The sequence below is a fragment of the Amaranthus tricolor genome, chromosome 15 (genome assembly GCF_026212465.1).
Source record: "Amaranthus tricolor cultivar Red isolate AtriRed21 chromosome 15, ASM2621246v1, whole genome shotgun sequence".
Classification (NCBI taxonomy): Eukaryota; Viridiplantae; Streptophyta; class Magnoliopsida; order Caryophyllales; family Amaranthaceae; genus Amaranthus; species Amaranthus tricolor.
In genome coordinates this window covers 2,139,268-2,197,128 of record NC_080061.1, presented here as the reverse complement: position 1 = coordinate 2,197,128, position 57,861 = coordinate 2,139,268, and the positions used below count along the sequence as shown (strand labels likewise).

General features: G+C 31.1%; 5 protein-coding genes and 1 non-coding gene across 6 annotated transcripts; 1 reads left to right on the top strand and 5 right to left on the bottom strand.

The window, feature by feature from the left end:
* Positions 1-5,395: 5,395 nt before the first annotated feature.
* Positions 5,396-6,909, bottom strand: LOC130801387 (uncharacterized protein At3g28850-like). Its single transcript, XM_057665228.1, has one exon. It carries the CDS (start codon positions 6,626-6,628, stop codon positions 5,603-5,605), a length of 1,026 nt encoding a protein of 341 aa, XP_057521211.1. The 5' UTR covers positions 6,629-6,909; the 3' UTR covers positions 5,396-5,602.
* A 1,101-nt stretch (positions 6,910-8,010) lies between these two features.
* LOC130801974 (U5 spliceosomal RNA) lies at positions 8,011-8,126 on the bottom strand. Its single transcript, XR_009039696.1, has one exon. It is a non-coding gene; the product is annotated as a U5 spliceosomal RNA (small nuclear RNA).
* A 7,244-nt stretch (positions 8,127-15,370) lies between these two features.
* On the bottom strand, positions 15,371-15,985 carry LOC130801751 (uncharacterized). Its single transcript, XM_057665633.1, has one exon. It carries the CDS (start codon positions 15,983-15,985, stop codon positions 15,371-15,373), a length of 615 nt encoding a protein of 204 aa, XP_057521616.1.
* Positions 15,986-18,312: 2,327 nt separating this feature from the next.
* Positions 18,313-23,913, top strand: LOC130800826 (protein IQ-DOMAIN 17-like). The gene is made up of 5 exons (XM_057664509.1): positions 18,313-18,818; positions 19,450-19,725; positions 20,897-21,127; positions 22,438-22,575; positions 22,672-23,913. Exons 1-5 carry the CDS (start codon positions 18,687-18,689, stop codon positions 23,434-23,436), a joined length of 1,542 nt encoding a protein of 513 aa, XP_057520492.1. The 5' UTR covers positions 18,313-18,686; the 3' UTR covers positions 23,437-23,913.
* Positions 23,914-25,868: 1,955 nt separating this feature from the next.
* Positions 25,869-29,128, bottom strand: LOC130800827 (growth-regulating factor 8-like). Its single transcript, XM_057664510.1, has 4 exons — positions 28,455-29,128; positions 28,209-28,361; positions 27,650-28,028; positions 25,869-26,641 (listed from the first exon to the last, which is right to left on the bottom strand). Exons 1-4 carry the CDS (start codon positions 28,651-28,653, stop codon positions 26,080-26,082), a joined length of 1,293 nt encoding a protein of 430 aa, XP_057520493.1. The 5' UTR covers positions 28,654-29,128; the 3' UTR covers positions 25,869-26,079.
* A 25,886-nt stretch (positions 29,129-55,014) lies between these two features.
* On the bottom strand, positions 55,015-56,540 carry LOC130800825 (protein BRANCHLESS TRICHOME). Its single transcript, XM_057664508.1, has one exon. It carries the CDS (start codon positions 56,216-56,218, stop codon positions 55,310-55,312), a length of 909 nt encoding a protein of 302 aa, XP_057520491.1. The 5' UTR covers positions 56,219-56,540; the 3' UTR covers positions 55,015-55,309.
* Positions 56,541-57,861: the final 1,321 nt, after the last annotated feature.

Here is a 57,861-nt window from a genome sequence, read left to right as displayed (position 1 = left end):
CACATAATTTTTAATGGAGAAATCAACGGATATACGTGTGATAGTTCCTTACGCATTGACTTTTGAGTTTTGATGGTGTTGTGTAAAGGATGTGTCGTCTTGTCCCATTTGCATTGGAGGCAATCTTCTCAACTTTACGCTTACAATCTTCATCATAACTTAGGTCTGGGTTTCCTTATATAAACAATAAACATTAGAGTTCATTAATTAATACTACTAATTAATTTAACTGCTTGAAATTTTAAAATGTTAAACTCGGCTTTATTTTAATTCAAATCAGTTTTGCATGGTTTCAATTATTAACGTGTTCGTCACCAGTTGATTACTTTTTTTTTGTCCACTATGATTATACCACTGCTCATCCCTTGCATAGGAGGTTTTGAACATGTTCAATATGTTCGATTATATAGAGTCCAAAAAATTAGAGTATTCAATATTAAATTTTATAGTATATATTAAGTGTTTAAAAATACAAAGTTGTTAAAAAATATCTTGATTTTAAAAATTGCACTGGACTTTCAAAAATTTTATTAAGTTTTGCTCCGCCCTTGATCACTTATAGACTTATAGTTGATAAAGGCAAGTAATTTAACTGTAAGACATTTAACTCAATCTGACATGCTTAAATCAATGAAAATTTTTTAAAAAATTATAAATAGGACGAATCGATTTAAAACGAGCCTAGAAGGGATGACCCATTTGAGTTCTTTTAGCCCGGCCATTTATATTTAAACCGGACACAGTTTTTACCCTACTCATTGCACAAGTCTACTTATAGACATCAAACATGATTATGCATTTCAAATTAAAACTTAGCAAAAAAAGCTAAATTACCTTTTGTATTATCATAGTTTACTTTATACAATGTGATAAGGAAAATTTATTAAAAATTATCTCAATTATGATTTATTTAGTGAAATTGATTTCTAGCATTGATTAATTTACATAAAATATTTCATATTATTATAATAAGCTTCTCACAATAGTCATATGATTTATTTATCACAAATTCTTGTGAGAGACCATCTCTAATTAGGTCAACCCATAAAAAAATGTAAAATAAAAGTAGACATTAAAGTTTAATAGATTGGGCCTGAAAAACATTTCTTAGAAGACTGACTATTTATTTATCTTCTCAAAATACTCAAATTTTTAGTAAAGAAATACTTTAGATTATTATAATAAACTTACTCTAATAGTATAGATTATTTTATTACAAATTATTTTGAGCGAATGATTAATAAAGATTTTTAACAAATTTCCCTATTAAAAAATAACATTATTAATCATGATTTTGTGGTAATTGTAAACTTGTAACAACCAAAAGTACTAATAAATACTCCTATAAGAAAATTCATATGGAATCCTAACATATTAATCCCATCACCTTACATCTATCACATTACAAACAAAAACATTTCTAATGCATCTAAACTATAGGTTGACATTAGACTAATATAAGAAATAACTTTATGTGATGTTTAGGAATAATGATTTCATTTGAAATTTAGAATTGACTCAAATTTATTGTTTGGCAAATAAAAAATTTTCAAATTTGAATTTGGACCAAATTCCACCATTGTTTTTAAAGTAGTTAAAGTTGAGGATTTGAGAATGACTACCCAAACCTTATCATTCTCAAATTTTTCATTTATGATTTCATAATTGAAATCCATAATTTGAAATGAAATAGTTGTTGCCTAGTAATATATTAATGAATTATAATCAATGATTAGTGCCTTATAATCACTCATTTAACCTTGTTAAAAAGTCAAAGGTAATGAAGGACACATTCACAATCAAAAGTAGGGCATAGGAGCATAGTTGTTGTACCTTATAAGGAGGATACATTCACTTGCTCTAAAAATCATCAAATCATATAGGGAACAAACTTTCAATATCCCCTTATCCTTTTCCTTTGTTTTCCCCACTAGTAGTGAGTAGTAACTAACTAGCCAACTAAATAGAAAGTAGAAGAGGAAAGGATAACATCTTAGAGGAATGTGGGGTTAACTACAAAACCAATCACTTGAGAATTTCATCTTGGTTGGTAAAGTGTTGTGTTTCACTACACAAATTAAATGAAAATCTTTCAAGTAAAAGGCACCAAACTAATTACTTTTTTTTTATAATTAGTTTTTTTACTCGATTAAGATTGTTCCTTCTTAAGTGTCTCTGAATTTACACCATATGACTTAAAAAGTTTTTATATTTTTGAGTCATATATGGTGTTTTTTTAGGAACTGAGAGAGTATATCATATAGAATTTTAAGAAATAGTGTAGTGTAATTTCATATCAAGTATACAACTAGCTAGCTAGTACTACTAGGTTGTAAGAGTAGTGCATTGACCTTTAGGCTAATACTTTTGAGCTAGGAAACACGGACACGACACTGAACTGGCGTGTCGCATGTCGGACACGGACACGCGAAAATCCGTGTCCGATACGCCAAATAAAGTGTCTAATATTTTAATATTTTTCCGGACACGTGTATTCTTTTTTAAAAAAAAATTAGAAAACAGAGTCACAGGCTTCAGGATTCAAGAACACTCGAATTCTATTTCCCTCTCTGGCTCTCACTCCTCTCAGTGAAAGAACTCTAACTCTAAAAACTCTACAGACCTCTTCCTCCACCTCCACCTCCACCACGCCATCGCCACCGACGGTTGCTCCTCCATCACAGACAAACACTCGAAGTCGGTGCTGCACTGCTGGCTGCTGCTTCCCTGTGGGCTGTGGGTTGTTCGAATCGAATCGAACAATCCCTAAAAATCGAAATTTTTGATTTTGTTTAAGGTATTTTCACTCTTTATCCTAAATCCTAATATTAATCTTGTTCTAATATTTAATCTTAGTGTTAATCTTAAATTCTTAATCTTAATTTCTTTTAATGTGCTCTTTCGACCATTGAATTTGATTACTATCTTCATCTTTGATTTTATAATCTACTCCCTCCGTTCTTTTTTGATCTTACACTTTGGGTTTTTCACACATATTAAGGAAGATAGAATCTTTGGGTTGTAGTGGGTATTATTTTAATTAAATAGTAGTGTGAAGTAATGATTGTATTGGAAGTATGAGGTTGTAGTGGGTATTATTTTAATTAAATAATAGTGTGAAGTAATGATTGTATTGAAAGTATGAGAGAGAAAAATAATTATAAATAAAAGAAAAGGGGTACATTAAAAGAAAAGAGGGGTTTTAAGTGGTAAAAGTGGGATAAAAACTTTCTAATAATAGAAAGTATTCTAAAGTGGAAGAACTTTTGAAACTACCCGTTATAGTAATGTGGAAGATCAAAAAAGAACGGAGGGAGTAAGTAATATGGAGCCATTTATTTGTTTGAATAAACCTGAAATTGGGTTTAAAAATCTACATGAATTAATGTTTTGTTTTGGTAAAAAACTGAAAACATTATTTGATTTTTTTCATTGAAGATAGTGCAACTGATGTATGGGCTAAAATCTTGTTGTCGTAGCTTTTGTTAATTTGATGTTATGACGATGATAAGAATTCTATTTGTGAATTCAAATTGTTTCGAAGCTATTGAAAATTTGAACCAACATTTGAATTCAAGTGGTTCATATACTATTTTTAAATACTCATGTTGTTTATTTGGTACTTATTTGCATTTTATGTGAGTTTTATGTTTTTAAAGTGTTTATTTACAAATATCAAATGAAAGATTGTAAAATTATCTTTAATTTGATATATTTATTATATTAACATTTTCTTGTCCCTGTGTCCGCTATTTTTAAGTTGGCGTTTTCCCGTACTCGTGTCGTGTCCGTGTCCGTGTCCGTTTTAGTGCAACCAGCTTTTGAGTAGTGGGGAATTCATAATTTTAACTTTTAGAATCCTTGAAATTGATTATTATAATTAGACACTAATAAAAAATAAAAGGGAAAAATTTTCTAAATTCTAAGTTTATTTCACAAAGAAAAAATGAAAGGGACATGGCATATTATAATTGAGATATTTAACATTTTTTACAATTTTTCTGAAGAAAATCAGTATAAATCGATAATTTATAGTTTAGGCACCCTCAATCCTTATAATGAATCTAACAATATTTGTAATTATGATGTACGATTGTAAACCGTAAGGGACTCCACCCAAAATTATGAAATTATACTAAATTTCATAAGATTATTATTTTAAAATGTTGGAATATCGTAAGTAAAAAAATTTCATAGCCGACCCCTCTAAATTCTTTTTGTTTTTGTCATATGATTATAATTGAGTTTGAGGACTCCAATGTAACCATGGCTACAAAATGTGGTAATGCGTTTTGAATCCAACGCACGTAGTACATAATTTACATATCCCACTTTAATTGTTTTAACTAACACTATGTTTTAAGATTAATTTTGGATATAAAATTAAGTAAGAGGAAGGTGGGAAGCTAAACCAAGGGAAGAGAAATAAAATAAAAGTTGTTCTTGATTGTTTAGAAAAGTACAAAAAGAAAAAAAAAATAAAATTAAAGTTCTTTTTTCATATCTTTTTAACTTTTGAGAAACAATTGAAATTTAAGACCTTAACAAACATTTTTTTTATATATTTATTCCCTCCAAAATTCCTTCCTTATAATCTTATTTTACTATTCAAATCGGACATTCTTATCCATTAAAATTTCTCCTTTAATTTTAAAAATTCAATACTTCAACTTGACTTTGATCATGAGGAAATGAGTTAAGTAAGCCGTATCACTTTTTTAGTCATTTTACATCATTTTTAATTTTAGTTTTTCTTAAAAAAATTATTATATTTCTATTTTTAATCATGACTTGTCATATTTTTTAATTCTTATATACAAATTCAAATTACGCATTGTTAATCAATTTCTAATTTTCTATTCTTAGAATTATGTAATGAGTTCAAACTAACCACAATTATTCATAGTTAATGCTTTTCAAGATTATGAATAATAAAAACTAAATTTTCTATTGTTAATATACTTGTTTGAATTACGTTCCCATAAAGTATAGTCATAGTAGTTTTTTTATATTGAATACTACCAATTTATCTTGATTTTTTCAATTGTCCCGATATTATTAGGATTTAATCTTGTGTTTGAAAAATATTCGCTCGTATTCCTTTTCAATTCCCTAATATAGTGTTTAGAATTAAATATTTCATTTTAAATTATAGATTTTAATTATGAAATTATAAATGAGTAACTTGAGAATGATAAGGTTTGAATAGTCATTCTCAAATTCTCAACTTTAACCCCTTTAAAAACAATAATGGAATTTAATCCAAATCCAAATTTAAAAATTAAAAAAATATTTTCGAGTGGAATTAGTAATATAATAGTCTGCATAAAAACTTAAATATATAAAGTAGAATGAAAGTGAGAAAATAGCAATTTAATTTTTATTCTAATCACCTACAAAATTAAAAAGTTATTAACAAAAACAGAGCAAATACATGTCAATTAGAGTCAACTATACACTTTTTAAACCAAATGAAAAACAAATTAAGACTTGAACATGTAATTTATCAATTACAACAAGTTTAGTATAAAATATTCATATTACCATTATAATTTAAAAACTCTAATGAGATGATTTGAGATTAACTTACAAATCCATAAATTCAACTGCAAATAGGACAGAGTACCAAACCATTCTCATTACAATCTGGGCATCTCATAACAACATTCCTCCTAACATTTCTACCTGTATAACTATTCCTTCCTTTCATCATATTATTCTCCTTATCATCATCATCATCTTCTTCTTCATCAACTTCTTTAACAACCATTACCAATTTACAACTACCATTACACCTAAAACAAGGCAGGAATCGGACATTGCCACAACCGTCACACACAGAACCAGCTTCCGCCATTGGAAGACCTTGAAGAAGCTCAATAAGACCACCTTCTTCATGAATTTTGAAAACTTCTTCAGCTCCACCAATGTACCTTCCTTTGATAAATACACAAGGGGGTATCATAATTACTTCATTTTTCTTCTTTAATGGTGATAAAATTTCCTTTAATTCTTCTCTTAATCCTTTATCCATTGAAATATCCCTCTCACAGAAAGCGAAACCCAGACCTTGAAAAACAGATCTAACCGCATTACAATCTTCAAATGTTTTTCTCACACCTCTTAAAGAAGTTGTATAAATCACAACCTTGTTCTCCCCATTTGGTACCGAAACTTTCTCAAACTGTTCAAGTTTGTAATTCGGGTTATCTGGGTTTGAAAACAGATGCAAGGGTATCCGGGTTCGGGTATTAGGGTTTAAATTCTCTTTAACCTTTGAAGGGAACAATTTAGGGGTAGAGGGTTTAGAATTTGAAATGGGTAATTGAGGGGAGAATCTAAAACTTCCATCAATTTGAGATTCAGGGGTAGAATCAAGACCAGCCATTAATTCCCATGAGTTGATGACTTCAGTAGGATGGTCAAGGGAGAGAGATTTAGGAGTAAGAGTAAAGCGAGGAAGAGGAGTTGGAGGGGTCATTGGAGAAGGAGAAGAAGGGGGTGGATCAAGAGTAAGAAGGCCATAAGTAGTGGAGGTTAAAGAAACAATGTGATGGCTTAAAGATGTTGTTCCGATTTGGGGGAAATCTTCGTCTTGATTGAGTAGAGTTGATGATACACAGCCCATTTTTACTGGGTTTTTGATTGAATTTGATGGGTATTTTGAGGATGAAAATGGAGATTGGAGATGATTAGAGGTGAGGGAAAAGGGAAAGAAGAAAGGAAGTTATGGGTATGGGGAAATGTGAAGAATTCAAGTTTCAAAATGGGGGAAAATGGGGGGAGACCTGGGAGTAAGTAACCGTAGTTTGGTCACGAGGCTGATGAGGAAGGCGCGGGTATCAGTTTGAAAATTAGTACTGTGCTTGGCATTTGGGGATAAGTGCTGTCCTGACTCACTTCAATAGTTTCATTTAGTCTAATTTTTCATTTTGAAATTGTTCTTTTTATTTTGCTTTTTATTTTATTTTTTTTAATTTTATTTATATATTCGAATTTTCATTTTAATTTTATTCACATAATTTATCAATAGTATTTATTTAAATTTATTTAATGTTTACTTTTCTTTCTTAAAAATAAATCACTTTTTTTTGCTTCTAAAGCTACTACTAGTTTGCTATTATTAGTAGTGGTAGACAAATATTGTCATATATTTCTTTGCTTTTGAGTTAAATTTTATTATTATTTGTTAATATATATATTAGTAATTAATTAATATTTTACTTTACTCTTTTGTAGATGTCAAACCACTTTTTTATCAATGATTTACTCTGTTGTAGATGTTGTGTGAAATTTTTTCAATGAATTATTAATTTCCTAAAAAAAATAAAGTAATATTTTACTTTCTCTGTTTTGGTGAGATTGAATAAAAAAAATAGAGTCATTTCATTCGGTTGATCGGGTCGGTTTCGGACGGGTGTTATTCGGTTCGATTGCATTTCGGATCGGTTATTTCTCGGCTGTGTGTTACAACGGGTCACACTCGGGTCAAGTCGGTTAGTCACGGTTCGGTTAGAGATCGGTTATTCAAGCTATCGGGTTAGCATCAGTTCGGTGTCGGTTGAAGTTCGTGTCGAGTGTCAATCGGTCTCGGGTTGTCATCGATTACTAATTGGTTCGGTTTTTTCGGGTACAGATCGGTTTCGAGCTTTATTTTTCGAGTAGTTATCGGTTACGGATAACTATTGATCGGGTCAATATCGAAATAAGTTAATAGTCAGGTTTTTAATTGATGTATGCTCATTTACTTACAAAAAATAATTACTGATTGTTTTATCAGATATAGCAGATAGGGGTATCAAACAGGTCGGGTTGGGTCATTTTCAGGTTCGGATTATATATAAATGGGTCAATAAACCCATAACCTGAACCTGACCCATTTAATTAATGGGTCAAAAATTGAAACCCCGACCTGATTTGTAGCAGATCGAATCAACCTGCTAATGACCCATTTAACCTACTTTTTTTTTAGGTCATTAAATTCATATATTTCAGGTCATTTGACCCATTTAACCTTAATTAAAGGCTTCCTCCAAAAATAAACGTATGCCACTTAATGCAGCGAGCGCACGGTATTCTTTAGTAAAAGGCGAAAGAATAGTTCGCTTTGTGCTCACGGCATGTCTGCGTAAGTTGATATGAAATCTGTGGAAGTGATTTAAAGGACTTTTATTTTATTAGTGTCTTTCATAGCCGATGTGCGACAACTTCCTTTGTTATTGAAAGTCATCTTCCGCTGACAAATCCCTTAGCCGATGTGGGACAACTTCCTTTCTTATTGAAAGTCATCTTCAGCTGACAAATCCCTCAATACATGGTAATTGGTATTATCTTAGTTTTACGAAGTATTTGGCAAATGTTGAACCGTCTTAAATTTAATAAATGGATTAAACAGGTTTTTTTCGGGTTTAAATATTCAACCTGAACCTAACCCATTTAATAAACAGATCAGGTCGGGTTGACCCATTTAATTAATTGGGTCAAAAATCTAAACCCAAACCCGCTAATTTCGAGTCGGTTTCAGATCAGGTTAGCAGGTCGGGTCAGCTTTTGCCAGCCCTAATAGGCAGATCAATTTATTTCAATTAGTTTATATATATATATATATATATATATTCTGTATGCAATCTCTTCTATATAGAACTTGTGTTCTTCCTTTTTCCGTATTATTAGAAAACTGAAATTGGACTTAATTTGCTAAAATTAGGTGAAAATTTGATTCGGATTTATAACAGTTCGATTTACAATCGGTTCGGGTTAAAAACAGTTCGATTAATAATCGATCGGGTTTGTATCAGTTCGGATTAAAAACAGTTCGATCTTAATCGGTTTTAGTCAGGTTACATTCGGTTACGTGCATAATTCGGGTCGGATTTGACTCGGGTCGATCACTGTTCAGTTCGGGTAACATCGGTTAAGGTTTATATGTCGGTTATAAAATTCGGTTGCAGTTCGAGTTCGATTTTGCCATTTTCGGTTATCAAACGGTTCGAGTGAAGTATCGGTTCGGGTAATTGCGGTTCGGTAAACCTTAAAAACTTGCATTTTTTGGGGTCGGATAATTTTCGAATCCGGGTCGGGTTTATTTTGAACAGCTCTAGTCATTAGGAAAATACGAATGTTGCGATTTTTTATTATATAATGTACTAAGTGGGATAATAAATAAATAAAAAATTGTATAGATGATTTTTTTTAACACAAGTGTGGGATATATTAATTTGAATCGGAAAAGACTATAAGTAATGAGAGTTTTTAATTTATTGATAAAATTAAAAAATGTGGTGAAGTTTATTTTTAGATAACAAAATAATCGAAAAGGAGTGAGACGATATAAATTGGAAATGAATTGATATTGAATTAGACGAATGGAGTATACACCGTAGTCCGTAGTGACTACTGAAGCATTAAAAGACATTTATGGCGTGCCAAATGCCGTTGTTATACTCCTTGTGGGTTGTGGCATTTATTTGAGGGATTCATTGTTTCATTTGTTTATTTGTAAATTGTAATATTGTTAGAAATATACACGTTATGATTTAAAAAAAAAATAAGAATTTAGTGTTTGGTAGATAATAGAGATATAGGACAATAAGAGTATGTAGTTAAACTCAAATTAATTAAATAATAACTTGAGCGAATAATGAAATATGTTACTAAAAGTGATAAAGTTAACACAATTAAATTCAAATGAACAAATATAAAAATGCTGGTGATATACTAATACTTATTTAATTTCTTCTTCCTTTTGCTTGTTAAAAATCACCAACCTTAACTCCTATAATAAATAATATTATCTCCCATTCAGCTTATGTGTCTCATTTTCTTTTATGGTCAAGTCACATTAATTGTCCCATTTCTATTTTTGGTATGAATTTTTGACTTTTATGCCCTTAGTAGCTTTATCCTATTTTCAATTATATCCTCCATTACCCAAACTAATTTCCTCCCTTACATTAAAAACTCATAATACCACTCTCTTTCCTACCCTTAGGGTCCCACTTTTGACTCTTCTTAAAATCCGTGAAAAATCAAATGGGACTCTTAAGGTGAATAGGAGGTAGTACAATAGAATAATAGATATAAGTGTAATTAGAGTATTACTCTATGTAATCTCTTTATATTGGATGGTGTTGGGTTGGAGTTGTGTCTATTTGATTCAGACTTTAATTAATTTTGGCTGATACTAAGACATCTTGGTTCAAAGTTTAGGTTTTTGAAGTTCAATTTCAAGTCATGTTTGCACCATCATCATACATCATATTATTGTCATTATATTTATTATATTTCGCTAATAGAGGCTATGATCAAAATTTAAAAAAGATACAGAAGTTATAGTGAGATAAATCTATAAAATCTTACAATTTTAATACCAGCTTTAACTTACTAATTAGTCTTGATCGTTCTCAAATTTATAAGTACGCACTTCATTTAATTTCTTGAATAGAAATCAAGACTTAAGTCAACTACATATTGAAAGTTATATTTTTGTCTCTCAAACTTCATATCTTACATATAATTTTTATTGTGCTTGAAAAAATTGGAAGTAATGTCAACCTTGGTTACCAGTGGGCTATTTAGTTTATAATTGGGCTGGTCCTAACTGGACGCTTTAATACTATCTTGGCTCGATGTGTAGCCATTAGCGGGATCGTAAACTGAACCCACTCGTGAATTGTGATGATATACATTTATAATTTTAAAGTGATTCTTTTAAATGATCTAACAAAAATATATTTTTAATTTTGAAAAATTTTCAACAGAAAATTCTTTTGTTTCTTCTTGCAATCAAACCTATATATTTGAACTAATGAGTTTCCAAAAAACTAACAACATTTAATTAAAAGTTATAACTAATTAACTCGACCTAAAGCTTAAATTAATAGTCAAAGTTTTAGAAAATATTTTATATTTTATCACGTCTTCACATACAAGAGTCTTTAGGCTAGAAGTGTATGCAAAAAATGACAAATTATTTGAAGGCCTAATGCAATTTCAAAAATTATAACATTTTTCTAATAATTTTGTATCTTTAAACACTTAACTTATACTACATAATTTAATATCGAGACCCTTAATATTTCATGACCCTGTGCAATTGAAAATGTTGAATATGCTCAAAATTTCCACTAATAGATATTATGGTTAGTAGTTTGCTCAACTTAAGGTCTCGACTCAATCACAAAGTCAAAACAAATACATTAAAGCATGACCATCGATCAGTATGCACAAGCGATCTACAGCACATGGCTCCGTTATCAGAGGGGTCTCAAAAATCTATTCTTATGATTATTTGATTTATCGTTTTAATTAGTGCGAATTTATGTATATTATTTTACAGGAGTAACTAAGTATTAACGACTCAAATATAAATAGTTCAATAAATAGAGAAACTTTATCATATACTAGTTTTTTTTTTTTTTTTTTTCTACTAAAACCCTAAAGGTTTTTTTAAGATAAAATTGGCACAAAGGCCTTGTAATTTAGGAGATCGAGTAGATCACAATGAGCTCAGCTACACAAGCCAATTAACACCTCTAATTAATCCCAATTCCCAGCCAAAGAGTTACGCAATCTAATGAAGTTAATGTTACTCCACTTGCTTCATTTTACAAAGATTTTCATTTATTTAAGCGTCTAGATTACGTTCTCCATTCATCGATTGCATCAAACTATGAAAGTACACATTACTAAAGGTACGTATATACAATTAGAACCGTTTGAAAGTCCGTATTATATTATAAAAATGGTAATTAAAAATTTGGTAATTTTAGAGGAATGATATATTGATAAGTTTAATAATTATACTTGTTCTATTTGAATTATCTTATTTTCTTCCAAAAAAACATAGTTAAATGAACATTTTAAAATGTGATATTTTCCAAATTTTAATGCAAAATGATTTTTAATTTGTTTTATTATCATTTTGAAATGTGATATTTTCAAAAAAATAAAGTTTCGTTATCGTAAAAATAACATTTTATATTTTGTAAAAATTTAAACTATAAATCGTTTCACTACCATTTTTTATTATCAACATATGAGTGAGCCTTTAATTTGTTTTCTCTTTTTAAGAACGATTATCATTAAATTCCATCAATAACTAGCATGGTTAATCTCTATACAAAATGGCATTATTAATGCGTGATAAAGAGACTCCCATACAACGTTTATTTATTTATTTATTTTTATTTTTAAATTATGGAGTAGACACGTACAAACGGTCAACATGCGGGTTGTAGGTTGGATTATATATTTTTGCTTTAGATTATCGGGTCGGAATATTTTTGGGTTCAAGTTTGTCGAGTTTAGATAAGTTTCGAATTGATCCAAAGGGTCATAGATAAAAATAAATTTTATCGTTAATTTTATTCAAACATATGATTTAACATCCAACAAAAAGTTAATACTATTGGAAAATGATTTCCCTTGCAATTCATTTCATGAATTGATGAATATATACAAAAGTTAATCTGTAATTTTAATAAGATAATTAACTACAAAATAATTACCAAATCAAAAGATTTACAAAATATACAAGATACTATTTTATTCGAAGATATTTTATTCTAATACACCCCCGCAATCGAATCGGGAGATTTACGGACGCTAAGACTGGACCGAAAATCATCAAACAGAACGTGAGGAAGGCCCTTGGTAAAAATATCGGCAATTTAATATCAAGACGGAACATGAAGTACACGAACATCCCCACGTTGCACTTTTTCCCGAACAAAATGTATGTCCATCTCAATATGTTTAGTGCGTTGATGGTAAACTGGGTTGCCCGACAAATAAACAGCACTAACATTACCACAATAAACAAGAGTGGCCATAGAAATGAGAAAATAAAGCTCAAGAAGTAAGTTACGAAGCCAGCAAGTCTCAGAAACAACATTAGCCACACCACGATATTCAGCCTCAGCACTGGACTTAGAAATCGTAGGTTGGTGCTTAGCAAACCAAGAGATCAAATTAACACCGAGAAAAACACAGCAGCCAGAAGTAGAACGACGGGTGTCAGGACAACCGCCCCAATCAGCATCGGTGCATGATAATAGGGAAGAGATGGAGGACTTATATAGTTGCAGTCCATGATCAAGAGTACCCTTGACATATCGAAGAATGCGATGAAGAGCAGTTATATGTTTAACCCGAGGATCATGCATAAAAGACAAACTTTTTGAACAACATAAAAAATATCTGGTCGAGTGAAAGTGAGATACTGTAAACTCCAGCCAAGCTACGATACAGAGTATGATCATCATAAGGAGAACCAGCATCAACACAAAGTTTACTAGAAGTAGTAACAGGAGTCGAAGCAGGCTTGCATTGAGGCATGCCTACTTTATCAAGAATCTCAGTAGCATATTTGTGTTGAGAAAGAAATAAACCTGCAGAATTCGAGAAACAACGATGCCCAAAAAATAACTGAGAGAACCTAAGTCCTTCATAGCAAACTCAGAACTCAATTTAGCCACACTAGACTGACGAAGTAAATCAGATGAAGGAGTAAGAATAATGTCGTCCATATATAACAAAAGATAGGCAATGTCGGACTCGTGACAATAAATAAAAAGAGAAGAATCAAAAATGTTGTTAACAAAACCAATAATAGTCACAAAATCAGCAAATCGTTGATACCAAAACCAAGGAGCCTGCTTAAGACCATAAAGAGGTTTTCGAAGAAGACAAACATGATTGAGATGAGTAGGATCACGAAAACCCAAGGGCTGATGCATGTAGACAGTTTCAGTCAAGTGACCATGAAGAAACACATTCTTAACTTCCAATTGATGAATAGACAAAGACTTGGACAAAGCAGTCCTCAACACAATGCGAATGGTAGCAAGAATGACCACTGGGCTAAAAGTCTCATCACAGTCAATGCCTTCCCGTTGAGTCTTACCATCACCAACTAGACGCACTTTATAGCGCTTAAAGAATCATCAGACTTGGTTTTGACCCGAAAATTCCATAAAGAACGAATCACATTAGCATTAGGGGGCCGAGGGACAAGATTCAAAGTATTATTCTCAATCGAAGCATCAAACTCCTCTTTCATAGCCTGTTTTCAGTTCAGGTCACGGAGGGCATGTATGGGATTTTTGGGAAGAGGGGAAAAGAAAACGAAAAGGGATTGAGATGTACATTTGGGGTTGGTCTTAAAAATTTCATACTTACTACGCGTAACCATGTCAGGAGGGGATGGAGGAGGGGGAGAGGAGAGGATGAAGGTACGGATGGGCTGGAAAAGTGGGGTGTTGGACCGTGTGATGTAGGCCCAATAGGAAGGGAAATAAGGACCAGCGGGCTGTCAACTGGGCTAAGCCCAGCGTTTTAAGATGAGAAGGAAGGAGTTTGTTGATGGGGGGATGATGTTGGGCCATTAGGGAGGTGAGGCCCCGTAGGAGATGGGATTGGGTTAGGTGATGGGATGTTGCTGCTGGGTTGAGAATAGTGGAGAAAGAAATAAGGGTTGGGATCATCCAAAAAAATCATACTCATGAGGAGTACATTTGGAGTTTTGGGAAAAAGGAAAAATCGTTTCATTAAAAATCACATGACGAGAAATAAGAATCTTACAAGACGCGATACCATAGCACTTGTAACCTCTATGTGACGATGGATAGTCTAAAAAGACACATGGAGAAGATTGAGGTTGGAGTTTGTGATTTTTTGGTGGAAGAAATTAAAGGAAAACATAAATCCCTAAAAACCCGAAGATGATCATAAGAAAGAGTTTTATGAGAGTGGGAGTGAGATGACCAAGTAATTTAGATGGGAGAATATTCAGGAGATAGGTTGCGGTATTTAAGGCGTGGGGCCAAAAATACGGAGGAAGAAAAGCATGACACAAAAGGGTACGAATAATATTATTGATGGAACGAATATTTTTCTCGAACTTGCCATTTTGAGAAGAAGTTTGAGGACAAGAAAAACGAAGAATAATACCCGAGAAACACAAAATTGGTGAAAACGTTTACTATCAAATTCACCCCATGATCACATTGAAAGGATTTGATTTGTAGCTGAAATTGGGTACTAACATAAGTATTAAAATTGGCAAAAATTTCATAAACTTAGATTTATGAAATAAAGGAAATGTCCACAAAAAATTAGTATAATTATCAAGAAAAAGAACATAGCATTTGTACCCAGGTAGGCTTGAAACAGGAGAAGTCTATAAATTACTATGTATTATTTCAAAGGGATGAGAACTAACAAACATAAAAGTACAAAAAGGAAGGCTAATATGTTTTCCTAAAGGACAAGAATGACAAACAAAATTGGAATTTTTATTACATTTGATTAAACGAGAGGAATACAAGGTATCTAAAATAGTTTTGCCCGAGTGCCCCAAACGAGAGTGCTAGGTGCTAGAAAAGGAAGCGGAAAAAGCGGATGACGGGGATGAGCAAGAGGTAGCTCCATGTGTCGAAATGAAAGGATAGAGACCAGTGCTATTAGACCGCATAATTATGTTCCCTGTGTCCAATTCTTTCACTGAAAATCCAAAAGGATCAAATTCAACAGAGACCATATTATCATTAGTAAATTTTAGAACGAAAATGAGATTTTTAATGAGCTTAGGGGCATGGAAAACATTTTTGAAAGTTAAAGGTTGATTGAGGGAAGGGAGAGAAACATGTCCGTGACCGTGAAACAAAATCATATGACCATTACTAACAATAATTGCATTATTTAAACGATGCTTCAAAGGACAATGATTCAAGAGAGTACCTTGAGAATGTGACATATGAGATGTTGCACCGATATCCATATAATATTGCTCATCCGGAGTAGACAAAGAAATATTGTGCATGGCGTGATCAATTTTTGTAGGACAATAACCTATAGAAGAACTAGACCCTGTACAAAAATTTTGGGCCGGATGTGGCCCTAGAACTCGGGGCACACCATAGGAAGATGAATAAGGCTTTTGTTTAGTCCAATTGTATGTAGAAAATGGACAAGGGGAAGCCATGAAAGAAAGAAAGAAGAAGAAAGAAGGAGGTGGAAGACAAAGGTTGTGAAGAATCAAAAACCTAGGCTACTGATACCATATTGAAAAATGATTTCCCTTGCCATTCATTTCATGAATTAATGAATATATACAAAATGTAATCTCTAGTTTTAGGAAACTAAATAACTACATAATAATTACCAAATCAAAAGATTTACAAAATATACAAGATTTTATTTTATTCAAAGATATTCTATTCTAATAAATACTACCAATGTTTTAAGTGTTCGTGTCTTTGATTTTGACCTATAGATCTGATTTAATAGAAATATTTGAGTCCAAGTCTTATAGGAAAATCTAATATTCTGAATTTTCCAAACCATTAACGGCCCGTTTGGTAATCGGTATTAAATGGTAAGAATAATAATACGGAAAGTTGGTGTAATCATGGTAATAAGATCTCTTGAAAAATTTAATGGTCATACTTGATCTCCTTCAATAATCTCATTTTTTCACAAAATTTATCCAATGCATTACCATTTGAACATGTGGTATTAGATAGTAATAGAAAATTGTAAACAAAAAATTTATTTTATAAGCAAACTTCCATTACCATGAGACTAATATGACATATATTATAAAAATTTACAGTAATAATTTTCATTACCATCATTTAGTATCGTTAACCAAACGAGCATTAAAAGTTCGAGTAAAAGTCGGGTTTAAACTCCACTCGATCAAAACATAAAATGCCCATCCTTACTAATTCCTACTAACGGATCAAACCTAAAATATTAGAAGGGTAGTCAGTTTGACTAGTCTAAATGGGAAGTATTGGCAGAGTTTGGTCTCAGGAACCCAAAAACAAGTTCCCCATTAAGAATGAAGAATTCTCAATTAGCACAGATTTTAGAAATGGCAGTCTTCGAGGTCTCTCAAGATCTCTTTGATTTGTTGGGTTGTTCCACATCCCAATAGGCAATAAGCATTAGGCAATAACAGATAAGCCAACAGTAATTTCTCCATCTTCTTCCTTCTCTGGTCATTCAGCTGTCTGTATTTACCACTTACCACGTGATTCCCATTAATTATTTCTTCAAATCACATGGGATTCTTATGCTTTTCCTACCTTAATATTTACTCCCTCTTTTCTCTTTTTCTTAGGCCTTACCTTATCTACTGTACTCCCCCTTTTCTATTGGTTTTATTTTGAATACTACACTACACCTCTACAATTAAGCCGGTATATACCTTTTCCCTTTTTTAATCACTATTTATCAATATTTATCAATAGGTCGATAATTCTTCAACTTAATTAAAACTTGAGCACATTGTTGAAATTCATAATATGTTATATACTCTAATATAATTAATTTTATTTTATAATTTTTCTATATGCATAAAAAAAACATAGCTAAGAACATAAGTAATTTTTCATTATGCATATTAATAGATATTTAATGTTACAATAACGTAGCATTACGTACGATGAAAAAATTAAAGTGTGATCATTATAAAAATTGCTTAAAATATTGTAGGACTTGTCAACAAGGGAATTTAGATTTGATTTTAGTTAAGCTATAATATAGATTCACAATTAAAATTAATTAAGCACACATATAAATTAGTATTCGATGCCCTTTATACCAATATTTTAAAATTTGACCCTTGTTATGAATTTTTTTTTTTTTTTTTTTTTATTATCTCACCACATCTTTAAACTAGTGATCTAAACAAGTTTACTTTATATCCCGATTGAGTTGTAGATTCCATCAATGTGACCAAACACCCTCATTTGTATCCTTTTTTCCTCACCCCTCCTAAGTAAATCTAATCAAAAAATTAAAAATAAAACATAAATGTATAGTAAATTCAATGAAATGAAGAGACATTTTTTGATTGTCTAAAAGAAGTTGTTGTAGCTTCATACGTATAATTACATATTTTTATCATATCACTTTTAGAATGAAATTTATTTACGATTTGAGATTATATAAACATAATACAGATACGATCCGTTGCTATTTATATTCACATATATTTACTCCGTTCCATTATACTTGCTATATTTTACCTTTTATACAATTCAATTTGTTATTTTGGTCATTTATATTTAAACCATTTACATCTAAAAATAATAAAAACTTAATATTATGAAAGTTTGCGATTAAACGATTCAAACAAGATACCACTTGACTTTTTTTTTCCTTGCATATTAGCCGCAATATATAAAATAAGTTTGAACGATAAATAGCGTCAAAAAACATTATGTAACGAATATTTTAGAACGAACGGAGTAAGGATAAACATCCAACCTACCTAGCTACTTTATATTGTGTGGCCCTATCCTTTTTGGATGATTCAATATTGATTGTAGACTCGATACGCACAATATTGATAGGTTTTTCTAATATTGGTCTTGTGGGTTCCTTATTTTTTCCTCCATCCCTTACACAAATGTTCCCATATATCTAGATACTCAAAATTTATGAATCACTGACACCACTCTTTGTTAAGAGTGTACAAAACCATCATGCATTCACTCCACTGCAATACACTTCACCGAACATATAAATTATACTTCTTCTATTCTACTTAGTCGTTACACTTACACTTTCATACATACATGTTTTATTTGGTATTTTATTATAACTTCAAACTTATCAAAATAATAGAAATAATACCTAAAGAGTTTCATTAACATAAATTTTGTGCTACTGAAATGGGGAAGCCAGGGAGTACATCCTGGTTTACGGCCGTCAAGAAGGTTTTCAGATCGCCTTCGAAATCGTCTCCGAAAAAAGAATGCGAGACAAGAGAAGTATGTGAACCGGGAGATGAAGAAGAAGAAAAGGTAATGTAGTTAATTTTGTTATAGTAGTTAACAAATTTCTATATATATTTTTAATAGAATCTACACCCAAGCCTGCATAGGTCATAGTCCGATTTTTTAGATTTATTTGATTAAAAAATCTTTTCAAAATTAAATGTTAAGGAACTAACTAAATCTAAAGATTAAACCGGTGGTTGAGATGTCATTATATATGTTATATACTTGCTCTAACACAACCTCTTTCATAAGAGCCCTTTGGGCTAAAAGTGTAGATTCAACACATGTCGTCTTCGTACCTAACACTGAATATTCTACTTTATAGTCTAACATGCCCCCTTACACAATAGCTCTTTGGGCTAGAAGTGTGCAATCGACACATGCACTCTCTATACCTAGTCACGTTGAATATTTCACTTTAAATGAGAGGTGATTGAAATTCAAAACCGTGATGTAAGCTATTATCACGCTAGGTTCTGATGCCATGTCAATAGACCAACTCAACCAAAAGCTTAAACTAGTGGTTAAGGCCACAGGACATGTTATATACTCTAAACACAAGAACACAATCAGAAATGAGCGTTACCACAATCATGGATTCAACCCTGGATCAACTGTTATCTGACAATGCTTAGCTAATCATTTGTGAAAACAGAAAACAGAGAAAAGGAGCTGGATTTTCAGGAAAGTGTCAAGCCATAATCAACAATATGAGGCCAACATAATGACTAGCAATGAAAAGAATAAGAACTGTTATGCTGTAGATGAGCACAGATACGCTCCAGCCGCAGTAGAAGCTAGTACAGTAGCAGAGAAAGCAGTCATAGCAGGTGTTGAAGTAGGTTTTAGAGTTGAGGAAAGAATACCTGCATACTTAGCTAGAGAATACTATGCTGCTTTGATTATTCAGACTGCTTTCCGAGCCTATCTTGTAAGTACTATTAATGGATTAACTTTCGTTTTTTCTTCTTATTCTGGGTTTCTTCAACAACTGTTTGTCTAGTAAAGACTTTCTCTGCTTAAAAATACTGACAACGTTTCATTTTTCATGCAGTCTAACGCACCACTTCAATCCATAATATTTCTCATCATGTATAATAAAAAATTATAAAAATTTGATATTAATAATGTTTACATTAAAACGAATCAAACAAGATTTCACCTGATTATGTTTTAGCTTATAGATTATAGATAACAAACTAATTATAAATTAAAGATAGTGAATGAATTGTGTCATTTTCTTTGTTCTTTAAATTCATTTCTAAATGAAGATAAAAAACTACTTTTTACCTGTTTAGATGATATCAATTCTGTAACATTATATATTTACTAATAACTTGATGTTTTTACATGCATATTTTTGTTGATGCAACTTATTTGTTCATCGCTAACATTATGTTTGAACAGTAAATTAGGAGAGAAAAAAAAAGAAAAGGAAGGAGAGGGAAAGGAAGGGAAAGAAGGGGAGGAAAAAAAAAGGAAAATACTATATTGTTTGTATAGAAAGAAAAGGGAGGGAAAAAAAAGAGATTTTATTTTTCTTCTAAATCTTTTCTCTTATGAAGAGATTTTGATGTTAACAAAATAAAATGAGTTCAAATCATTTCCCTCCAAATCCTCTCTCTTCCTTTTTACTATTCAAACAAGGAGATTTTCATTTTTTAAATTCTTTCTTTTCTTTTCCCTTCTTCCAAACAAGGTCTAAATAGACATAGTTTTTTTTTTATTAAAGTTATTGGGGTATTAAGTAAAATAGTTTATTGAGTAATTTTAGTTTATTTTGAACAAATAATTGAGTGGTCAAACCATCTAATGCTATTGTTGGTAAACTAGCTAGTTCAAACAGCTTATTGTCATGAATAAAAGGTTAACAATCTGCTTAAAAGAGCGGGTTCAAAATCAGCTGATGAAATCAACCACTATAATGAACTACTATCAGCCCTTAGGTATCAGGTACACTGATCACATGTTTAGTGAATAGGACTACTTGTTAGGTATGTGTAGTCACTATAAACATATTAAAAAACGGTGAGTATGGTTTATTATTATATCATTGACATTTATTAATGAATCCTGATATCGATTGCTTACATTTAATACAGGCAAGAAGAGCTTTGAGCGCACTAAAAGGGATAGTGAAACTACAGGCAATAGTGAGAGGCCATAACATAAGAAAGCAGGCAAAGACAACACTTAAATGCATGCAAACTCTTATCCGTGTTCAAGCTAAGCTACGTGATCATTCTTTTTCAAGTCAAAATCGAAAGTCAATGTATGCTGAAAGCAACAACTTATGGGATAAATACAAACAAATACGTCAGAGGAAGCAAATGGTACGTATAGCCAATCTAAGTCTTTCACACAATTGTATGAGTCGGTCTCGCTCATGGATTAAAATTGCGGTTACGGTCACTATTACGGTGATGAAATGGTGATGTAGGAACGGGAGTTGTGCGACAGCGAAAGCAAGAGTCGATGAATAATAATGAAACAATAAGGAAATTCAAACAAACACAATAAGAAAATAACACAAGAGATTTAACGTGGTTCACTATCAATGTGATAGCTATGTCCACCGGCACCGAGATCAAATAATTTCACTATGATCGCAAAGAATTTACAAGATGAATTACAATCACACTTACAAATTATAATGGCTCTCTTGTGATCTCTCTCAATTTGTGAATCATCAACCCTAGCACTAATAAGAGGGTGTTTATATAGTAAACCCTTCATAAAAGATACTTGGGCATCAAAGAAAAATAAAATAAACCTTCAAAGAAGCAAAAAAAAAAAGATCCGCAAAAATCGCCAATTGGGTTGCAAGTCGTACAATTACTCACGGGCCGCGACTTGACAAAAACACAAAACAAAAACTTTCTATTTTTAACACGCAAGCCGTGCATATGGTTGCGAGCCGCGACTTTCTTGGCCTCTAGATCCCGTATTCGAGGCACACTATCAACAGATACGGTCTAAAATGTAGTTTTTTTACGCCTTTACAATGCTGGGAATATCGGTCCGTTTTTTTGAATACATTTGCCGCGCAATGCGATGCGACCTTATTTTTACACTATGGTCTCACTGTAAGTTGTGCCTCATACATTTTGTCAAATAGTCCAATTAATAGAATTTATCAGAACTTCATATTTTGAGATTGTCTAAAAGAAAGACGTCTCTCACAAGAGTTATTCCTCGTGTAAGTTATCTTCATCGACTATAATGGACTTGTACTCTGGCATTTCACATTGTGGCAGTGTTTCTAAAGTTTTGATATATGCCTTTAAATTAATCCTTTGGACTTATTACGTACACAATCGAATTAAAAGTTTTTTGGGTGTAATATATTCAATTTTGAAGAGACAGAAAGAATATTATATCACAATGGCTTAATAATTTATTAATTTATGAGTACTTCTTATTTCTTATTAAGGTGAAATAATACATGATATTTTCTATCCATGTTCAATTGAAAACAACTTTTTCTGTCACTAACAATGGTATATAAAAATATTTGACCCCTTTAAATCTTGCCTAAATGCATGGAAGCCGCCTAATAACATTGAGATTGTGGAATCTTGTTAGATGCGGCATTTCTAAGGTTTTGCTAATATCACATTTTATTATGCATTGTGCCTTACAGTTTGTGGAAGAGAGTGAGGTTGAAGATCGATGCAAGAACTATAAATACACAATAGATGATATAGATGCAATATTGCAAAGCAATAAGGAAGCATCTTTATATCGTGAACATGCCCTGGCTTATGCATTAACTCAACAGGTTTGTGTCATGTAAGACCTCCTAAAAAATTTTCAATTCTTATAAGGACTTACTAATGATCTGAATTTCATGTCCACACTTCATACTTACATCAAGATACGGCGATTTGATCGGAAAACAAGTTCTGAAGACGAAAACAAAGACGCGGAATGGCTTAGTCAGTGGTTAGAGGCTAAGGAGTACAGTGAGCTTAACAACAGCAACAGGCTAACTAACAGAACAGAGCCTATAAAAGATGTTGATATGGAGTCATTACAGTCTAATTTCAGAACACCAACCAAATTTCATGCACCAAATAGAAGACATAGCCTGTATGAATCCTCACCCGGATTCAACAAACTGCACTCTATGACTCCAATGTTACAAGACACAAGGTCACACCTTCAGGCCCAGTCTGCAAGCCCGCGCACAAAAGGGTATAGAAGTCACTCTGCAGCAAACACTCCTAACTTGCGAATGAGCTGTCCGTCTAGTGTCAGCAGCTACCGGTACAGCAGAACTAGTTCAACTACTACGACGCCTAACTACATGGCTGCAACCGAGTCAGCTAAGGCTAAAGCTCGAACACAAAGTACACCTAGGCAGAGGCATTCTACATCGTCTGATAGATCAGATCGAGTAGGATCAGTGAAGAAGCGACTATCATTCCCTATTCGTGAACCACAGCTATATTCGGGCAATGTTGTGTACAATGACTATAGTTGTTTCAGTCAGAACTTAAGAAGTCCGAGTTTTAGGAGTGTTCAGGAAGGTTTGTACTGCCTTGAAAGAGGGACTACCTGTTCTTCTACTTACACCGAAATCACAGGTGGAGAAGTTTCCCCTGCTTCTACTAGTCATCTTAGAAGGTGGTTGAGTTGAGGGTTAATGTTGTTTAGGGTTATAGTCTTGTGTTGTATTTGGTTTTTGATATGTAGTAGTTGAGTATGGTCAAATGGTTATTGTGTTGCTATAGTGATTAAGTATTTTCAACCCTTATTGAGCCTTTTTATAGCCCACTTCTTTTTAATTATAGTAGAACTTGTTAAGCCCTTTAAAGCCCTTCTAGAAACGGACAGAATAAGTGCTCAATATGGAGGCTCGGCCCATTGAACACCCCTACTCACAATCATAACTTACAAACTTGTATGTTGGCGAGGATGAGCTTCCATGAAAGCAATCAAACAATTTCTTAAAGCACTTCAGTCTTAATATATGTGTTCATGTTCGATGGAGCCAAAGATATATAATCCTTTGGAAATAAATTATATTGAAATGAAGCGTTAACTCTTTTGCACTTGTTTCTCATGTATCCATGCTAATGATACCTAAATCAATCGAGTGCTATAGAAAGTGTTCTTGTGGTAGATTTAATGGAGAGTGTGCCAGTAAATAGTCACCTAGGACAAGGAGGTGATGAATATTCATATCAGGACTTTTTAGTATAGGCTTTTCTGGGCGTAGGGCCATTCATATGTTGTCTGATTTCTCGTGTAGTTTTTTTCTCTGTTTGGTACGTCTATGAACCTAGATACCCAATTTAAAAAGTCTTAATCATCTGGAGTACTTATATTTATGTGATAAGAAAGATTTTGATGAGAGAATAGGAGTACTAGATGCAATTCCATTCTGATCGATGCTGGTTCAGTTTATGATCAATTACGATTCAAACACAGAACCTCTCATTTATTTATGGGCTGAAGCTAAATATACAAATAGTTCGTAGAAACTTAATGAATAATACTCCCTCCGAACCAATTTAGATGTCTCATTTGCTTGGGCACGGTTATTAAGGATGGTGTAGGGTCCATTAAAAAGGGTAAGTAGTAAAGGGTAAGTAGTGAAGGGTAAGTAGTAAAGGATAGTTGGGTAAGTAAGGTATATAGGGGTATATTCGTAATTACTTGTGTGAACTAAGGATATTTAGGTAAAAAAAGATTGACAAAAATAGAAATGGGACAATTAAAAAGACTTTGCCAAATAAGAAAATGGGACAACTAAATAGGTTCGAAATTTTTTTTTATATTTTAACCTTTATAATATAGGCATGTACAGAAAAAGACATAACACCCCAGTATGAAGGATAGAATGCATCATAGTGGAGGATAAAAGAAGTCGAGAAAGACCTAGGAGAACGTGGGAAGAACAGATTAAAAGTGACAATGCATGAACTTCACCTCTCCAAAGAACTGACCAGGGATAGGGGCAGTTGGCAGCGCCTTATCCACGTCTTAGATTACTAAACCTGTCCCTTTTACCCATGTTTGTTTTTGTTTATTGCCTTTAACTATCACTCTTTACCTCCCTTACTTTTATCTTTATTTTTAGTTATTTGTACGTATTCTACTTATTCTATTTGTAAGTTGCTGGTGTCTCTCTCTATGAAGACTTTTTCTCGAGCTGAAGAACTCTTTGACCGCACTCTCCTCTATGGGTATGAGTTGTCTTTCTTCCCCCTCAGACCCTAACCATAGTTTTCTATGAGCGGGATACACTGGGTATGATGATGATGATATTAACCTTTATTAAAATAACATTAATAACTCATCCTAACTGACAAAAAAAATAAATGTATATAAATTATTTCAAATTAATATCAACATTGAACATTGTAGAGAAAGTTTATTTTCTTAACTCTAAAAAATTTAGAATCCTAGAATAATACACTTTACCCTTCTCAATTAACAACCATGAATCACAAGAACCTAGGCGGTTTGAGTCCAATTTCAATTACCAGACAGTAGGGATGTCAAAATGGGTGGATAGATCTTTTCATACAAAAGCCACCCACTACCCAGTACCCACCACAATTATTCTCATACCGGCCCCAACTTGGACGAATACAATGCGAAATTAGCATAATTTTACCCGACCAACTTGGGCGAATACGATGCGAAATTAGCATAATTTTACCCGACTGTCATCTCTATTAGGCGTTTCAAGCCTAATTTACCCGTGGGTAGCCCAGCTCAGCCCATTGTCTCTCTACTTTTAGTCTTTAGGGATAATAGAATACTAGGGAGTATATGTATTGTAGATATCATAATGTAGTAGCCTTGTAGTTGTAGGGGTAATAGCTTGTTCAGTTATTAAAGCAAAATTCCAAAATTCATATTAGTCAATGAGTGGTGAACACTGAACTGTCATCTCAGCTCAGCAAGACATAAATATAAGTGTATAACAGAAGAACAACCAGGCCAATATATACTGAATGAAAGTGACATGATCACTAACAAAAAGTCTAACAGTCTTCCATCCTACTCACAGCATGAAAACAGTCAAAACAGGAGACATCAATAGCAAAATACCAACAATAAAAGGGCAATAAAAGTTTTTATAAGCAACTTTTTTAAATTACTCCTGCTACATAAAAAGTGCTTTTCTGATCTTTTAGACTATTACCCCAAAACTTGTCCCCAACCTACAAATTTTACAAAAAATTTAACAGAATTCTGTCTAAATTTGTGACAAATTACCCCAACATGAAATGTGGACACTTAAGGCCTAACACCAAATTCTTGTGTACTATGACATGTTACCCTTATGTGTAGTGGTACTAGAATTTGTGCTATTCCCATGAGGTGACACCAAATGATCCTCAGAATGACTTCCCATTGCCCCATTCCCTGTTCCACCCATTCCAAGACACAATGCCTCGGCTAACGGACCACCCGGTGAGGAACTAACCCATGGACTCATCCAACTCAGCGGCTGATGATTCGACGAAGATGACGACAGCCGGATTTCAGGCAAGTCCTTGGTGGGGTCTTCAGGCTCATGATGATGATGATGATGATGTTGATCAAGTTCTAACCCGGCCGAGACAGATAGTGTGAGTGGTAAAATGGAGTTAAGAGAAGAAGTAGGAGGTGGGCATTTGTCAATAATATCATCTTTGGGATCAACATGGTTATCTAAAGACCATGCATCAATAAAAGGCCTAGAAAGGAAACGAGATTGGTGATTAGTATCAGTGTTAGGCTCACCTGCTGTTATTTGGTGTGTGTACAGACAAGCAGAAACAGGTGCATCAGTAGGAGTTGCTGCAGTAGGTGCAACTTCCTTCTTCAGGAACCAATCTGGGTACCTAAAGTTCCAATTTTTACCAAAAGGGAAAAGAATAAGAGTCAAATACAACTCAAAAAGCAAAAAGACACAAACTTTAAACCCCCTCCACAAATATGAAACTTGTTATCATTATCATCCTTCACCAAACATCATTTAATCATACACAAACAAAATACTCCTAGGAGGCTAGGACCTGGCCAGTGGAGTGGACACCACAAAAGCAAAAACACCAAAATTTATTTTCTTTACTCATCCTTTATTCCCATTTCCCTAGAATTGTCCAAATAGATAAAATCAAACTCTATTTATTGCTTCAATTAAATATATTTTGACCTTTTATACCTTTGTCTTGAATTTTGATATTACTATAGAAAACATCAAATATTGATTTTTTAAAAAAACAAATAAACAATTAGTACTACATCCTAACATTCAAGGGTTTTCTATGCTATTGCCTATTGCTACATGGACTAGTAGAAAACTCCATTTTGCAAAAACCTTTTAGGATTCTGATGATTGTTGCTAACTCTTCCTTCATAATCCGAGTCATTTGATTTAAAACTCCCGTAATACTAAAATATGTACCATATGATACACATATAGGGAGGAGTTGTTTTGACCCATTCATAATTGATACTAAATCATGAGAATGGTAATGAAATATTAGTATTAATTTAATAAGAATATTTCTCGATAATTTTAATGACCATACTTATTATCATTTCCCAATCTCATATTCTTCACAAAATTCAATTTAATGCATTACCACGTGGTATTAGATGGTAATGAAAAATTGTTTGAAAAAAAAAATTTAAGATTTAACTTTCATTTTCACGATAATAACATATACATATTATAAAAATTCACATTTTAAATCATTCCATTACCACCAATTAATCCCATTAATCAAACTAAACGCTAATGGATTCCCATGTGGCTTAACAAATAGAAATCTTATTTGGGTATACAATCTTTCATATCTACTTGAAAAACTAGAATTCTTTTAGAAAAAAGGAAGTAAATTTACCTGGGAAGAGGATTGAATTGATGAGGAGAAGGTAAGTCAAAGGAAGAAGATGGCTTAGGAATTGAAAAGGGAGTGAAAATAATAGGGTTACAATACGAAGAAGCAGAAACAGGATTAGTAGTACTAGATAAAGGAGAAACAGAAGATAAAAGAGATGAAGAAGATGATGATGATGATGATGATGATGAAGATGATTCCACAGGCTTTCTTGAACGAGAAGGACGGCCTTTATGAGAATGTCTTTCACAATATTTTTGTTCTGGTGCAGCATTTCTTGAACATCTCCATTTTTTCCCATCTGTTCTTCTACATCTCCATGGCTCAGGATCCCCTCCTTTGCTTCCATATCTTGTTTCCACTCCTGTTTTTCTTCCTACATCTTCATTTCACAAATTATACCGATAATTATATTCTAATTAAACCCTTAAATGAACTAATTAACATAAACACCCATAATTAAATTTCAATGAAGAATTTCCCAAGTTCATATGTTAAGCTTTTGATTCAGTCGATTTCTCGTTTTTACATAATAAAGAGGTAAAGGAGAAAAGGGATTTACCAGTAGTTGTGGAAATAGAAGGGAATTTGGAGAGTTGAATAAGGAGTTCAGGAGGAACAGGCATAGAAGACATCATATATCTATAAATCATCTTTTGTCTTTCCAATTCTTGCCTTTGTCCTGCTGTAAATGTTAATCTTCCTCCATCAATACCTAACATTCAAACAAACAAAAATTCCCATGAAATTATACCAATTTCATTGCATAAAAATGAAACTAAAAAATGATTTGGGTAAGAGAAGTTACCAAAACGAGAAGCTTGAGAAAACCCAGAAATTGTAGGACTAGAACTCCTATTATTACTATTTTCAGTATAATTTTGACGGTTATGAAGCCATGAAAAAGATAAATTCTGCTGCTGGGTTTGTTGTTCTTGCCATGGTATCTTTAAACCCAAACCAACATCACAATTATCCATTTCCCAATTTCCATACCCACTTGCCATTTTCCTTTTTTCTTCAAAAAAAATAATCTTTTTTGTTTCAGTTCAGAAAAAAATCAGAAATTTATACTATTTTTTCTTCAGAATGAGGTTTTCTCAGAGTTTCAGAGCTCTGCATATGGTTTCTTCTCTATTCTTTGTTTTTGTTTTATAATATTTGGAGAGAACGAAGAATGAAAGCGGTGGCCGCCAATGTAAAAAAAAAAATGAGGATTAATTAATGTAGTTGGTTAATAAATAATAATAGTTGGTTAATTAGAAAGTAGATAGAAGAAGAATATGATTATGGAGGTGAAGATTATGTGTTTATGCTTCCTAAGCTTCCAACATTCATCCCACTGCTGTGGAAAAAGACAAAATTAATAAACGCAGCTCAGCAAGCTGTATAAGAGAGAAGGTTGTGAGTGACTTGTGAGAGAAAATGAGCATAAACGTCTTGTTTTTCTAGTGTCATTATCTACTACACATACTAGACTCATTATTTGGATAAATGTGTTTTTTTCTTTTATTTTTTGAATTAAGATAATTTTTCCAAAATATAAAACCTTTACCTCCCAAAAGTTCATAATAACACTTGTTTTTATATTTAGTTTATTTGGTAGGTTAAAAATTATTAGAAAAAAGAAAATTAAAATTCTTGTAATTGACATTTTAACGTTAGAATATTGGGTCAACTATAGCAATTATAAAAGACAGTGAGAATGATGTTGAAACTTTTAGAAGATTTTTTTCTTTTAGGTGTGAGTTATTTACAAAATAATTATTAGATCGTTTTACAAGAGGAGGACGGTTATGAGTAGGAGTTAGTGAGGTCTTTTGGGATTAATCTTAACTCATGTGAAGTTATAGAGATAGGTTATTTGAGTTTTTGTGGGTTAGGAGAACTTTGAAGACGATTATTGGTTAAACCTTGTTAATAATTGTTGGAGTTTTGCAAGTTTCATTCCACATTTATTTCAAACATTATTATTCCGCAAGTAATCAATCGAAACATATTACCTCTGAAACAATTTTTCAAATTTTTGGATCGCATTTGACAAATTTAGTAAATCGATCAAACTCTCTATTTATCCCATATGGAGAATTTTATTCGCCTATAACATTTTCAGTATATAGAGATTATAAAGTATGATGGTAAGGTATAGGAAAGAGATTACTAATATCTTATTTTTCATGTACTTCTATGTATTGAAAAAATATTACTTTTTCGTCTATTTCAATTTACTATTAACAGTGACATATTATGAGAAAAAATAACACTTTTACTAGCTTTTTGGAATGACAGAATTATACATTAAGAAGTGACAATATTTATTACTCTTTCCGTTGCTTTTTGTTTGTCCACTTTATGTTTTTCCATTGTAGGAGAGAGAAATTTAAATTTGATTTTTAAAGTTTTATTGAAGAAAAAATATATTCATATGAGATCTTGTTAGATTCGTTTTGATGCAAAGTTTTTTAATATACAATTTTTACAATTTTTTATGATGCGTAATTAAAGATATTAATACTTAAAATTTAATTTGAAAAACGTGCAAAAAAAATAAAGTGAATAAAAAAAACGGAGCAAGATAAATAACCCGACTAAATTAATTCAACTTAAGTAAAGTTTCTAACTAAATTAAATTGTACGTAATAAGTATATGCTTCACCATTTATGAAATCTATGTTTGTATGATGTATCTGAAGAAAGCCAAAAAGAAATATATGATCACTCTACATTTATCAATTACTCATACTAAAATATTACTCCTGTTACATTATTTATTTATTTATTTATATTAAACATCTATCAGATAATATAGTGTCACATTTAATTAGTTTGGTATTTAAATAAGGTGGGCACGTGTCATAAGCAATAATCCAAGGTAATAAGAAACCTAAGGGCACAGCCCACAGACCCCCAAGTATTTTAATGAAATAATATCTACGCCGTGACGTCGTGAACTCGTGGTTCATTATTTTTCATTAAAACTTGATAAAAAATTATAAAGGCTTAGTTTCGAATTTTTTTTTATAGTAGACACTTTTTCTATTTTAAATTTTATTAAAATTCTTTAATTTTAAATTGGTTTGCACATTATCTTTAGTCATAAATAACATTTGATTTTTCTCTTTAATAAGCATCAACTACTAAAATATTAAATTTCTTATGGGGTGTTTGACACAAAGAAATAAGACTGGTGACACTTTAAGATGAAATTTTTAAGATGAGACTTTGAAAATATAAAAGTCTCATTTCTTGTATGGGAAATTTGAAAGAAATAGATAAAAATAAAAGTTTCACAAATTACCATTCTCCTCCAAAACTTAATTCTTAGGGATTTTTCTCAATTTTAGACCTATTTTGTATTCTCATTCCATTAAAATAAATAAAGATTTGAAATTTTTTGAAAACAAAGTCTCATTCCCTTTCTCAAATCCCATACGACAAACAACCTTATATTCATATAAAAGACTAAAAATATTGTAATAATTTGGTCTTTCACTTTTCTCTCCACCATCTTCACATTATTGTTGTAGGTTTGGAGATCAAAACTTCACATCAATTTAAGCTTTCATTCTTAGTGTTGGAAGTTTAATTTTTGAATAAATGGTTAATAACTCATTAGAAGACAAAAAAAAATCAATGTCATTTGTGACTCACGTCATATTAAACTACAAAGTTACCATTAAGAATAAAAAAAATTACCTATTATGCAGGAATTCTAAATCAAAAGGTTATCCTAAGAAATTTTCCTTTAAATTTCCTATCATTTAAAATGATCACTTACAATAAAAATTTAATACGTTAAGATGAAACACTTTTAATGGGTCGACCTATTTAAATTTAGTGTGTTAAAGTGATTACTTACAATCTTAAAGTGATCAGTTACCAAAATGAACTAATTACATAGTTCTTTTCCATAATAAGACAATCTCTTATAAAACGACAAATAAATATTTTTTTAGTTTTCACTAAATTTCATCTATTTAGCAACTTTATGTTAGACAAGAGACACAAAACAAGTAGCAATTACTCGTGGTTGGATTAAAAAACCCAAAGGGCCAAACTTCACCGTTCATTAGTAACTTATGAGTTAAGACCCAGCATGGGCCCTATAAGCCTAAGGTGTGCCGCTACATCCCATTGGAGTTTTGCACTAACTAAACAGCTTACGTCTCTTTCCTTATATTTTTGCCTTCATTTCGCTTATCATTTCTATCTACCTTCTTAGAACTATTATATCTCAATATCAAATAAACAAAAAAGAAAATAAAAAATTATTATATCTCACTTCTATTATGCTCTTTGGTCAATTGATATTTTCTTACCAAATGACAAAACTCACTTTTTTTGTTTGCAACCTCTTTTTCTTAGAGTTTGTAACTGTATATAGTACCATCGTATAGTTAATAAGAAAATTATATAGATAATTAAATTGTTTTAATTTAATTAAAAGTATTAGAGACTTTATTTAAAATAAAAAATAAAAATATAACAAAGTAAAAGAAACGAATTATAATTTAAATTTTAGCGAATTTATAGATACAAAATGAGTAAGTATGGTCCTCCTTGACATTATTCTTCAGCCTTAGAGATTTTACAACATTTACTTTTGGGGTTAATATATTTTTACAATAGTAATTAGAGATGAAGACAAAAAGTGATACAAAGCATGTACAAATGACTAAATGAGATAAATTATAGGACTTCATAGGTCAATACTCCAAATCGTGGCGGAAATTATAATTTAGCAATTTGTTTTAATTAAATATTGATTTCTAAAAACTTTCAAACTGAAAAATAATATAAAATACTATTCGTTCCTTAATTATGTTTCTACATTATATATAAAAAGAGATAAATTTGTACTTGATTCATCGATATCAGTTAAAATATATTCTTATAAAATTTTATTAGATTGGTCTTGTCATATAAAATTCTATTATTAAAACTCTTTCAATTAATTAAATGTCCATAATAATTATTCAGGATTCATCTCCCTATAAAAGATATCTCGTAGAAAACAAATAAATTAGAAGAAATTTAATAAGGAATAGGGTGTACTGCATTAAAGTTAAACATCAGTTTGAATGTCTTTTTCCAAAATAGGAAGGGATAGCAATTGGCATGCCCCTTCTACCATTTATAGGTTTTTCTTTATTTGAGAGATGAAGTAGGAGTATGACTACATATAGACTATTAAGTATTGGAATTATTTTGAGTCTAGAAACAATCCCTTAGAGTTACAAAGAGAAGAGGAATTGGTCTACCTAGATGAATAGATATTGATTTTTATAAAGGAGTAAAGGTGTTAGACAAGGATAAAAAAAAAATTTTTAAAAAAAAAAATACATATTCTATCATAAAAAATTAGTACAATGATGTATTTAGGGATTGGGAGGATTGTTGCCAAATATGTCACTTATAAACAAAAAAAAAATTTTATGTTGTATTTGAAATGAAATATTAATAAAGTAAATTTCAGTAACATTATATAAAGGTAGATGTAAAAGTTATTTGAACATGAGGTAGAAAATAAGCAGAGGTAAAATAAATATTTAGGTAGATATATTCTGCCAAAAATAATAATATAGCAAGTAATTTTAAAATGTCAAAAAAAAGTGTTGTAACTAGCAAGTATAATGAAACAGAATAAAAACCACTTAAGTTTTGCAAAAGGCTTTGAGGTCTTACCAACTAAGGGTGTAAGTAATTTTGTAAAAAACGTAACCGAATCAGATAAGCAATTAGTTAGTTCAGTGTAAACCGATCAATTCAGTGTAATATGGTCTATTTGGTTCAATGTGAATTGTCATTTAATAAACCGGGTTAGTTCAATTTGGATTTTATAAAATATGATTTTAACTAATAAAATTCAGAACCAAATAATTTAGTTAGATTTGTATTTATATTGAATCCAAAGAAACATTGAACTTACATCTCTATTACCAACTAAGCTATATTATATATTTTGTAGCAAAAATTATCGAGAATAATACAAATTTTTGTTGAATTATCTATAGTGATACCAACTTTTAATTAACTATAAACAATATCAACATATGAATGTGTTTTCCTAAAATAATACTGATTTTTGTTTAACCATTAATTTACCTTTTTTTTTTGTTTGACCATATATAAACAAAAATTAGTATTATTTTAGGCAAATGTGCCTTAAATTAATATTATTTATGGTTAATAAAAAATTAATATTAATCCGTGAAAAATTTACATCATTAACGGTAATTTTTCTTATTATTTATTCAATATATAACTATGTATTTTTTCCAAAAATTATACTCAGGGACAAAATCAAATTGCCTCTCATCAGAATCTAATTCTATCTATCTTGATCTATTTTCCAAATTTAGTCGATATGTTTTGAGTTTTGCACCTTTGACTTGACTCGTGTTGATGACAATCTAAGTAGTAGTACGAGTCTATGACCTTTCACTAGCTCTACCAATTAAAAAAAGAATAGTCTATACAAGCTAGCTAGCTAGTCTAACTTGGAATAAACCATGCCATCTTGGTGGAGTAAGACGGTACAGCTAATGCCTAATACCATATTGAAAAAAAGACACTCTCACCGTCTTCTACCATGGAGGGTTTGGATGGGGTGTTTTTTCTCTGAAATGTGCGAATAAATTATGTCCGTTTTTTCAAGGAGAGAATAAAGAGAGATGCACGCAGTTAAAACCCCCAACTGATATCTGCATTCAATAGGAATGAAACTCCAAACCTTCTTCTGCACATGCAAATGCTCTATTTATTTGGCCACACGCACTTTTAGTTAATAGCATATTCAAAAGCAAATCTGAAAATAAACAAAGCACAGTGAAACTAGCTCGTTTTATAGTATTAATTAATAGTATTAACTTGATACAAACATTAAGAACATAGTATTAATTAATAGTAAGATATCACTGAACATTGTTATTAAATAATGACAAAAATATGAAGTATGAATAAAGTAATAAAATAAGACAACTTATAAATTATTTTATGATATCTATAATAATATAATAAATATTATAAAAAGGATGGAAAAAATATAAGAAGTATTATGAGAGAAAAAAGAGAAATACCAAATTAATTTTGAGTCGGTCATTTATTCATTTTAATCTGCTCAGCAATTTTATTTAGGTTTGTCCAAATTATTGTATACCACTTCCTTTTATAGGAATAATTGTAACCGCCTCGAATTATGAAGGCAAACACTAATTGGAATTTAGTATTAATCAAGCGGAAGCTTACCTTTGCCAACACAATTAAGGGGTTACTTAAAGGTTAAACTAATATTCAAGTATAATTCTTGAACCAAACCAAAGCAATATAACGGAAGTCTTAACTGTCCAAAATATAGGAAAATTACAACCAAATCGAAATAAGTCCAAAATTCAAATTACATCCTTAAAATAGTCTAAATCTAAACTAATAATCTCTCAAATAAAATAAAGAGATCTAAACAAAAGGGGAGTCATACTCCAACTCGGGTTCAACTTCCGCTCGCATATCCATTCTCCGTCGAGGTGCCATAGGGGTTTACTCTAAAAACAAAACCATTGGAAAAACATACAAAGCATAGTATCAGCAAAAAGGCTGAGTATAAACACACTGGTGTCCGTCAAACAAGTTATTAAAATCTTTCTTTTTTTTTTTTTTTTTATTTGAGTAAATTCATTTTGAAATATGCTTTTTCATTTGATAAATCATATTATGATTCAAATGAAGTTCAATGGCTCTATAGTAATTTAAAATTCTCATTTTTCATTATAAATCATAAGATCTCAATGGATCCAAATCAATTTCAAACTCATATCATAAGTTTACATGGGTACTCTGTGAGTCATCCTGTGACTCGTTTGGTAGTCGGTCTACCGTCCGCGACATGTCCGGCAAGTGTAACACAATGGTATTGTGAACAATACGCGCTCAGCATTGGTGAGCCGTTTAATCATGCACACAACATTTGCTGTGGCATATGTACCCGCCATTTAGGCTAAAACATTTTTTTGTACATAATATATATCTTGTAATTTTAATAGCATTTGAAAGTCAAAAATATTAACTTTCTCCATATGATAAACATCTTTTATTTGCACATAGCAAAACATACTTTATTTGCAACTTAGCAAAATCAAATCATAATATTTCCCACATGGGTAAAACATGCTTAGCATAATCATATCATTAAACATAACCTTTGTATTATATTGGGGCATCACTAGCATGTATGGAAATTCATAGTAACAAAAAGTGATTAAAGATCAATACGATTTTTTTTAAGGAAACCACTAAAATGTTTTGTTCCAATCCTTCTTAAAGTAAATATAACTTAAAAGGGTTTTGAAATTCATTCAAAACAACTAGAATATGATTCATAAGTCTATAAAATCATTAATACAGAAGATTTCATAAAACACTATTTTCTTAAATACGAGATAGTTTTGCCGGTAATAAAATCGATAATTGATTTACAAAGTACATATTAATTCTCCAACAAGGCCCAAATTAATCAAGTCATTATAATACCTTATTTAAAATAAATTTAAGTTTGTCCCATCAAGTTATAATGGGTTATGCGTATTTATAACGATCTTACAATTATTTTCGACAATTTGGGTATTTACTGTTATTTAAATGGTCTCTTAAATCCGTAAAATTTATAAACCGTCTCATTTAAAATTAATTTATACTATGAGGCAGTAGGTTATTAATATAATTATAATTTTTTTTATATAGGTTTATTTTTACCCAAATTTAATTAACAATATTACACTTTCTAATAAATAAACATTTTCTATTATTTTGATAAATTAGTAAATAATTAATAATTTATTTTATAAAATTATACCAATGTTCCAGAAGTCATATAATATGTTTATTAGGCCATTTGAACTTATAAAACTCATGTATGATGTTTTATTATTTTGTATAGACATTTTATCGATAAATAGTATAAAATAGGTTTAAAATTATTTGAGTCCGAATAAAATATTATAAAAACTTATATGATATTCCAGAAGCTATTTTAAGGGGTATAAAATTTTAAATAACCATTAAAAATCATGTGGAATAGTTTTAATAATTAATATCGTTATTTTACCGATAAATCGAATAAAATTTATTTAAGTCCATATATGGTCACGAAAATCCATATAAATTTTTGAATATGTATTTACTGCTTATATAAGTGCCTCATAAAATTTTCATGTCCAAAAGACGTCATTTAGTATTTATTTTGTATTTTACCGTTTTCAAACTTACCGATTATTAATAACCGAGTAAAAATTATTAAGGTCCTTAAATGTCAACGAAACCTTCCCAAACTCTTACCAATTTTACCTACTGTCCATATGAGTATGTGATAAAAATTTCAAGTCCATATGTCATTGTTTGGTAATTATTTTATATTTTACCATTTTACAATTTACCATTAACAATTTAACGATTATTCAAAAATTTAAAAAAAAAATTCCAAACTAAATATATTCTGGCCAAATCTTGTTGGAGACATTATAATATATTTTTATTAATTATTTTTGATGATGAAGAGTTCATCTAATACCATGTTTTATAATAAGAGTATTTAACACCTTAAAATCCATTAAAATATCAATTTAACGAATAATCTCAAAAAAAAAATATCCAAGAAATTTTCTTAACATATAGCTACTGAAAATTTCTTTTAAAATGAATTTCAAATATTTTCAAATTCATATAATCATTTCCATCACAATAACTTTCACAAAGTAGTGTTAAACATGCCTTTAAACATACAATAATTTATAAAATCAACATGCATGATGCCCACAATAATAATACATGTAATAAATTATTTCATACTCAAATTTATCATTTTGACATCATCTTTCAAGATTTAAGAACTTCTCTTTGGGAATATTTTTTTTTTTTTTTTTTTTTTTTAAAAAGTTTATACACAAACTTTCCCAACTTGTTCTTAAATCCTTTAAAAATCACCCCATGTGACATACCTCGACTCCAAGCCTATATAATTATTCCGTAAGCTCCTACGCGTTCTTAGAAGCGGTTCTAACTTCGGGTCCTTGCCCTTCAAGTCTCAACTCCAACTCTTCAACTAAACATATTGCATTCATCCAAAAATCAATAATAAATTTGGATTTCTAACATGCACTTAACTTTTCCTAGTTAGAGTTGTTAGACTAATACTTGTGATGATTTTAACATATTTGGAGTATACTTATTATGTTGAGCAACATACTTAGTTAAGTCCCATAATTTACTTGAATCTTTTAAGTAACAAAATTTATATGTTTGTGGAAAAACATCTTCTTACTTTCTATTGTGGCCGATTTTTATAGATTTACAAGTGATGATTTTCTTAGTTTAGAGATAAAATACTCATTTTATAATGATCTTAGTTTATAGAAAGATTCATGTAAAAAAAAAAAATGAAAAAAATGTTTTACATGAACAAGTTTTAACAAAACTAGTGGAATAAAGAAATGAGTATAACTTACTCTATACTTGGTGGATTTCTTCAAGTTTGGTGTCTATGGAAAGCTCTTAAGATGAAGATTATTTTTATGGGAGATTTGAGTTTATAAACATAAATTTTCAGAAGTTTTAGATGGGTTTTTGAAGAAGATTTGATGAGAAAAGAAGGTGTTTTAGTTATTGAAAGTTTAGAGGATTCTAGTGTTTGTTCATGGATGAACTTGGGAGCAATGTGTTGGGATTTATGGCTGAATAACAATTCAGAAAATTGAGTGCTTTTGCTTCAAATATTTGCCTCTTGCATGCTTGTAATGATGCACAAGCTTTGGGTAGAACAAAAGGGGTTTTGGGTAGTGTGATTGGCTTGAGTGTGTAAGTGAACAAGGAGCTACTAAGGGGATTTGGGACAGCTATATTAGCTGCTGTTTGGGGCTGATTTGGAGTGTTTTTTGTCCTCAATTTGGTCTATTATGGTATAAGAAAGGTTTATCTAAGATAGTTTAAAGTTTGGGTAAAAATTGTTGTACATGTAACAAGTTATGTAACTTGTACTTCATGTTTAAAAATCACTTGTATATGTGAGAAATATTTAATTTACTCCCATCATGGTTATATAATATGCTTGGGTAATAATTAAATTTTTTTTGAACTGTTATGGGTAGTTGCTCAACTTTAAGTTTTACCTCCAAAGTTTACGTTACTTGTTACGATTCATAATCATGTTACGAATTAACAAGTTTCTTATCATCGTAGAGATTTTTCAAATTACTACCATCACTAATTAAATTATAATTAGTAACGAACAAATATATAAGAAAGAAAAAAAAAAATTAGGCGCTAAAAACGACTAATGAAATCTTCTAACAATACGACTGTTTCAGTCTTCCCTTCTTACAAGAGTTTCGTCCTCGAAACTAACTCAAACTAATAGTTATAAATACATCACTCAAATAAGTAAGGGTATCTAATTAACATGTCGTCCTCTTTTTCCCAAGTAGCATTGTCGGCATCCTGTCCACTCCATAGCACTTTCACAAGTGGAATCGTGCGGCTACGGAGTTTTCTAACCTCTCGACCGAGGATCCTCAGGGGCTTTTCCTCATACTGCAAGCTTTCAACAAGCTGAATTGGCTCATACTGGAGAACATGTGATGGATCAAACACATACCGGCGCAATTGCGACACATGGAACACATTGTGAACCTTAGCTAATTGTGGGGGTAATGCTAACTCATAAGCTACCTCTCCAACTCTACGTAAAATCTCATAGGGTCCAATGTACCGAGGATCAAGCTTCCCCTGCATTCCGAACCTCTTGATTCCCTTTGTTGGCGAGACTTTAAGGAACACCTTCTCACCGACTTGGAACTCAAGTTTCCTCCTCCTACGGTCTGCGTAGGATTTCTGTCGATCTTGGGCAGCCTTCATCCGGTCTCTAATGATTCTGACTTGTTCAGCGGTCTCTCTGATCATCTCTGGTCCAACTAGCACACCAGACCTCCCGGTATCCCAATAAAGTGGTGTCCTACACCTTTGGCCATACAAGGCCTCATACGGAGCCATACCAATACTACTCTGGTAGCTATTGTTGTAGGAGAATTCTATTAATGGTAAAATATCCTCCCACGAACACTGAAAATCAAGGGCACATGCCCGAAGCATATCCTCTAGAGTCTGGATGGTCCTCTCCGTCTGCCCATCTGTAGCTGGGTGAAAAGCGGTGCTGTAATTAAGGGTCGTGCCGAATGCCCTTTGTAGCTCATTCCAAAATCGAGCCACAAATTTTGGATCTCGATCTGAAACTATTGTCATCGGTATACCATGTAGTCTAAGTACTTCTTTCACATAAGAATCAGCTAATTGTTTTGCTTTCCAAGTTACTTTAGCAGGAATAAATCTGGCAGTCTTAGTGAGTCGATCAACAATCACCCAAATAGAATCATTTCCTCTTCTCGAACGGGGCAATCCAACAACAAAGTCCATACTCACTGATTCCCACTTCCACTTAGGCACGGGAAGTGGTTGCAACTCCCCCGGAGAGCGCTGGTGGTCAATCTTGACTTGCTGACATACTAGACATCGAGCTATGAAATCCTCGACATCCTTCTTCATGTTCATCCACCAAAAGTATTGTTTTAAATCTGCTAGCATCTTATCCCGTCCTGGGTGGACAGAATACATAGTCGAATGTGCCTCCTTGAGTATTTTCTCTATCAATTCAGGATCTCGGGGCACGCATAACCTTCCCTCTAGATGAATACTCCCATCTTTAGCAATTCTGAAGTCTTTAACTGCACCCTTTTCAATACCAATCTTCAACTCTGACAAGAAGTCATCATACTGTTGTAGCTCACGGATCTCCTCATGTAGGCTCGGTGTTGTACTCATAGAATTGAGAACGCTGTCGTATGATCCCTTCTTAACCACAATCAATTCTAGCTCCTTCATCTCCACATAAATCTCGTAGGGCACTGAAATTAGTCCATTAATGACCATTCTCGGTTTTCGGCTTAAGGCATCTGCTACACGGTTTGCCTTTCCGGGATGATACTCCAAAGTGAGGTCATAATCTTTCATCAATTCTAGCCACCTTCTCTGCCTCATGTTAAGCTCCTTCTGTGTAAACAGATAAGTCAAACTCTTGTGATCGGTGTAGATCTTGCAAGTAGTGCCGTAGAGATAATGCCTCCAAATTTTTAAGGCAAATATGACTCCAGCTAATTCTAAATCGTGCACTGGATAGTTCTTCTCATTTGGCCTCAATTGTCTCGATGCGTAGGCAATCACTTTCCCCTCTTGCATGAGTACACAACCCAAGCCCTCTAAAGATGCGTCACTGTATACCGTGAACTCTTTCCCATCCTCGGGCAATACAAGCACTGGAGCCGTTGTCAACCTTTTCTTCAATTCTAGGAAAGCGTCTTCGCACTTTTGTGACCACACAAACTTGGTATTCTTTCGAACCAAACTGGTGATCGGTAGTGCGATCTTAGAAAACCCATCAACATATCTTCGGTAATAACCTGCCAAACCCATAAAGCTTCTTACCTCAGTTACACTAGTCGGTGCTGGCCAATCAATGATAGTCCTTATCTTCTCGGGGTCCACTGTTATGCCATCTTTTGAGATTACATGACCTAGGAAGACAACTCGATCCAACCAGAATTCACTGTTGCTCAACTTCCCATAAAAGCTTCTTTCCCTCAATTGTGTTAATACCAATCTTAAGTGCTCCTCATGATCTTTCTCTGTCTTAGAGTACACTAAGATATCATCAATGAAAACCACAACAAATTTATCAAGATAGTCATGGAATGTTCGATTCATCAAGTCCATGAATGCTGCAGGGGCATTGGTTAACCCAAACGGCATCACTCTAAACTCATAGTGCCCATATCTGGTGCGAAAAGCAGTTTTAGGAATGTCTTCCTCCGCTATCCTCAACTGATGGTAACCAGATCTCAAGTCAATTTTAGAGAAAACTCCGGCTCCTTTCAACTGGTCAAATAAATCATCAATTCTAGGAAGTGGGTACTTGTTCTTGATGGTGATTTTGTTCAGCTCCCGGTAGTCAATGCATAGCCTCAAAGACCCATCTTTCTTCTTCACAAACAACACTGGAGCTCCCCATGGTGATACACTTGGTCTGATAAACCCTTTATCTTGTAACTCCTCGAGTTGGGTTTTTAGTTCAGCCAACTCAAGTGGTGCCATTCTATATGGTGCCTTTGAAATCGGGCTTGACCCTGGAACTAGGTCAATGTGAAAATCAATCTCTCTCTTTGGAGGTAACCCAGGTAGATCATCAGGGAATACATCAGAAAATTCTCGCAATATCAAGATCTGGCTTAAGTCGACCTCCTTGTATGTTGACTCGCTCATGTGGTAGACTTGGGCTTCCCCACCTCTCTTTGGAAAGGTTGTAAGTCTCTCAATCATCTCTGGCTCGATATTAGGTATGGTCCCATCACTAAAAGCTACTTGATCCCCTGGATTGTTCCCAACCTTTACAATCCTCTCATAGCACTCAATCACTGCCCTGTGTTTACCTAGCCAGTCCATTCCTAGAATGATATCAAACCCTCCTAAGTCAAATACAATCAGGTCTACATGGAACTCCTTACCCTGGATTACTAATGGGCAATCAATCAACTTTGTATTACATGATACCGTTGATCCATCGGGTAAGTCAACTCTATGCATTATAGGGCATACATTAACAGAACAGTCCAAGGATCTCACAAATGACTTAGAAACATAAGAATTGTCGGCCCCAGAATCAAATAAGACACGGGCGGACTTACCAAGCAATAACAGTAATCCGGAAATGACTTTACCTTCTGTCTTAGGACTCAAAGTGCTAGGTTCCTCTGCTGTAGTAATGGCAAAGAATTTTCCTCCTCCCAGGCGCTGGTTTCCTTGGCCTCCAGAAGATGAGGCTTTATTGCCTCCTTTATATTCAAGGCGAAGTTGAGAGTTATTGTTACGCTGGTTCCCTTGATTTCCTGAGTATCGTGCTCCACCATTCCCGGGGTTTCCCCGGTTCTTGCCCCAACAATCTCGAGCCAAATGACCTGGTTTTCCACAATTCAGACACACAGCCTTACCTTCACAGTTGACTCCCTTAGAGTGCCATTTCTTGCATCTATCACACAGTTGACTTTTTAGCGGGTTGGAGTTTTGTGGGTTTCTACTACTGTTGAAGCGGTTTTGGTTTTGATAGTTTCTGAGGTTTTGGTTTTGATTCCCCTTGAAGTTTCCCTCAGCTCTGGGCTTCTTGCTCTGACCTCCCTGGTCTCCTCCAGATCTCTTTTTCCTCACATCTTCCTCTCTCTTGCAGACCATTTCTTTCTCCACAGCATGTTCATACATAGCTTGAAAAGACTCATATTGACCCATCAACTTTTGGTAGCTAAAGTTGAGACCATTGTAGAAGCGATCCATCTTTTTCTTTTCATCAAGCACATAATCTGGGGCAAATCGAGCCAACTCCAAGAACTTGTTAGCATATTCGGTAACGCTAAGAGAATGCTGCCTCAGGTAAAGAAATTCTGATTCTTTTTGTCTCTGTAGAGCTGCTGGGTAAAACCTCTCCCTTAGTTTCTTCAAGAAATCTTCCCATCTCCAACTGGTGGGTTGTGTTGCTCCACCAGCAGATGTGGAGGCAGCTAAGACACCTTTTAGGGCTCTCCACCAAAGCTCTGCAGGTCCCACTAGATAGAATGCTGCAAGTTTAACCTTAAGATTTTCTGGACAATTTACCACCTCAAGAATTTTCTCGGTTTCATTGATCCAATCTTCAAGGACAACTGGATCTGTAGCACCATTGTAGGTCTTAGGCCTGTGGGTAGCAAGCCTTTTGTAAAACTTAGTCTCGTCATCCACACTGGCATGTTGGTTGGCTATGAACTTGACTAATTGAGCATTGGTCTCTTGGATGACTCTGAGTTGCTCGGTTAGGAGATTCAATTGTGCTTGGGGATCCATTCTTTCCCCAATTTCCTCTAGGTTCCTGCCAAGAGGTAATAACTAATTAATAATTATGCCTTTAAGACAAATAGATATGCACTTGCATAACACACTTTCTTAACTTTATTGATTTAATGGCTTAATAACTTCATCAATTTCCATCCCATTGGATCACTTGTTTAGCAATTTCAACACTTTTAATGATCATTCCTCAACTTAATTTACCATCATGCATAGACAACTTAGCCACATAATTGGATCATCACTTGCTTACAAGAAACTTTTAAGACTTCTAGTTTACTAATGGTACTTAGTTAGTATCCTGATTTAATTTAGACTTACTACTTAAATCCTTTCTTTACCAATAATCCCTAAATTTTAAGCTCATTTCTTAATTACTTCCATTAGTTAGCTTCAACTTCTTTAAGTTAAACTCGTTCTCTAATTTTCCTGATATTTTAGACAAGCTTCCAAAGCCTTGGCTCTGATACCAACTGTAACCGCCTCGAATTATGAAGGCAAACACTAATTGGAATTTAGTATTAATCAAGCGGAAGCTTACCTTTGCCAACACAATTAAGGGGTTACTTAAAGGTTAAACTAATATTCAAGTATAATTCTTGAACCAAACCAAAGCAATATAACGGAAGTCTTAACTGTCCAAAATATAGGAAAATTACAACCAAATCGAAATAAGTCCAAAATTCAAATTACATCCTTAAAATAGTCTAAATCTAAACTAATAATCTCTCAAATAAAATAAAGAGATCTAAACAAAAGGGGAGTCATACTCCAACTCGGGTTCAACTTCCGCTCGCATATCCATTCTCCGTCGAGGTGCCATAGGGGTTTACTCTAAAAACAAAACCATTGGAAAAACATACAAAGCATAGTATCAGCAAAAAGGCTGAGTATAAACACACTGGTGTCCGTCAAACAAGTTATTAAAATCTTTCTTTTTTTTTTTTTTTTTATTTGAGTAAATTCATTTTGAAATATGCTTTTTCATTTGATAAATCATATTATGATTCAAATGAAGTTCAATGGCTCTATAGTAATTTAAAATTCTCATTTTTCATTATAAATCATAAGATCTCAATGGATCCAAATCAATTTCAAACTCATATCATAAGTTTACATGGGTACTCTGTGAGTCATCCTGTGACTCGTTTGGTAGTCGGTCTACCGTCCGCGACATGTCCGGCAAGTGTAACACAATGGTATTGTGAACAATACGCGCTCAGCATTGGTGAGCCGTTTAATCATGCACACAACATTTGCTGTGGCATATGTACCCGCCATTTAGGCTAAAACATTTTTTTGTACATAATATATATCTTGTAATTTTAATAGCATTTGAAAGTCAAAAATATTAACTTTCTCCATATGATAAACATCTTTTATTTGCACATAGCAAAACATACTTTATTTGCAACTTAGCAAAATCAAATCATAATATTTCCCACATGGGTAAAACATGCTTAGCATAATCATATCATTAAACATAACCTTTGTATTATATTGGGGCATCACTAGCATGTATGGAAATTCATAGTAACAAAAAGTGATTAAAGATCAATACGATTTTTTTTAAGGAAACCACTAAAATGTTTTGTTCCAATCCTTCTTAAAGTAAATATAACTTAAAAGGGTTTTGAAATTCATTCAAAACAACTAGAATATGATTCATAAGTCTATAAAATCATTAATACAGAAGATTTCATAAAACACTATTTTCTTAAATACGAGATAGTTTTGCCGGTAATAAAATCGATAATTGATTTACAAAGTACATATTAATTCTCCAACAAGGCCCAAATTAATCAAGTCATTATAATACCTTATTTAAAATAAATTTAAGTTTGTCCCATCAAGTTATAATGGGTTATGCGTATTTATAACGATCTTACAATTATTTTCGACAATTTGGGTATTTACTGTTATTTAAATGGTCTCTTAAATCCGTAAAATTTATAAACCGTCTCATTTAAAATTAATTTATACTATGAGGCAGTAGGTTATTAATATAATTATAATTTTTTTTATATAGGTTTATTTTTACCCAAATTTAATTAACAATATTACACTTTCTAATAAATAAACATTTTCTATTATTTTGATAAATTAGTAAATAATTAATAATTTATTTTATAAAATTATACCAATGTTCCAGAAGTCATATAATATGTTTATTAGGCCATTTGAACTTATAAAACTCATGTATGATGTTTTATTATTTTGTATAGACATTTTATCGATAAATAGTATAAAATAGGTTTAAAATTATTTGAGTCCGAATAAAATATTATAAAAACTTATATGATATTCCAGAAGCTATTTTAAGGGGTATAAAATTTTAAATAACCATTAAAAATCATGTGGAATATTTTTAATAATTAATATCGTTATTTTACCGATAAATCGAATAAAATTTATTTAAGTCCATATATGGTCACGAAAATCCATATAAATTTTTGAATATGTATTTACTGCTTATATAAGTGCCTCATAAAATTTTCATGTCCAAAAGACGTCATTTAGTATTTATTTTGTATTTTACCGTTTTCAAACTTACCGATTATTAATAACCGAGTAAAAATTATTAAGGTCCTTAAATGTCAACGAAACCTTCCCAAACTCTTACCAATTTTACCTACTGTCCATATGAGTATGTGATAAAAATTTCAAGTCCATATGTCATTGTTTGGTAATTATTTTATATTTTACCATTTTACAATTTACCATTAACAATTTAACGATTATTCAAAAATTTAAAAAAAAAATTCCAAACTAAATATATTCTGGCCAAATCTTGTTGGAGACATTATAATATATTTTTATTAATTATTTTTGATGATGAAGAGTTCATCTAATACCATGTTTTATAATAAGAGTATTTAACACCTTAAAATCCATTAAAATATCAATTTAACGAATAATCTCAAAAAAAAAATATCCAAGAAATTTTCTTAACATATAGCTACTGAAAATTTCTTTTAAAATGAATTTCAAATATTTTCAAATTCATATAATCATTTCCATCACAATAACTTTCACAAAGTAGTGTTAAACATGCCTTTAAACATACAATAATTTATAAAATCAACATGCATGATGCCCACAATAATAATACATGTAATAAATTATTTCATACTCAAATTTATCATTTTGACATCATCTTTCAAGATTTAAGAACTTCTCTTTGGGAATATTTTTTTTTTTTTTTTTTTTTTTTTTTAAAAAGTTTATACACAAACTTTCCCAACTTGTTCTTAAATCCTTTAAAAATCACCCCATGTGACATACCTCGACTCCAAGCCTATATAATTATTCCGTAAGCTCCTACGCGTTCTTAGAAGCGGTTCTAACTTCGGGTCCTTGCCCTTCAAGTCTCAACTCCAACTCTTCAACTAAACATATTGCATTCATCCAAAAATCAATAATAAATTTGGATTTCTAACATGCACTTAACTTTTCCTAGTTAGAGTTGTTAGACTAATACTTGTGATGATTTTAACATATTTGGAGTATACTTATTATGTTGAGCAACATACTTAGTTAAGTCCCATAATTTACTTGAATCTTTTAAGTAACAAAATTTATATGTTTGTGGAAAAACATCTTCTTACTTTCTATTGTGGCCGATTTTTATAGATTTACAAGTGATGATTTTCTTAGTTTAGAGATAAAATACTCATTTTATAATGATCTTAGTTTATAGAAAGATTCATGTAAAAAAAAAAATGAAAAAAATGTTTTACATGAACAAGTTTTAACAAAACTAGTGGAATAAAGAAATGAGTATAACTTACTCTATACTTGGTGGATTTCTTCAAGTTTGGTGTCTATGGAAAGCTCTTAAGATGAAGATTATTTTTATGGGAGATTTGAGTTTATAAACATAAATTTTCAGAAGTTTTAGATGGGTTTTTGAAGAAGATTTGATGAGAAAAGAAGGTGTTTTAGTTATTGAAAGTTTAGAGGATTCTAGTGTTTGTTCATGGATGAACTTGGGAGCAATGTGTTGGGATTTATGGCTGAATAACAATTCAGAAAATTGAGTGCTTTTGCTTCAAATATTTGCCTCTTGCATGCTTGTAATGATGCACAAGCTTTGGGTAGAACAAAAGGGGTTTTGGGTAGTGTGATTGGCTTGAGTGTGTAAGTGAACAAGGAGCTACTAAGGGGATTTGGGACAGCTATATTAGCTGCTGTTTGGGGCTGATTTGGAGTGTTTTTTTGTCCTCAATTTGGTCTATTATGGTATAAGAAAGGTTTATCTAAGATAGTTTAAAGTTTGGGTAAAAATTGTTGTACATGTAACAAGTTATGTAACTTGTACTTCATGTTTAAAAATCACTTGTATATGTGAGAAATATTTAATTTACTCCCATCATGGTTATATAATATGCTTGGGTAATAATTAAATTTTTTTTGAACTGTTATGGGTAGTTGCTCAACTTTAAGTTTTACCTCCAAAGTTTACGTTACTTGTTACGATTCATAATCATGTTACGAATTAACAAGTTTCTTATCATCGTAGAGATTTTTCAAATTACTACCATCACTAATTAAATTATAATTAGTAACGAACAAATATATAAGAAAGAAAAAAAAAAATTAGGCGCTAAAAACGACTAATGAAATCTTCTAACAATACGACTGTTTCAATAATTTTTGCAATTTTCTTTTTAATTTCATCAACTTATTTTCTTATTCAATGTATTATTGCTAGTATTCTCTTACAATGTATTTCTATCATTTTATAATTCACACTACATTTAAATAGTAACACTATTTATCTCTAATCTTATTTATATGCAATCTTTTTTTATTCTATTTAAAACCTAATTTTTTATTTTGTTATTTTTCTAATTTTTGTTTGGTAAAAATTAAAAATTTATTATTTAAATATACATTATAATACATATAACAAATATTACAAATATTGTGTAACAGTAAAAGAATTGTATTAACATTTGTTTAAAAGTAGTGCAAGTAAATGAGACAGCTCTTTAAACTGATCGAAAAGCCTTGGAAACCAAAAACTAAATGTCACCTCATCACCATTGACTAACGGTGTCAAATTATTATCTAAGTAGTAAAGTTTTGTATAGATTTGATCTATACTATTTATTTGTGTTTTGACGTCAAAAAATACTTTATAAAAATAACAATTATTTTTACTTGATAAATACAATTAAATAAAGTATATTGAAAATATTTACTATTTTTTATTAAATTAATACACATTAAAATAGTATAAATCACTCACTGCTAGTGTACCATCCGCGTTACACACTTACTCCGTTAAATCTAACAGATGCCTGGCTAGTCTACTCTCGTTACCTTGGTTTTTACCTTGTAGCTAGCCTGTAGGCACCAGCACTTAGACTAATAGCCAGCTTAGGTCGAGGATGTTAAATTAAGAGAATAATAATTAAAATTTAGTGAGATTTTAATAAAAAATCATATAATAAATTCAATGGTCATATTCGCCTCTACTTTATTATTTTTTTTTTTCAAAACTCATTTTCATACGTTATTGACTTGTATATCTCTTCCTTCAATAATGTTTATTCCATTTTAAATATTGTATCGTAAGGAGAAAAAAATTTAATTAATGTTTTTAGGACATATTTTGAAATAAAGTATAACCATGTGATATCTCGTTAGATTCGTCTTAATGTATATTTTTTTACTATGTATTTTTTATAATCTTTTATTATACGTATATGTTGAGGTTTAAAATTTATTTTAAAAACTGTACAAAAAGTAAACGAGAATAACAAAAAAGAAAAAATGAGTAAAAAATAGTTAGATTTTTTTTAATAATTAAAATTTCATTACCATATAAATTAATGATACATTGCATTATAATTTGTTCACATTATCACTATTAAATAGAAGTATCAACTATTAAACCGACTTTTAGAATAAACTCCTTTGGACATTACTCCCATTGTCCTATTTACGAGCTTTGTTCCTTTTTACATCACATTTTCACCCAATATGTTTTGATATATTTCAGTTAAACATTAGATGTAATTAATTTCTTTGTCTATTTGAGATTATACATGAAATTAGCCAATTAGGTATAGCACAAAAATAAAAAATGTAGTACGAAAAAAAATGGAGGATGAGAGAAATGATAAAAAGTAATGAAAATAATTATACAAAAAGAAATACTATAAAATTAAAGGAGACAGACAAAAATGAAAGATATAACATTTTTATAAGGACCGACGAAAATAAAATAATGTTAGATGTAATCTCTTTCTGAAGATCTTTCTTGAGTTGCAAGGTCGGTTCTAGTGGTTTCCTAGGTAGTCGACCGCCTAGGCCCTCCGAAATATAGGACCTCGAATATTACTGGTGCAATTCATGTCCGATTCCGAGCAACACTTTTTAAATGATTTGTTCGTAAACTATTTTATTTTGAAGTAATATAATGTTATAATACATTTTGTTTTAAAATATTTTTCTTAAAGTGGAAAAAATTTGATCTTTTAATATAATAAAGTGTCCCACTTTAAAAAGCATCGAAAAAATAAATAGAGCCTCCAATATCATTACTCCGCCCCTGTCAAATTCGAAAACTCTTTGGCTACATTTTCTTTTATGGGTATAAATTGTCATTTTTCTTCATTCCCTTACCCTAACGTTAGATGTAATTTCTTTCGGATGATAATGATATTTATTATAACAAAGTAGAGTAATTGCTTAGATGTCAATATGTCATGCAATTTGATCATTTGTAATTATATTAGATTTATTTTACTTTTAATGTTGATTATTAATCTATTTTTACTTATAAATATAGAATTTTAAATTCTATTATTTTAATAGAATATAAAAATAAAACCATTTATATTAAAATAAATTTAAATTTGTATATCAAGAAAAAAACCTCATTATTGAATTATCGACCACTACCACCACATTAACACAAAGGGTGATTTGATATACTTGAATTATATTCAAACAAACTATTCTCAGACAACTTCCAAAGGTATTCTCTTTCTCTTTTTTTTAATTTGTGTGATAAATTTGAAATAATTAAATATGAAATGTAAAGAATATAATAAACTCATAAATGATATACTACTATATTTCTTTTTATTTGTTTGTTAGTTAAATTTCTATTAAAATATAATAAATAAATTGAAGAGGAAGTAGTACTCTATAATTAATGAAATTATTATAGCATGATATCACTAAAACTCTAATCCCTTTATTCCAAGAAATGTATAATGTCAAAGTTGACAAAATATTTGTAAAGCAACTTGCCGAAGATGAACATTATGATAAAGCCGATAAACAACTGTAATTGATCACATGATTGTTTTATGGGTTCACTCTGTGTAGATATATTATATCATATTAGTCTGTGATAACTGATAACACTTAATGAGTTTTACTTTTTTCTCAAAATCATATAATATTAGGAGAAGTTCTCATCAAACATTATATATAAGTCTACTACCCATTATTCTTTCTCACGTGTGAACTATTTCCAACAACAATAAATATATGTGTACGTATTTAATTATTTTTCATTGTTAAAATATATTTTATGCCTAATGAATTTGACTTTGGCTTGAATTGAAATTCTTCTCAAATTTTGCTAAAATTTATTAACATCAACTAGTTTTATGTTCATTTTTAGTACAAAGAAATTTATCCCAATGTGTTTCACATGTTGTAATAAAAAATAAAAAGAAAAATGTTGAGGAAGTGTCATAGAAGAACAATTTTGACCAGTACTGATACTGTGTTTATGCAACACAAATATAAAATGACAGTTGGCGCATTCTTTTGATGAGCAAATTAAAAAGCCCAACAATTGCGGGGTGAAAATATTGATAATTTTGAAGCAGTTTTTCGATACTGGGCTTAAATTTAAGGGTCCTATACTCTTACACTTACCTACCCTTTAATGAAAATTTGAAAAAAATAAGACAATTGAACAACTTTTTTCCCAAAATAAGCTTCGTAAAAACTTAATTTTCAAAATAAGCGTCCGTACATCCAAACCGAGGTTTGGTATAAGTCGCTGTTAGTAACAGCGAAAGAGGAAAAAAAATAAAATAAAAATAAAAGGCTAAAGTCGCTGTTAGTAACAGCGACTTAAGCCCTTTTATTTTTTCAGCTTTCTTCTTCCTCATTTCAGTTCACGATTTGTTTTTTCATTTGCAATACTTATGAGTTCTCCTTCTTCATTCCACTTTTGTAATCAACTTCAATTCTTCAACTAAACTCATCAAACTCCAAGTTTGTACCACTAATTAGTTCTGTCATCTTCCTACATCGACCTAAGGTTTTTTTTTTTTTTTTTTCCATTTTTGGAATATTAGGGTTTGTTGAATTTTAATCATCTTTCACATTAATATAGGTTCACAAACTTGCAATTTACTAATTCTTGTTGATCTATAGCTAATTGAGGTACGTTTTTATTATAAAATTTATTTGGTATTGATTTTAAAATGTATGTCATGTATAGTGGTCATTTACACTTAAACTCTACGAATATGTCGAATGTAGTTTTTATTTACCTTGATCTTCATAATTAAAAGCTTATTCGTGAATTTTTTGTTGAATTGAAAATGTATAGTGGTCATCTATATTTATGAACATGATGGTGATGTTGATTTTGTATGTGTTGTTGTAGAAATTGATTCATTTCGTGTGACTGTTGTATGCTTTTGGAATGGTTCAATTCGATCAACTAGTAACAATGTTAAGTATGTTGGGGGAAGACGTAAACTGTTTGCATGCAACTCATACATGAATTTGAATGAATTTAAACATTTTATATGCTCTAAGATTGGCATTGACACTACAAGAAGTACTATTAATTTAAGTTTTAAGTACAATTTGAATGGAGATTTGTTAGCTTTTCCGGTTGAGGATGAGGAGGCTATAGATGCAATGTGGGAGTATTCATGTTCAACAAATCCATATCAAATTACATACTTCATTCGTTAAGTTAAACTACCGTCGCTAACTAAGAAGGCTTCTTAAATTTTCTCATAATCCTTTCAGTCTCTTCTTTCCTATGTGTCATATCATCCATTTGTCACTTTAGATTAAATACCTCATCTTTAAGCTCTTTTTTTTCCTTTGCAAGCCGTATTATTAAGTCTCTCTGCCATTTTGTACCCTCCTGAGCAATCCATCTAAAGCATGTGCATCTAATTCGTCAACCAAGTAGAAAGGGCAAGCAACAAATTCACGCCCTGGATCGAAGTCGCTCCAATCTGTATTAATCTCAACTTCATAACCACAATTACAATGCTCTTCAATACAATGCTCCTTTGACATCTACATAATACATATAATATAGTAACGTAAGTGAACTTTCAAAAATAATATTAACATTTATAAATTGAGAGTAAAACTAACATAATACCTTATGTTACCTTTAAAAATTGATTGAAAAGAAGAAGAATGATGTAGAATGGATATAATGAAATATAGGAAACGATGGAGCTATTTATAGAACATCATTACAACGGTTATTTTCAAGTTCCTAACGGCTATTTTTCTAGTTAACAACGGCTACTTTAATTCATAAAAAAATAAAAATAAAAGGCTAAAGTCGCTGTTAGTAACAGCGACTTTAGCCTTTTATTTTTATTTTTTTTTGGGATCTTTCGCTGTTAGTAACAGCGATTTAACCCGAGGCTAGACTTAGATGTACGGACGCTTATTTTGAGAAATAAGTTTTCACGAAGCTTATTTTTGGAATTAAGTTGTTAAATAATCTTATTTTTTTCAAATTTTCCCCTTTAGTTTGTGAAATAAATTCTACGTTTTTTGTATGTCATAATCTCACCATGTGACATTCTTTTTACTTTGATTAAATAGTCTAATAATATAAATTTTTAGCTTATAGACTTCTTATTTTAAAATAGTTGTATCGCGAGACGGTTTCATACAAATTGGGCCAATTAATTTTTACTTGCAAGACTATAGCACGCTAATACGCTAATCACAAGTTAGTGCTTTGACTTTTTAAAATGAATTCTCTTTAACAAGCAGATATGGACTTATGAAATTTAGTTAAATTCGTCAAATAAACTTTTTAAATATTAATTTTTTATAATTTAACTTATTTATGTATGAAGATATTAACAATTAAAAAAAAATATTTACATACGTGTTTTAAAAGTGTTGCAAGCAAAACTAAAACAAAGAAAATATATAGGTGTGTGAAATTCGGAAATCATGGGCGAGCTATAACATGGCTAAGGTAGGTTATGGCTGTAGGTGTCCACTTGGTATTCGGACCGTTTTAGATGTAATATCTTGAATGAGTATAAGTAACGAAAATTTAATTTTGATTTTTGTATTTGTATTGGAACATGGTCGATTTTAATTAATCGAGTTAATTTTGAATATCTTTAGCTGTGACCACCTTAAAAAATTTACAAATTTTTATTATTTTATCCCATTAAAATTGCAATAAGCATACATTTCTACTTTGTTAGTTTAATTGTTTGGTTATTATTTATTACCTTATATCAAGACGAAAAATTTGAAATATGTGGATAAATTGAGAAGATAAATAAATATGTAGTGAGAATTAAATAGAAAGTGCGACATTATAGCCCAAATTAGAAATTAGAAATATAATGATGGATTTTAGAGTATAATAAAATGAGTCCAAATGCCCATTTTAGTTAAGGTACAATAACAATTCACAATCTTACCACAAGTGTGATTGAATGAATAGATTAATCTAAAACCCCATTGTGCAGACTATTGATCATTTGTTCAGTGGATACTTTTTTCGTTCTTATTGAAATTTACAATTTAAAAGTTAGTTCTCAAACGCATCTTAATGGAAATTTTATAAATTTTATTTCATTATAAATATATTAATTTTGAAATATTTTGTTAATCAAATAATCTAATTTTCTAACACATTTTATAAGGAAAGGAAAATATATATTCACAATTTCCTAGGCAATGAAAAGAAAATTAATACATCCTCCATTCCAATATACTTGTTACATTTTACTTTTTACTCAATTTAATGCGTAATTTAGATAATTTATATCTTAAGTTGTGATTAATTAAAAATTATAAAATTTGATATTATGAAAGTATTTGATTAGACGATTCAAATAAGATCTTACTTGACTGCATTCTTTTAAACACATTAGCCACAGTATATAAAATAAACTTAAAAGATGAATAGTACCAATATTTCTTATGCAGCAACTATTTCAGAACAGAAAAAATATTACACTAAAATGCCATTCGCCAAATTACTAGATTTTATGATATGAGCAAAATCTTAAAACTCGCTCTTTTGGATCAAACACCACAAGACGCCGACACTATGAAAAAGGATCTACTTTTCAGTAATTTATATCATACCTAATCCAATAATTATCTTATCATATCATGTATTTAACTATTTATATTATTAAATACTTCATATACTTCTACTTCCATAAACAACTTGTACAATCATCAAAACAGTAACATCTAAATTAAATTATCCCCATAATCCAAATCAAAGAAATTTTTATACCCTCAAACATAATTTTCATCATATTCAATGAAATAATCTAATTTATTTTTTTTTTTACCGTATTACAGGATAGGTTGAGAAAGAGAGTTGAAAGCAAGAATTGAATGTAAACCCATATCTTACCCGAGCAAAGTGATACGAACAGCAACCCAGACAAAATCGAATACCCACCTAATCTAACTTGGAATAAGATGATCATGATGTGAATAAGGAAGAGGATACTTATGCTTGAACAAAACTTTTAGTTGAGCTTTTTGACATTCAAGCTTACTAAAACCACCACCCAAATCTTTGGACTGTTTACTACCATTAGAACTACAAGAAGTAGAACTACTATTATTAGATCCATTCTTAGCCTTAATAGCTCTTTGAAACTCCACAAACCCCTTAATTCCTTGCTTAATATGAGGATTTTCAGCTTCTGGAGATGCTTTTCTCTGCAAATTTACAGTCTTACCAGTTGTTCTATGCTCAATTAAACCCAGCAATCTCTTTGATTCTTCAACATTATTGTAATTATCTGATGTTAATGATTGATTAACAAATTTGTTGTGATAAAACATATGTGCATCAGCTAATTTCATCTGAACTCTTTCTTCTCTTAAAACTTCAGCCATTCTTAACATTTTCCTTTCTTCTTCCATTTCTTTCTTCATCTTCTCCATTTCTTCTTTAAGTCTTGAAATTTCCTTATTAAGATCTTCACAAACACACTTTTTTTCCTTCTCAACTTGATTAACTAACTCTTTTGACAAATTCTTGTTCAAAGTTTCCATCTTTTTCCTCAATTTTCTCTCCATTTCTAGCTCTAATTTCAATTCTGAAATCTGGGTTTTTGCTAGATTTAGTTGATGATCAAAACCCACATTCATTTTTAGATCTGAATGGAGATCATGAATGTATTTAGCACTAGCACTATACTTTCTCTGAAGCTGTTTATGTTTCAGTTTCAGGGGATTATAACTGTAATTAGATGAAATATAAATGGGATTATGGTAAACTTTCCAACTAATTGATTGCTGTTCTTGTTCTTGATCTTGAGACATGATGTGGTTATCATGATCATCTGGGTTGGCACTCATCATCACATTCTAAGCATTAGATTTCTTTTGAGAGATAAATTTATAGGTTGGTTGGTCCCTTATGAATTGAATGAGATTTGTATTTTAATGGAGAAATGGAAGCAAAGCATGAACTACTTCTGTACAAAGGTAGGGTCATGAATTAAGTGTAACCAGCAAAGAATTTAAGGAAGGTTGGGTGTTTGAAAAGGGAAAAAAAGGTAAAGAAAGAAGGAAAATCACATGGTAGTGTATCTGATATCTCCTTTTCTTTCACTAGCTTAGTGTGTGTTTGTGTACAAAACAATCAAGAGAGGTCACACTCTTTTTATTATTCCATTTTTTTACTTTTATTTTTTTATTTTTGCCTATCTAGGATTCCAACAATCTAATCTAGTTATGACTAACAATAGATTTAATTCTTACAAGCGGATAATATAAAGGCATTATTATTCATCACCGTCCTTTTTATTTTATCGTCATTTTATAATAAAATTACGATTTTGCTCTTGGACTTAAAATTTATTTAACAAATGTAATCTCACTTAATAACACTATTATCACTTTAAAAACATTAAATTTAAAGTTTAAACGTAATTCCGAACATTTTTATCGCGACCTTATATATATTGAATTTTCAGTAGCGGCCTTGCATGATATACGAATTCAAACACGGTACTATATCTCTAAAATCTCTCTAAAAAGTTCTTTGATTTTAAACAAGCTGATTGCTGGAATCGATTTACTATGGCTAACGAAAGCGACTATGAATCAGATCGGGTACGTACTTAAATCGATCTGAATGGGTGTTTTTTTTTAAAAAAGGAGGAGTCTCACAAAACGTACGAGTGGACCACGGATGAGTCGCACAAAACGTGCGACTGGACCACAGAGATGTCGCACAAAACGTGCCATTGGACCAATGTGCGACTGAATCACGGTCCAGTCGCACGTTTTGTACGACTCCTTCGTGGTCCACTCGCAAGTTTTGTGCGACTCCTCCTTTTTTTTATTTATTTACTTTTAATTATTTACATTATTATCATGTAAATTATATAAATAATTTTTTATTTATTTAGTAATCTATATTATTATTATTTAATATACATTGTAGTAAATTATTTATATTATTATTATTTTGTAATTTATTATTGTTTTCTTCTTCTTATTATTATTTTTATTATTATTGTTATTATTATTATTATGATTATTATTATTATTATTATTATTATTATTATTATTATTATTATTATTATTATTATTATTATTATAATTAATTTAAATAATTTATTATTTATATAATTAATATTATTATTATTTTCTTTTTATTAATTTAAATAATTTATAATTATATATTATTATTATTTTCTTATTATTTAATATTAATTGGTTTTATTATTATTACAATTATTTTATTTTATATTTTTTATTGTTATTACTTTAATATTAATTATTAAAGTAAATTATATTTTTTATTTAATATTAATTTGTGTTATTAATATTTTAATATTAATTATTAAAGTAAATTATAATTTTTATTTATCATTGAATATTTTTATTATTAATGTTTGTATGTATAATTTTTTAATAACCAAATGTATGGTTTATTTCATATTTTAAATTTACAGGACTTTGAAAACTTAGGAGACAATGTAGATTACTCTGTT

Excerpts from the sequence above, each read along its gene's own strand:
- LOC130800827 (XM_057664510.1), bottom strand. The coding sequence starts at position 28,653 with ATGGCAAGTGGGTATGGAAATTGGGAAATGGATAATTGTGATGTTGGT. Across the intron at positions 28,362-28,454 it reads TTCTCAAGCTTCTCGTTTTG|GTATTGATGGAGGAAGATTA; the intron begins GTAACTTCTCTT and ends TTTGAATGTTAG. Across the intron at positions 26,642-27,649 it reads CAATTCAATCCTCTTCCCAG|GTACCCAGATTGGTTCCTGA; the intron begins GTAAATTTACTT and ends TTGGAACTTTAG.
- LOC130800825 (XM_057664508.1), bottom strand. The coding sequence starts at position 56,218 with ATGATGAGTGCCAACCCAGATGATCATGATAACCACATCATGTCTCAA.
- LOC130801387 (XM_057665228.1), bottom strand. The coding sequence starts at position 6,628 with ATGGGCTGTGTATCATCAACTCTACTCAATCAAGACGAAGATTTCCCC.
- LOC130800826 (XM_057664509.1), top strand. The coding sequence starts at position 18,687 with ATGGGGAAGCCAGGGAGTACATCCTGGTTTACGGCCGTCAAGAAGGTT. Across the intron at positions 18,819-19,449 it reads GAGATGAAGAAGAAGAAAAG|AAAACAGAGAAAAGGAGCTG; the intron begins GTAATGTAGTTA and ends TTGTGAAAACAG. Across the intron at positions 19,726-20,896 it reads CTGCTTTCCGAGCCTATCTT|GCAAGAAGAGCTTTGAGCGC; the intron begins GTAAGTACTATT and ends CATTTAATACAG.
- LOC130801751 (XM_057665633.1), bottom strand. The coding sequence starts at position 15,985 with ATGGCTTCCCCTTGTCCATTTTCTACATACAATTGGACTAAACAAAAG.